A 72,089-nucleotide genomic window follows, 5' to 3' on the forward strand; every position below is an offset into this window, starting at 1 on the left:
ATCTCCTTGAATGAAAAACATCCCATCCCAATGATCATGCTTTAAAATAATAAAAAAGAGGATTTTCTCCTTCGCCTCGTCGTTTCCTTCCCAACGATCTTGCCTTCGAAAATGTTTTGTAGAAGAGTATCAAGTCTAATTAACTGTCCATCTAGTTTTGCTTTGTGTCGGTGTATAACTTTTTGTAGTACTTTCTTCCCTCCTGTTTCCTGTGGAACAATCTCATTCGTTTCTCTGTCAGTCCACCAACTTCTTATAATCCTCCAGAACCACGTTTCCAGGCGAGCTTTCTAGTGCCTTGCTGATGTTCAGGTTTCACATCTGGATGTCAGGGCAACCCACGCAGATGTCTTTACATATCTTTTCTTAGTGTGGAAGCTGATGTGCTTGTTTTGGAAGGCACTCTTGGGCAATGTTACTCTTCTCTCGATTTCACTGAGACATATGAGTGTTTTCCTGCTTCCTGCACAATGTCGGTTACTTCCACGAGTTGCTCATTGCCTATTTTTATGCCAGTCTTACCTCATCCCCTTTCTCGTCTATAACCGAGGCTTTTGTCTTCCTTATATTTTTTTTTTGTTTTGTTATCGCTTGATTTAAGATCTCAATCATTTTCTTTTTTTTCTCTTAGTTTGCCATTGATGCATTGCCATCGGTGTGAACATACTGAATAAGTAAAGTGATAGAGGGCATCCTTGTCTTACTCCTCTTTCCATTCTTGCTTCTTTGTTTGTCCCATTACTATCTAGTTCAGTACTTTGACTTGGTATATACTCAAAATTCATCGCCTGTCCTTCCAGTCTAGTTCTAATTAGCGCATTGGTTAAATAACAACTTCCAATCATCCATATCGAATGCTTTTTCTAGGTCGATAAATGATATACGTATTTTTCTGTTTACTTCTGCTTTTCTTTCCAAAATTTGATGTAGTGCCAACATTGATTTTCCTTTCTAAAGCCAAATAGATCATTGGCTAAGCTCCAATCCATTTCCTTTTTATTCCTTTCTTTAACTACTGACAGTACCATTTTTGAAGTATGTGACACAAGGGATAGAATCATTGGTACCATCAATAGTCATTAAATTTACACATCTTCCTCTGCAAGCTGTAGGACTATTACAGGAGATAATAAGGCAGAGGAACTAGATAACTGACATCTGATAATTCTCTGGAGACTATTAGCAGGCACAACAACAAAGAGCACTCGTAATCTTCTGACGAGCTGTCGAATCACAAAACTCGCTAGGAAGAAAGTTTCTTTTATTACAGAGCGCTTAAATCATGTTGTTCGGTAATTTATTAAAACAGCTGTCCAAAATATCGTATGCTGATTTTCTTTTTGAGTATCTGATGAGCTTTGATTGTTTCTCTTACAAACATAAATATATTTTCAACACGATCTTCCTTTACACCACATGTATAGCTATTAACGCTGAACACATCATAATATAGAACAAAAGGCACAAAACATTATTTTGAGTTCAGTCTTGAGTCTTTAGAGAAGTGTAGGCCCTTTCTTCCTCCTCCCAAACCTTCATTACTCTCTTGGTTTCTGTCTCAATTTCACGCACTATCCTCTTGATACTCAGCTCTACAAATGCATCAATGGGAAGCTGTTAACAAAACAAAAATATATTAATAACTCGTGAAGAAGGATCAGTAAATAATGTGACATTTACCTGCATGATTTACATAGTTTTACTTTTATAAATCTTTAAGAAATATCCATGTGAGGTGTAGTTATCGTGTCTGAAACACAAATGTGTAACTTGTGAAGGAATTATAAAATCCTAGTTACTATTAATTTTACTACTAGATTCGCTATTTTCCAAGAATTGGAGCTTAGCCAAATTGCCCTTAATGTTGCACATTCCAAGGCCTATTGTTTCAGGCTATGCATTCAAAACTTTGGGACAATTGTTTTTTACTATTGAGCACTTGGTGTTATATGACCAGGTTCAAGCACGTTCCCTATTCGGCAGAGGTTCTGCACGAGACGGTCCATGATAAGTACAAAAGCACATATTTAGCCGTTCGTCTCTTCTCGTTCGTAATAATTTCTACCTGATATCTGCTCACAGCAGTGGTTGGCAACCTCTCTGATTGTAAGGTCTTTGCCCCCAAACGAGTTCAGATATCATCCAATACACGAAAACTTTTTGAACATAAATAAACTTAGAAAATACACTGACACTTTTAAAGAGATGAAAACTAAAAAATACTTATTTAACACATAAACAACAAAACCAGACATGTTTCTATACATTTCTTTAATAAATCGTTGTTTTTTATATTGCACACTGATGACCTTACAGACAATATTAATAGCAAACCCAGATATTTGGCAGATAGTTCAGTTACTTATAATGAAGTACTGACTGGATAAATGTGCAGAAATATTTAATCAGATTTTGATAAAATTTCAAAATCGTTCAAGGTCTGGTATCTTCCTTTAAAAGTGCAGAAATGTCAAATTATGGGCTTCATAAAACGAAAACACGTCGTATCCTATGACTAAAAATCAGTGATTCACAGTTATAATCAGTCAACTCACATCAACATCTGCGTGTAACAAAACGTACGGTCTTGAAATGGAATGACCAGGTAGTCCCAGTCATAGGTTAAACGGGTGCCAAACATCGGTACATTGGCAGGATACCAGTAAAATGGAGTCAATTTATAAGAGTGACTGCTTACAAGTCATTTACACATATCATCTTAAAATACTACTGCGGCGTGGGATCTGTACCAAATAGGACTAACTGGGGAGACAATGTATACAAATAAGGGATGCACGAATGGTCACAGATTTGTTTGACCTTCAGCAAAAGCGTCAAAAACAGTTGAAACATCTAGACTGGGAGATTTCTGAAGACAAGAAAATCATGCCACGGAAGCTTGCTTACAAAATTTCAGGAACCAACAGCGGTATTAAGTGAAGATTTTAGAGATCTTCCCCAATATGTATTGCTCCCACTGGGACCGTCAAGACAAAATTAGACTACAAGAAATGTATTTCGAGTTGCGAGTATGAAAAATCCTCGACAGTATATTACAATGGGGACAAAGAAAATTTATTCTGGGCCTGCACTCGAACATGGATTTCCCGCTTTTTTGAGTGGTCGCTTTACCTGCTTCGGCTATCCGTACACGGATTGCGGCCAGACTCAAATTTCCGTATGTCATCGTCCATGCCTCACAACCTGAACTCGTATGTTTTGCATATTCCCGTCCAGGAAAGTCATATTTATCGAGAGTAGATGGCCTGGTACTGGCGAATAATTACGAAATTGCAGTACCTATGTTACTAAGAAGTACGCTGTAATGTTCCTTTGAACATGCGATTTCGTGTAACGGCACTGCGATAACAATGAAATACTACCAACTGACTTTTGTTACCAGTTATGGTGTCGAGGGTACTGCAGCTACGGAGCCCAAGAAGCTGTGCAGTGGCGGAAATGTCACTACCTGTTGGTTTCACTTCCTTCTCTGGATAATGGACATAGGACCTAGGCATTTAATAGTCGATTTTCCCCAAAAGCAAAATTTTTACTAGTCGAATTTGTAACTGACAACAAGTTATGAGTACTACCACAGAATGGACAGCTATAGAAATAAACAGAAAAGTAAAACTATCTTGGAGTGCTTTCGGTAAACTAAAACTCCAACAGGTTCATCTTCATGTATATGAATGTATGCTGTACTACTGTAGAACCAGTAAGAAAAAAAAATGGCAGTCACCACATATGCAAAAAGTGAATCCTGAACTCTATGATCTTGCACACAACCTAGAGCTGTTAACAAATGCGGCAGAACGTGAGTTTTCTGGAATGTTTTACAAGATTATTTATCAACAAAGAAATATATTATTGCAGTCAGGCTAGAATTTTGGCACCGAAAATCACACGGTGATAGTGGGCTGCCAGCCTACAGTGATAAAGTAAGAATTGGAATTTTAAACGTTCATATGGGAAGGATTACACGGATTCTCTGATGAGATATTATATTGTAACTTACGCTCGACTCGGCATTGAGGAGTTACTTATTGTGTAAAATGATATCCATATCTGACGGAAGTTATCTGTGAACAGCTCAAGTCCACGAAACAACACAAGCGGTGACGGATCTCGCCAGCGGCAGAGCCGTTGCCCGGCTGTGAACGCTTCGCTTGTCCTCACCAGCGCGCAACGTGCCACCGATGCGGCACAAAAGGATTCTCGCAAGACGTGTGCTGCAGCAGTTCCGGTGCAGATATTTTCCACCCTAAAGAACTGAAGCAAGCGTGTGAGCAATCGACGGAAGCGCAGACTTCTCAAAACGCAGCCCAGAAACTGTACTTGATCCCTTTCATTGGTAAAACACCCCGTAACATTACTTTTGGAGATGGGTGCTTCTGTGTCGTTGCTAAACCAATCTACTTACTTACGTCTAGGTTCATTACCGTTGCAGGCAACTGAGACAAATCTTTGGGCGCATGTGTCTATGGGCCTCTGCTAGCAAAGATTCCAGTTTTACTTATTGAGAACTACGTCACTCAGCGAGTCTACGTTTTATATCCTCTCTACTTCGACCATGATCAGTTATTTTGCTCCCCATTTAGCAAAACTCCCTTACTACTTTAAGTGTCTCATTTCCTAATCTAATTCTCCCGGCATCATCCGACTTAATTCGCCTACATTCCATTATCCTCGTTTCGCTTTTCTTGATATTCATCTTATATCCTCCTTTCAAGACACTACCCATTCCGTTCAACTGCTCTTCTAAGTCCTTTGCTGTCTCTGACAGAATTACAATGCCATCGGCAAACCTCAAAGTATTTTTTTCTTCTCCATGGATTTTAATACCTACTCCAAATTTTTCTTTTGTTTCCTTCACTGCTTGCTCAATATACAGATTGAATAGCATTGGGGAGAGACTACAACCCTGTCTCACTCCCTTCCCAACCACTGCTTCCCTTTCATGTCCCTCGACTCTTATAACTCCTATTTGGTTTCTGTACAAATTATAAATAGCCTTTCACTCCCTATATTTTACCCCTGCCACCTTCAGAATTTGAAAGAGAATATTCCAGTCAACGTTGTCAAAAGCTTTCTCTAAGTCTACAAATGCTAGAAATGTAGGTTTGCTCTTCCTTAATCTAGCTTCTAAGATAAGTCGTAGGGTCAGTATTGCCTTCACATGTTCCAACATTTATACGGAATCCAAACTGATCTTCCCTGAGGTTGGCTCCTACTAGTTTTTCCATTCATCTGTAAAGAATTCGCATTAGTATTTTGCAGCTGTGACTTATTAAACTGATTTTTGGTAATTTTCACAGCTGTTTCCTTTGGTATTGGAATTATTATATTCTTCTTGAAGTCTGAGCATATTTCGCCTGTTTCATACATCTTGCTCACCAGATGGTAGAGTTTTGTCAGGACTGGCTCTCCCAAGGCCATCAGTAGTTCTAATGGAATGTACTCTACTCCGAGGGCCTTGTTTCAACTCAGGTCTTTCAGTGCTCTGTCAAACTCTTCACGCAGTATCGTATCTCCCATTTTATCTTCATCTACATCCCCTTCCATTTCCATAATATTGTCCTCAAGTACACCGCCCCTGTATAGGCCCTCTATATACTCCTTCCACCTTTCGGCTTTCCCTTCTTTGCTTATAACTGGGTTTCCATCTGAGCTTTTGATATTCATGCAAGTGGTTCTCTTATCTCCAAACGTCTCTTTAATTTTCCTGTAGGCAGTATCTATCTTATCCCTAGTGAGATAAGCCTCTACATCCTTACATTTGTCCTCTAGCCATCCCTGCTTAGACATTTTGCACTTCCTGTCGATCTCATTTTTGAGACGTTTGTATTCCTTTTTGCCTGGTGCATTTACTGAATTTTTATATTTTCTTCTTTCATCAATTAATTTCAATATCTCTTCTGTTACCCAAGGATTTCTATTAGCCCTCATCTTTTTACCTACTTGACCCTCTGCTGCCTTCACTACTTCATCCCTCAAAGCTACCCATTCTTCTTCTACTCTATTTCTTTCCCCCATTCCTGTCAATTGCTCCCTTATGCTCTCCTTGAAACTCCGTACAACCTCTAGTTCTTTTAGTTTATCCAGGTCCCATCTCCTTAAACTCCCACCTTTTTGCAGTTTCTTCAGTTTTAATCTACAGGTCATAACCAATAGATTGTGGTCAGAGTCGACAGCTGCCCCTGGAAATGTCTTAGAATTTAAAACCTGGTTCCTAAATCTCTGTCTTACCATTATATAATCTATCTGAAACCTGTCAGTATCTCCAGCCTTCTTTCATGTATACAGCTTTCTTTTATGATTATTGAACCAAGTGTTTGCTATGATTGAGTTGTGCTCTGTGCAAAATTCTATCAGGTAGCTTCCTCTTTCATTTCTTAGTCCCAATCCGTATTCACCTACTACGTTTCCTGATCTACCATTTCCTAATACCGAATTACAGTCACCCATAACTATTAAATTTTCGTTGCCCTTCACTAACTGAATAAGTTCTTTTATTTCATCATACATTTCTTCAATTGCTTCGCCATCTGCAGAGCTAGTTGGCATATAAACTTGTACTACTGTAGTAGGCGTGGACTATGTGTCTATATTGGCCACAATAATGCATTCACTAGGCTGTTTGTAGTAGCTTACCCGCATTCCTATTTTCCTATTCATTATTAAACCTACTCCTGCATTACCCCTATTTGATTTTGTGTTTATAACCCTGTAGTCACCTGACCAGAAGTCTTGTTCCTCCTGCCACTGAACTTCTCTAATTCCCACTATATCTAACTTTAACCTATCCATTTCCCTTTTTAAGGTTTCTAACCTACCTGCCCAATTAAGGGATCTGACATTCTATGCTGCAATCCGTAGAACGCCAGTTTTGTTTCGCCTGATAACAACGTCCTCTTGAGTAGTCCCCACCCGGAGATCCGAATGGGGGACTATTTTACCTCCGGAATATTTTACCCAAGAGGACGCCATCATCATTTAATCATACAGTAAAGCTGCATGCCCTCAGGAAAAATTACAGCCGTAGTTTCCCCTTGCTTTCAGCCATTCGCAGTACCAGCACAGAAAGGCCATTTTGGTTAGTGTTACAAGGCAAGATCAGTCTATCATCAAGACTGTTCCCTTGCAACTACTGAAAAGGCTGCTGCCCCTCTTCAGGAACCACACGTTTGTCGAGCCTCTCAACAGATACCCCTCCATTGTTGTTGCACCTATGGTAGAGGCTATCTGTATCATTGAGGCACGCAAGCCTTCCAACCAACGGCAAGGTCCTTGGTTCATGGGGGTGGATTCTTCCTTATCATGGAGTAAAGTACTTATATGCTGTGAGTTTTGTGAACTGGAGGAGAGAATATTTCATCTGATACTGCAATTAAGACATCAGCGTACAATCCTTGAGTTACTTGTATACATGTGAGAGATGTGACTCTTGGGTGCAGGAGCTGACTTGAATTCATTAACACTCATGTTTAAGTGTTAGAGAAAGATTAAACTTCCAGTGTGGATGAACTGTGGATGAGTCAACCATCATTGGTGGCTTGTTACTCATCAAACACTACATTGTTGACAGTAGGCATATTGTTGATGCAGTGACCAAGTGGGTGTGTCATTTGATTTAAAATGACATTGACAACTTAGTTCAGTGCTTAGCAAAAATTTTCTGTGATCGTGCTTGTGAGTTGCTGAACATGTTTCACTGAGGAACTCAGAGGGATTATAACTGCATTTGAAATTGTCTCAACTGAAATGGATATTCATGGAAAATTGTCATGTTAACATCTGTTGTTTGTAATAAGACTGATATTCTCAGGTTAATTATGGTTTCAGTGGAATTACAGGGTGTTTCAAAAGGAATATACGTATTACAAAATATTATTTTGTCCAAACTATCGATCACTGCTCCTTAGCTTGGCTAGTGGTGAAACGAATACGTAGTCTAGTTTATATTATTAGCCGCTAGATGTCAGTTGTCTTCTGTTTTGCTTGGTAACCGTCATGTGTTTAAAATGGCTACTTGTCAGCAGAAATCATTTTGTGTTCTCGAGTCTGCAAAGTGCAATTCTGTGATTACAGAACAAAGGTATTTCAGGTTGAGGTACCAAATTGATCCTCCGAATGGGTGGAACATTCATAGATGATATCAACAGTTTCTAGATACAGAATGCGTATGTAAAAGAAAGAGTCCTGGCTGCCTTTGTGTCCCTGAAGAAAATTTTGCACAAATTCAAACTGCTTTCCAATGTAGTCCTTCAAAATCAACTTGTAGTGCCAGTCAGGAGTTACAACTGCCTACAACAACAATTTGGGATGTTTTGCAATGTTGGTTGGTTATGAAGCCATACAAGTTACAGCTGTTACAATCTGTGTGTCCTGATGACAAATGCAAAGATGTGGCATTTTGTAACTAGATTCTTGATGCTATCGACAATAATAACACTTTCGCACAGTGCATCGCGTTCAGTGATGAAGCGACTATCCATGTTAGTGGTTAGGTAAACAAACACAATGTTCAAATTTGGGGCCTACAGAACCCACATGCAACCATAAACAAATGGTTCTAAGCAGTATGGGACTTAACATATGAGGTCATCAGTCCCCTAGACTTAGAACTACTTAAACCTGACTAACCTAAGGACATCACACACATCCATGCCCGAAGCAGGACTCAAACCTGCGACCATAGCAGCAGCGCAGCTCTGCATTGAAGCACCTAGAACCACCCAGCCACAGTGGCTGGCTAGCCACTGAACATGTATGAGATTCGCCCAAAGTAAATGTGTTTTGTGTGAAATCCCAGTCATCTGTTTATAGGCCATTCTTCTTTGATGGAAACATGATTAACAGTCAGCAGTACCTCCCTATGTTACAAAACTGGTTTTTTCTGAGGCTGCACAAAGACAACTTCATTTTTCAACAAGATGTGGCACCCCCTTACTAGAGTCCTGAAGTGTGTGAATATTTTAATGAAACTCTACTGAACCGCTGGATTGATCGTCAAGGAGCTGGCAACTTAGCATGTCTCGGCTGGGCTCCACGGTCATTGGATTTGACACCCTCTGACATCTTCTTGTGGGGTTTTGTTAAAGACAATATTTGTGTACCACCACTCCCACGGAACCTAGAAGAGTTGAAGAACCAGGTCCGTACTGGTGTAACATCAGTGATGAAGGACATGCTTGCCCGAGTATTGGAGGAATTTGAGTATCAACGTGACATTGTTTGTGTCACTGATGGAGGACATACTGAACATCTGTAATCTGAAATTGAGGTGTTTGTAAATATGTGTGTAAAGTTTCATATTTGTATGTCTTAAAGTTTAATAGACATAAGCGTTCAAAACATGTATATTCTTTTTGATACATCTTGTACTTTATTATACCTCTGCTACCATATCCATATATCTACGGGTCTTAATCTATTTGTTTACACAAAGTTTTTGTTTTACTTCACTACTTATGCTTACTGTACAAATTTTGCATTTTCACTCACCATCAATTCCTGCTGATATCTTCCCTATGAGAGTCACCCTATATTCCATAACCTGTTTTGTAGTTGGTTGTACCCCTGGGTGAGCCATGTTGTGCAGTTTGTGGAAAACAGTTTTCTGAAATTTTGCGGGACTACTCAAAGTACACAATTTTGGGAGATATCACACCATAATTGAGTAGCAGTTCAAGAAATCAGTATTCCTGCCATAACTCAAATCCATTAGCAGAGTCTTGTGGTAATTCTTTGATTTGTGGATTCTGCTGTTGCACTACTGCAAGCTCTTCATAATTGGCGTAGACGCTGCATTTGCACATGAGAGGAAATCTACCATAATGTTGTCTGTTCCCTTAAGATGTTGAACATTTGTAGGGAACTAGCTAATAAAATCCATGTGACAGAATCAGCATGGGATACCATCCTTGCTCAAGCTATGGAGGGTGTGCACCTGTGGCTGATTGTCTGTAAAAATTGTGACTGACCTGCCTTCACTGTCTTCTCAGAAATGCTTCACTGCTTTGTAAAATGCCAACATTTTCTGGCTGTAAGCTGTTCACTTGCATTACAATGCCATAAGCTTTTGAGAAAAAAACCATAGCAGCTGTTGCTGACCTATGACCATTTGCAGCAGAACTGCACATATAGCAGTTCCACTAGCATCAATGAGAACTGATAAGGGTGCCAAAGACAATGACTGTACCAAGGTGACAGCTCAGTGTAGACTACCTTTTATTTGGTCAAATGCACATTGCACCTGACTCATTCATGACAGTGTTTGTTCACCATGTGCAGTCTTTACAGCTGATGTGGCAGTCAGCAGCACTTGAATTTTGGCATCCTGGTGTATATTGTGAGGGTAGAAATTGATTGCTGCCAATGAAGTGTCACAATTTGTGAAAGTTTCTGGTCCATACATCTGATGGATAAGATCCATGTATTACTGTATGGATTTAATACTCATCAGTGTTACAGAATGAGCTACAAAGATGATTTCTTGTTTATGTAGTTGACACTTTTCTTCATTCATGATCATCCCATACTGTATGAGGGTGTGAATATAATGCTCACTTTGAATATACTAAGATGTTAGTAAGTAAAACTAAACTGGACGATATGGAGTACTTTATTTATAAACTGTTGCCAAGTGTGAGTGGCATTTTTTAATCTGAAGGGCACAAAAAGAAACTCATATAGTCCAAAAGGTATAACTATCATACTTTTTGTGCATATTTGGGGTTCTTGGGGATTTGCAAATACACTTTCTGGCATTTCAAGATGCTAAATAGGAAGGCATCTGCAAATGCATGTGGAAAATCTTGAATATCAAGATATTAGGTACTGGGTACTGATCTGGTGCTGTACAGGAGTTAAGAGCCTGGTAGTCACCACACAGGAGGTACAAAACATTTTTCTTTGGCACTTAATGCGTGAAGGATGTGCGCGGGCTGTCTGGAGGGTGTACTGTTCCCACTTGTAGTAATTTATTTATAGCAGCCTGAGAGGCTCATAACTTGTCCACAGTTAGACAGTCAGTCTTATGGAGAACTGGTGTCCCTGATGTGGTATTTATCCTGTGGACCATATCACTATTCATATATTTTTCCTATGAACACTGGGAACACTGATATCACTGTGGGTGGTAGTATGTGCTCTGTTACTTACATTTTGTGGTACTGACCTGCATGATGCAGTAAGATTTCTCATGTGTTACTGGCATACTTTGTTATTATAAACAGTTTTTCTCCTCCTCACATGTCATATTACATGTGCTCCTCTGGTTGTTCACAAATGTCACTCAGTACTGTTACAAGTTCACTTGGTGTATGATCCACAGATGAGTTCCTGGGATGAGCTCTTTTATTCTTGAATTTCTCTATTCACACTTTAACCACTTTTAGTTGCATTGTCTTGTAAGACAATTTTATTTTTAACTGTTGGCTATCCTCATATAACTTTTCTTTTCTTTTGTCTTCATACTTCTTGTTCATAGCTTCTAGAACTGATTTCAGAGGACGATATGCATTCTTCAATTGGTTATTGATCATTGTTTTGGAATTTGAAGATTATCTGTGTGGGTGCTTCAAGGGAAAGGGGGGAACAGTCTACCAATGACGCCCATCACAGATGCTCTGCAGCTCGTGTGTCAAAGTGTGCCATCTGCTAAATCAGGGGAGAGGTGGAACTGTCCTAAAAATTGCACTGCATAAAGGCTCATTTACATCTGCAATCACGAAATTCCAGATGAAAGTTTCATGTACTCTGAGGTCAACTGCAGCATACAGAACCCAGTAAGTTGTACTCGGTGGCGAGTGTTCACCAGACACAAGGGTATCGTCAGGAGTGCCCCATGGGAGTGCAATAGGACTGCTGTTGTTCTCTATATCCATAAATGATTTGGCGGATGGAGTGGGCAGTGGTCTGCAGTTGTTTGCTGATATTGTGCTCGTCACTGTGGATGAGCAGTTTACGCACTTCAGTCCAGAACCACACTGCTGCTACGGTCGCAGGTTCGAATCCTGCCTTAGGCATGGATGTGTGTGATGTCCTTAGGTTAGTTAGGTTTTAGTAGCTCTAAGTCTAGGGGACTGATGACCTCAGATGCTAAGTCCCATAGTGCTTGGTGCCATTTTTTGATGATTTCGTGGTGTACGTTAAGGTGTCGAGGTTGAGTGACTGTACGAAGATACAAGCTGACTTGGACAAAGTTTCCAGTTTGTGTGATGAATGGCAGCTAGCACTAAATGTGGGAAAATGTAAATTAATGCAGATGAATAGGAAGAACAAACCTGTAATGTTCAGATACAGTATTACTGGTGTTCAGCTTGACACAGTCAAGTCATTTAAAGATCTGAGCATAACATTGCAAAGTAATATTAGGTGGAACTAGCATGTGAAAACTGTGATAGGGAAGGCAAATGGTTAACATCAGTTTATTGGGAAGATTTGAGGAAAAAGTGGTTCACCTCTAAAGGAAACCACTATAGGATGCTGGTGCAACCTATTCCTGAGCACTGTTTGAGTGTTTGAGATCAGTACCAGGTTGAGTAGAAGGAAGACACTGAACCAGTTCAGAGGAGGACTCCTAGATTTGTTACTGGGAGGTTTGAACAAAACATAAGCATTACAGAGATGCTTTGGAAACTCGAATGGGAATCCCTGGAGTTAAGGTGGCTTTCCTTTTGGGAAACACTCTTAACAAAATTTGGAGAACCAGTATTTGAAGCTGCCTGCCTAACGATGTAGATGGCTGGCATCTGCCATTGCCATTAGTGTTTGGTGTTTACTTGTGATGTCACTGTCTTGTATTTCTGTGAGCATTCAGTGTCCTTTGGCAAACAGCTGCAACAGTAGAGCAATTTGTTTATTTTGCTCCTTCCACAATAATGTTGTCATGATTGCAGAATTGCAAAAATGCTGCCTGCTACTTATAATTTAGATTCTCATATTCACACAGAATCCCCAGTGTCTGAATATGTGGTGGTAATCTAGTTAATGAAAGTGTTCGAACGGTCTTGTCTGGCAAGTTTATTGGGTCTATCAGGTCATGCAAGAGTCTCCAAAACTGAGAAGGTATTCCACTGCCCAATTTTTGTCCATTTGTCGCTTGCTGCAGCTGCTGATCCGGTGACTGAATTAATTGTTGGTGCAAAGTCACTCTTGCCTTATCAAATTTCTAAATTTGCTGGTGGCAAGTGGTGATTTATGGGAGCAGTTTTAGAAGTTCATGGAATCACCACCAGATATCAGCACTAGTTTGTAGAGGTTCCCATGTAATAATACATCATCCTTTAAGTGTAAACACTTGATCTGTCAGTGCACTGTGTACAGAGATCTGTGGTGTGGATGTCACTCTGTTGTTGTTCCTATGTAGTGATCAGTGAAGACTGAAAAAAATTCAAGATTGAAGAACTGATTAAGTCTGTTGTAAAGAAAGGTATGAAAGCAAAGGAAATTCTTTCCACTTTTCAGAACAAAATGGGGAACTTTGCTCATTTGTATTCAACTGTTGCTAAGTAGATAAATGATTTTAAATTTGATCAGGATGGCTTAGATGATGATCCATGTAGTGGTCAGCAAGAAGTTCCACTACTGCAGAAATTGTTGCAAAAGTGCATAAGATGTTCATGAAGGATTGCCAACTGAAAATGCAAGAAATTGATAAAGCTCTACAGATGTCATCATCCCATCTGAATAGGCACATAATGTTTTAAGAGTGAAACTGGATATGAGAAAATTATCTGTTAGATGTGTGCCACAGCTCTTAACACAGGATCAGAAATCCAAACAATGTTTGATCTGTTTTCAAAGGAACCAAGAAGACTTTTTGCACCAGTTTGTGACCACAGATGGAACTTGGGTCCACTACTATGCCTCGGAGACAAAACAACAATTAACACATTGGAAATGTGTTGATTCATGGCTACTAAAGAAAGCAAGGGAAATATCACTGGCCTGAAAGGTCATTTACATCAGTTTTCTGGGTTTTGAAAAGTATTCTCCTGACAGATTATCTTCCCATTGGTCACAAATTATGAGAGTATACTATGATAACCTCCTGGACCAGCTACAGCAAAATATACATGACAAAAGCCCAGGTTCTGTAAGGAAGGCAGTCATTTTTCATCAAGACAGTGTATGCCCATGTGAAAGTTGCATTGCCATGGCATAAATACATGAACTGAGATACGAACTGTTGTCACACCAACCTTATTCACCTCATTTGGTTCCATAAGACTTCCATCTCTTCCCCAAGCTCAATATTTTCTTCTGTGGATGGAGATTATCTTCAAATGAAGAACTGACAGCCAAAGTTGATAGGTATTTTGCAGGCTTGCAGGAGTCTAGGTTTCGAAATGGGATAAAGGCACTGGAACATCATTGAATGAAGTTCAGTAATGTACAGGGAGACTACAATGAAAACTAAATAATTTTCACTGATGTAAGTTCTTTCTTCCATTCTGGAAACTTTTCAAACTACCCTTGTACCACACCATTAATAATATAAGCATATTCACAGAAATTTCTGAGTTGTGCAGAAAACTTCAAATCATCCTGCATTTCCAATGGTGCAGATGCACTAATAAAATTATGTCATGTGATGCTGCACAGGTCTGTATGTCCAGGAAACACAAAAGTAAACACTGACCTGAGGTTGTAGGACAAGGTCTGAATAATGTTTTAAGTCACTGAGAGGATCAAACTGTGCCAAACACTTTCAGCGTGAGGGCTGGCCAGAAATTCTGCACGTGTGGAGATGCTGGACATGTGAAACTTCCTGGTCACACTTTGCACACTTAGCAGTTGTGTAAACAGGGAAATGGAACTGCCACTACTCATTTAGTATATGTCTCTAATCACAGATGTCACTGCTTCATTTTAACCCCAATCTGGGATACACTGTACATGGAGCACTCTCATGCTCTTTTCACAGTGTGTAATGCAACCATGGGAAGGTATCATGTCATTCCATTGCCCTATCAATAAACATCATGGTTCTAAAACAAAACTTTAAAAAATGGTGCATAAATATAGTGGACTGATTGTATGCCCAGATTAGTTACCTACATTTGCTTCATGGCAGGGGTATCACACATCTCTCAATAATTAAAGGATAATTTTCAAGCATGTAAGTATATGCTGAACAACTGGTTTCATAACAAATTTTTCAGATGAGAATGTTTGCCTATGTAGCATGGAGGAGGATGAGGCACAGTTACTAAATAACAATTTTAAATTAGAAAAAAGAAAGAATTCTGAAACATGTTATCACTGATGATGAGAAATGATAAAGTTAATATCAAGCACAAACACACCACACATTGACAAAAACAAGCATTTGCCAAGATTTTTGTCACTAATGCTAGACTGACACCTTTATTTTTCATTTAAATTATGGAGAAAAATCTTTCACACACATGACTAGATCCAAATATGAACATAATTCTCATAGTTCTATGATGCATGTGTGAAAATTCTTGCTGTGGAAAGTTTTACTATAATTCTTTTCTACTGGGTACTGCAAAGAACTGGTGCTTCACCTGTGTACTGCACTGCAGATTGATTAATTCCATCTGTAGATGATTTGGAGCATCTTGAAATGATGCTGAAAACAGCTGTGCAAAACATAAAATGGTAGGAGACACACTCATAATATGTACAAATCATGCTCAAAATTGATCCTTAATTTTTACAATTATTGACATGTATTCTTGATATCAAGCACTTTCATGGACCAAATTAAAGGTAGGGAAAAGTGCAGTGTTGAGAGACAATAATTGGCTCTTCCAAACAGTAAGCTGCCATTCAAAAGCATTTACTTTTTCTGATACATCAGAAATTAAATTACTTTCACCTTGCAAAATGATATTCAGGCTGTTCATGTAAGACATAATATCACTGAGAAATGCTAGGTCTGACATGCAGCAAGGATCTATTAATTTGGTTTTCTTCCCCTTCCTATGCAACAAATGTACATGGCCAATCATAAATCAAAAAATCTTCTCAGCATTTTACCTTGACTGAGCCAGCATACTTCAATATAGTAAGATATGTCACTATATTCCTCTCCTAATTCCTCCAATAACTGCTGAAACTCACAATGTGTAAGCCCAGGTGTTTTCAGATAGCTTACTTAACTGATTTTGCTCTATGTAGACTGCAGTGAATTCCAGACAATGTATCTTCTGTACATTCTAACTTTTTGTGCATCAGTGCTATGAGTCCACTCTGATGGCCTTGCATTGCCAATGTTCCATCTGTGGTCATTGAGATTAACCATTTCCAATCCATACCAACACCATCAATCACTTGCTTGACTGCTTGGGGTAAATCTACGTCTGTTGTAGGTCGTTCCAAAGCCACTAAGTCCAAAACATCCTCTGTTACACACAGATCATTATCAATACCTTGTATGTATATCACCACCTCAGCAGTATCTCTATGATCTGTTGCTTCATCCAATGCAACAGAGAAAGCAACAAAGTTCCTAGCCTTATTTATTAACTGCCTGTGCACATCATCAGCCATAACATTTATATGTCATGTCACTGTTTGTTTGTAATGGACAATTTCTTGAAACCTGTGAATGATTATGGGACACAAAAGTTTTGTAGCCTTAATGACACAGTGTTTTACAAACTCCTCTTCAGTAAACTGTTTCTTGGATGTAATTTTGAAACTTGCTGGCAACAGATGTACTGTGATTGCCATTCTGAAAAATTGAAAACAGTACATTGTACAGTAATAAGTAATGAAGAGTTCAAAAGGTATCAACTGTTATGACTTAGATTTCAAACCTGTTGATGTGCCTCATCCATTTTCATAAGCACACTTAATTTAGCTTGCTGTTCTTCACTGTTCAGGGTACTACACTCATCTTTATGAAATGAGTTGTAGTAGGTTTTGATCACAAACTTGTGCTGGCCACCTATTATTCAGCAGCACAGTAAAAACTGCAAGTTTTCATCTACTGCTGTGAGGAAGGATTGCAGTTCCCAGTTGTGTTTAAATGACTGAGAACACAGATCTCCCGTTCTTTGCTTTTATGCAGTACTCGCCATTTCTCAGTATGTCTCACATAAGGCTACAGTTGCCAGATGGAAGCAAGACTGGGTTGTGCTTTGGTCCTCCTGGTTCCATGTAAGCAAGAAGCAGAACCATAACCACTCATTTGCTATATGTGTCTAGTCACAGATGTTGTCGTTCCGCATTGCCTGCTGGCTGAGATGTGGACAACTATGCCACACTTCCACACCTTTGCACAATGTGCAGCATTTGGCTGGCCCTGGTCTATGCAAATGTTCCATATTATTGATACTATGAAAATTGTTGCAGTTTGTCATTTCCACTTTTCATCACATTCATTGTCTGTGCAGATTTCTTAATAACACTTGGAGAACCACAATTAAAGTCAGCACGCTGAGAAAATTGTCATAGTATATGTTGCTCCTTGTAACTTGTCATTGTTGCTGCAGAGAACTCCTGTACTTATCTTGAATTTTGCCAAAAAATCTTGGTTTGCTTGCCACAGACTCACTGTGAGAATTCCAGGTGGGTAGAAGTAATGACACATGAGCAGACTGCAGAATAAGATAGAATGTATTTTATGTGTAATATTGCTGAGAACATACACAGTATATTCACATGATTGAAAAGCAAAGAATAGACTAATGCAAGCAGCACTCCAATCATACAACTTCACTCAGAGAAAATGTCTGACACTGGTAATTGCATACAACAGATTGTCACTTGAAATTGATGTCCCCCCACACACCTATCATGTTTGTAATTCATTATTTAGTGTTGTATGTAAAAATTGTAGATTGTGTACCAGTTGATGCTAAAAACACTGTCATTAACAAATGTATTATCCTTAATAGTTAGTAACAACATTTTTATAAGTTTATAATTAGCTGAAACAAAACTGTCAAATTTTGAAGAAATATTAATTCCACTTTGAGGCAAAATTATCATTTTGGGAGTTCCAGAATACTGGAATGGATATAACAAGACTGTTTATTAATGCATAACATAAAGTATAAAGTAACTTGCTGAACCAAAAAATGTCATTCTTGTGTGAGAAACATGTGTAAATGTTAGTAACAGAACTACTCCATCTGAACAGCCCTTGTAAGGTCCAGCGATACTGAATGACTGGTGTATCATCCTCTCACCATAGGCATCGCTGTATGTGAATATGGTGTGCAAGTGATCAACACACTGCTCTTCCAGCTAGTTTCAGTGTTTGTAACTGGAGCCGCTACTTCTCAATCAAGTAGCTCTTCAGTTGGCCTCACAAGGGCTGAGTGTACACTGCTTATCAACAGCAGCTGCAGACATGGACAGTGATCCACTCAAGTTCTAGCCTATCCTGATAGTGCTTAACTTTGGTGATCTGATGGGAACCAGTGTTTCCACTGTTCCAAGGCCTTTGCTAAAAATTGAAATAATTATTCTGTTTTGTAGAAAGTTAGATTTTTGAACTAATTGTTTACAATTGATATTTTTATGAAATTTTGTTTGAATGCAAATAATTATTTAAGAAAACAAACTGTATTAAACATTTTCCTAATGACTGGAAAACATACTTTTACACTGAAGTTTTTGTGAGTATGTAATTTTTCATGACATCTTTGCAAACATCTAATAATGAGTTTGGTGTCATGGATTATTACATTTCTACATGAAGGCTGGTGCAAAGTCAAGTAGGGCATGTGTTATTGTTGTTGCTCAGATATTTGTTGTATTTCATACTGGCTGTAATATTGAATATTGGATTTGAATTAATCAACTAAATGGGATGAATGATAGTGTCAACTAAATTGAATCAATGACAGTGAAAAACTGTGAATTTAGCTGCTGCATCAGGAAAGAATGTATTGGAAGAATGTAGACAAACACGTCAGGTTATTATTTATGATCAATAAACCCTGGATTAGATTATTTTATGTGGAAGATGAGTATTAATGAATCAAACAATGGAAAATCCAGACTGGAATGTAACAATATTATACTAAGTATTATAATAAGTATTAATGATATTTTTGCTCTGAAAATATCTGATTAACCGATGGTGTCTGGTGATACTTTTCAGTTGATATATCAACAAAATCATCAGCTAAATGTTTACTCTGGCAAAAGTAAGATTTTTACGTTGAAATAATCAGATAGCTACTTTAGAATAAAACACACAAAAACACACACATGCATATGAATCAGTTCTAAAATACAAGTTCCAAATATATGTAGTATAACCTATTTGTGGCTTTACATTGTATATTATGGTTTTGAGTCTTCTATTTAAAAATCACAAGAAGAGATTGTCACACGAAGAATACTTTTAATAACTGTCTTCTAATAAACTTTTGCATGATGTTTGATTTTTAACTCACTGTTCTGTTGACCATATATCCTTCACCATTCTTAACAACATTTTCAGCATAGGTTTATAACAACATGACAAGTTGTGATGTAGGCTTGTAATGCTGTAGTAGCCTTTTTTCTAAATTACCTGGACAACCTACCTCTCTGTAGATGGAATGAAGCAACATAGTAAAATATTATATACAAGTGATCTGTGACTCTACAACTAATCTCTGTTGATACAAATGATTCTAGCATCTTTAGAGAGGGATCTTATCTCCCTCACCCTCTTCTGTCTGTGCTCCCAATGTGCTTGCATGCTTTTGTTGGAGATGCAGAATTTTAATATACAAATTCTATAACAGTACATCAGTTATTAAACTCTGAAATGTTCTTATTTAAAGTGTATTATACTCCATCTACTTTGTCCTAACCTGTATTTATCTGTTTCAGCATTAATTTGGGGCAAGACAATGTGGAAGTCTTGATAAGGTGATGCAACTGATTAGTCACCATTGTAGCAGCCTATATGCAATTTTGCATGAACAACCATAGAAACTTTCAAAATTGTCCATTCATGGTTTGCAATATCTGATTGCAATTTGTTGTATGCATTTTTTATGCATGCCAGCATCGGTGATTCAAACCTATATCACTGATACACGGTCTGGTATCATTCTATTAATAACTGACATCCAAAACCAGCTTTGTGGATTCTGAACTATGATTTTTATTTCTTTTATTTTCTTTATCAAAATGTCTCATCTTTCATCATAATGTTGCAGCTCTATCAGTTCCATTAGTAAACATTTTTAATGATTAACTCTGAACCAGAGCAGAAATATTATAATACACCAATTATGCAGTCAGGATTTTAAGATCCACATCAGCAGTGATGGACCTTCGGCCTTGCATCACATTACAACTGCCATATTTAAACAGTAGACACTGTAACAACAGGTTAGTGAAGTACATGTTTAATGTAAATGTAACCCATGAGGTCAATTATGATAGCTCTATGTGGATGGCAATATATATATTTTACTCATTACAGTTTCTAAGAGCTCTACCTCTCAGTGTCAATAACAAAATGTATTGTTAATACTCTGTAGTCTTCTCATCTTATGAGAAATATTATATATCATTTGGCTACAATTTGTAATGACATTTAGCAACTCTGCTCTTGTAAGGTATTGCCTATATCACCTACAGATGAGAAGCTGTCAAGAAAAATGTGAAGCTGCCTCAACTGCATCAAAACCAACTGCATCCCTTTATCAGTGGTGGATTATACCCAGCCCTGAATATGATTGTGGAACAATGGAAAAAACAGCAGGCCACATTATTCATGAATGACTAATAAGAAAATTTCAAGGAGACTGATAGGACTTCATTATGGCCTCTCCTAAGTGTACTACATAGTTAAGCTCCCTGGACATAGACCTAGAATGTAATTGTGAAATTAATAAGGTTGTACATGTTCACTTGCTATGCATACTTGTTTGTTAATACTTTTGTATTTTTTATACCTTATTTTTCTGTTTACATGCACTATATTTTTCTGTACCATCATTATTAGTTAAATAAAATAATTGTGAATGTTCAGTTATTCTTACCTGTTTGATTTTCCATGAGCGATCTTTGCACACTGTTGGCATTGTAAACATCAAACCTGAAGGAACATCATAAGAGCCGTCTGAGAACACAGCCATTGACACAGCCTTATCGGGTTCTGTGCCATGCCACAAATCATGTATATGTTTTATAATTGCTGTTGATTGACTGAGGTTAAAACGTGCTGGCTTTGAAACTCTTTGTAGGTTTTGTTGTTTCACCATCTGCTATAAAGAATGCAGAAAACATTGATATAGCAAACGAAACTTTGCTGCAATTAACATGACATGAAGAACATGTCACAATGAATATTGCAATGACAATGATACTATGACCTGCAGTGGTGGGAAGATGATAAACAAGCTAGCACAGAAGCTACACACTAAGCAGGGCTAGGACATGACAAAAGCAAAAGCTGATTTGATGTTATCCATCAGTCCAAATGAGCTGAAACAAATTGAGACATGCACCACATCACATCACATATAGCTTAAACTAGAATCTATTTCTGCATCAAAAGGACCTTTTCAACAGCACAGCTTAAATATGGTACACTTCATGAAATACAAGCTGGAAATGTCATGATGTATCACATTTCTGAATACTTTAATACTATGAATAAGTTACAAGCAATAGATGCCAAGATTGATGGTGATCTTTTGTTAATAAAGTTGTTTTGCAGTCTTCCACATGGTTATGGTGGTTTTAAGGACTTCAACTGAGTCTCATGGCAATTGACTAGATGCCAATGTTCTAAAACTAAAATTCTTGGGAGAAAACAATGGAAGCATTCAGACCACAATGAAACTGTGAATGCTACAATGTTTGTTAACTTGAGTGTATGGCTTGTGCTATGAATGAGAACGACAAATATGAGACAAAAATCAAACCAAAACCAGAAAAAGAAAATAAAGAGGATGAATGGTTTTTCATGAAGAAACAACGAATGAGCCATGAACAGTGCCAATAAACACATTCTCATAAACAACAAAATCACAAGTACATTTTAAGTTTGCAGTCAATGGCATTATTCAAGTACAGAATACAGGTGACATCTGCTTTTACTTTCATACACTGCAAACCACTGTGGGGTGCATGGCTGAGGGTACTTCCCAATGCACCAGTTATTATAGCTTCTTCCCACTCCAATCATGAAAAAAATGCAGGAAGAACTATTGTTTAAACACCTCTGTGCATGTAGTTATTAGTCTAATGCTGTCTTCACAATCTCCATGGAACTGATATGTCAGGGGGGAGAGGAGGGAGGAGTAGTATATTCATAAGTTCATCATTTAAAGCTAGGCCTTGAAACTTTGTAGGCAAGTAGTCTTAGTATAGCTTCTGCCTATCTTCAAGTGTCTGCCAATTTAGACTCTTCAGCACATCCATGATGCTCTCCCATTGTTCAAACACAATTCTCAACAGTTGCGCTGCTCTTCTCTGTGTAAGTTCAATATCCTTTGTTAGTCCTATTTGATGTGGACCCCACGAACTTGAGTAGTATTCTACAATAATTTTTTAAGCAATCTTCATTGTACTTTGACTACATTTCTGTAGTGTATTACCAAAGAACCAAAGTCTGCCACTTGCTTTATATACAACTGAGACTATGTAATTGTTCAATTTCATATCCCCCAACTTGCTATACCCAAATATTGGTACAACTTAACTGGTTCTGAATAACTGATACTGTAGTCATGGGATACTACAGTTTTTTGTTTAGTGAAGTGCATAATTTTATGTTTCTGAAAATTCACAGTAATTTGTAAATCTTTGCAGCTCATTGAAATCCCAGCAACATACAACTGAATCCTTTGCAGTTTTTTTTCACATAATCCTTCATTTTAGATAAAATCACCATCTGTGAAAAATCTGAGGTTACTATTAACATTGTCTCCATGGCCAGTAATACACAACATGCTGCATGAAACATGCTGGCAGTTCCATAGTGCTGAAAAATGCTTTGTATGTGGCAGATCTTGGAAGCAACCTGTTTCAATAATTTGTTTTATATAATTCAAAAGCATGTGCCAATACAGAACAATGCCTGTAAAATGTAGTAGTCTCTGTTTTTTAGAAGTTTCTTTCAGAGCCATTTTCACTATTAGGCAAGACTAGGTGGCCACCTAGGGCAGCAAAATTTTAGGGGTGGAAAACGCAAAAAAAATTAATTTCAAATCAGTCAATGAGAAAATGAGAAAAAATGAAAAAGAGGAAAAACTAAAACGCCAAATGTTATCAAATGTATACAGAATAGTTACTTAATAACTCTTTACTTACTGTGATGGAAGTGGATGATGAAAAAGATGAGATTTATTCCTATTTCTAAAAATATTTCAATTAGAACAGAAACAAAATAACAACACAATTATCCAGATGAGCTAGTCTGATGCTGTGGCCTGTCTCTCATCAGGATAGTATAATTTCTAAATTCAAGGATAAATTCATACATTCGATAATATAGTTCCACATCTTTATTAGTCAATTTTCTTGTAATTAAATAAGTAATTGATGCCAAATTTGGTGGTGCTGGTATATTCAATTGAGTTCTAGTTTAAAATGTTGAGCACATTCTTCCTATTTCAATTATTTTGGAAATTTCAAAAACTTATTTATGAAAATATACAGTACAATCACCAACAAATTTTACATATTCACATACACCTTTACCTTTAATCCAAATAAATACAGATTCAAAGATTCCAAGACTTACCAAGCGGGAAAGCGCCAGCAGACAGGCACATGAACAAAACACACAAACACACACACAGAATTACGAGCTTTCGCAACTGGCAGTTGCTTCGTCAGGAAAGAGGGAAGGAGAGGGAAAAATGAAAGGATGTGGGTGTGTGTGTGCGAGTGTACACCTGTCCTTTTTTTCCCCTAAGGGAAGTCTTTCCGCTCCCGGGATTGGAATGACTCCTTACCCTCTCCCTTAAAACCCACATCCTTTCATTTTTCCCTCTCCTTCCCTCTTTCCTGACGAAGCAACTGCCAGTTGCGAAAGCTCGTAATTCTGTGTGTGTGTTTGTGTGTTTTGTTCATATGCCTGTCTGCCGGCGCTTTCCCGCTTGGTAAGTCTTGGAATCTTTGTTTTTAATATATTTTTCCCATGTGGAAGTTTCTTTCTGTTTCATTTAAATACAGATTCATTATGATTGAGTTTTCTTTTGTTACATGTATACAATACAAGTGGAGACGTAGAATTATAAGCAGATTTACCAAAGTCTTTATTAGCAATTTCAAACATATGGTAGGTACGGTAGGCAATTACATCTCTATCAATAAAACTTTCAAGTCCAGGTACACCAGACACTCTGCTACCACCTCTCACAATGGCAACAGTGAACCATCCATTTCCATGTGAGAATGTGTCATTTATATCAAGACTAAAATTAAGAGAACATCCAAGAAATACACAAAATCCATCGACAAAGGCATGCCTTACAGGAGAATTCATTGCCGTTCTAAACAGACAGTTTATAAAACCATCAAGAACATCAAGTTTGCCACAACATCTGGAGACAAGAAGAACCGCATACCAGTTAAGAGTGTTGCTGCTACTGCACTTGTCGATGGACCTTGTGTTTTCTGTGGCTGTAGACTTAATTTTAGTATTGACATTAAAGATACTTTCAACCATGGTAATGTTTGGCTCACTGTAGCCATTGTACTTGGAGGTACCGGAGTTCCTAACGTACCTGGACTTGAAAGTTTTGTTGATAGAGACATTATTGCCTATCATACCTACCATATGGCAGGTGTTCCGTTCGTCTGGACAACGGAATGCGAATGCGCATTTCGCCAGTTGAAAACAGCGTTGCTTTCCAATACTTGCCTTATGCCATTTGATTCCCAGTAGCCCCTTTTGTTGATGGTGGATGCATCGGATTTCGAGATCGGTACTGTGCTTGTGCACAAAGATGGATCGCACGATCGCCCTATTGCCTTTGCATCCAACTTGCTCTCGTCTGCGCAAATAAATTATTCACAGATCGAGAAAGGAGCATTGGCTCTCGTATTTGGTGTTACAAAGTTTCATGATTTTTTGTTTGGTCATCACTTTACCATCATCACAGACCACAAAACTTTGACATCGCTTTTTCATCCGAACAAGCCTGTACCTTCACATACAGTGCAGAAATTCATTCACTGGTCTATTTTCCTCTTTCAGTACCACTACGATATCTAGTATCGGTCCACTGCTAGGCACAGAAACACCGATGCGTTGTCCTGTTTACCTGTACCTGAGGAAAGAGCATTTGATTCCTCTGAACTTGCTTGCATATTCATTGATTCAGAAACCGATGATGTGGTCAAATCATTTCCAATTGATTTTCGTCATGTAGCTACAGCCACAGCTGCCAACCCTGTCCTTGCTACCATTCTGCGTTTTGTTGCTACGCAATGGCCCTTGTCAACGTCGCGGATCGGGGGCCCGTTGGTTCGCCGATTTTTTGCTCACAGGGACAGACTTTTTGTACAACGTGGTGTTTCGCTGTTGCGTTCTGATAATGATGAGTCCAGGGTCGTGGTTCCACATTCGTTAGAGTCCTCTGTCTTACAGCTTCTCCACCAAGGACATTGGGGTATAGTGAGAACAAAACAACTTGCTCGTCAGCACTGTACTTGGTTCGGAATCGATGCTGCGATTACAAATATGTGCTCTTCTTGCATGGTGTGTGCCAAACAACAATCAGCACCACCGTGGAAATTCTTTGCATAACCAAAAGCCACTTCCCCTTGTAACACTTACACATCGATTTTGCTGGTCCATTCTGGAATGCTCGATGGTTGGTTGTGGTAGATTCATTCAGTAATTTTCCTATTGTTGTCCAGATGTCTTCCATGACATCATCTGCCACCATCCCAGCTTTATCTGCTATCTTTTGCATTGAAGGTTTCCCACAGACTATTGTTTCCGACAATGGCCCACAATTCATGTCCGCAGAATTTTAGTCGTTCTGCAAGGCCAATGGTATTCAACATCTGCCGTCCGTGCCATTTTCGACACAGTCAAGCGGTGCCACTGAACGATTGGTCAGGACTTTCAAGTCACATATGTTGAAGTTAAAAGAGTCACATTCTCGGGAGGATGCATTATTTTTCTTTTTGTCCTTGTATAGCTCTCAGCTCCGAGATGGTCGCTCGCTGGCTGAGTTGCTCCACAGTCATCATCATCGAACCTTGATGTCTTTGCTACATCTGCCCCATCAGGTTCCTGTGCAGCGGCAGACACCTGCTTTTGCTCCAGGCAACATTGTCTTCTATCACCACTATCGAGGTTCACGGCGTTGGCTCGAAGGCCGTATTCTTCGCTGCCTCGGCTGTGCTATGTATCTGGTTTTGGGGGCCTCTGGTGAGGTGCGACGGCATCTCAATCAGCTGTGCCTCTGTCGTCACACAGGGTCTGCTGCTCCCTGTCTGCTTTCAGCGATGGTGCCATCCGGTCAGTGCCCTTTGGGACCCATCTACTGGCTCGCCTCAGCCCCAGGTGTTACCGACACTGCCTTCCATTTTGCCCCATGGCGACGTGCAGCCACCACCGCCTGTTCTCCCGCCGGCAATGCCCACAGTGGACGCTTCACTGTAGCTGCTGGGAGCCTCCCTGGGTCACGCGCCGCCGATAGCTTCCGGGACCAGTTGTCCTCCGACATGGAACTCTTACTCGCTCCGGACCATGTGTCATCTCCGCCCGTCGGGTGCCCCAGCCCGATGGAGGTTGACCCTTCGGCCCCTCCTGTCTCTGTACGGGCGCATACACCGCATGTTGGCGTACACCCTGGAGCAGGTTTTCAGGCGTTTCCTAGCTCCCCGCAGTCCGAATGGCAGGGTGCCTGTGGCACAGCCTCGCCTGTTGTTAAGCTCCCCACCTCGTCGCATATGTCAACATGGGGTCCTCCCCACGCTGGGCGGAAGCCTTATACCACAACCGTACGCCAATTTGCAGGGGAGGAATGTGGTGTCACCACGAGACACCACACTTGCTAGGTGGTAGCCTTTAAATCGGCCGTGGTCTGGTAGTATACTTCGGACCCACGTGTCGCCACTATCAGTGATTGCAGACCAAGCACTGCCACACGGCAGGTCTAGAGAGACTTCCTACCACTCGCCCCACTTGTACAGCTGACTTTGTTAGCGATGGTTCACTGCCTACTTACTTTCTCATTTGCCAAGGCGATAGTTTAGCATAGCCTTCAGCTATGTCATTTGCTATGACCTAGCAAGGCGCCGTTATCAGTTACTATTGATACTGTGAATCATGTACTGTGAAGACCAACATTCATCATTAATGGATTACAGTTAAGTATTCCACCAGCTCTGTCTGTTTTTCTAAAGTCTAATTTCCTGTTCCAGACCTCGTGCATGAGCTAAAACGCATGCCTTTCGGCCTCCTCAAGTAACACAGTGTTGGCTCTCCTGCCAACCACAATGATATACATGTAGATTGCCTATTTCCCCTCAGGTGGTCAATGGTGAATAAAGAATATGAATCTGAATGTGAAAAAACTCAGCAAGCTGAATTGTTTACTTGTAGCCATGCCTTGGTCTGTTTGTGACATCATCAGACCAGTAATTAAGAGTGTGGAGGTGCTGATGTACACTATGTAGCTTGTAGTGGGAAAGAATTGGCGTTGTTTGTTTTGTTTAGCACTAAAGAAGAAATTGAAGAATCAGCAGAAAAGAAGAAACCTCATGCTGATTTCGATACATGAATGATACTTTCATTGTATGAGTTCATGTAGAAAAAGAACTCTCTGAATTTCTAAATTTTATGAATAATATTAGTTGTAATATGAAGTTCACTGTTGAAAAAAGAGAAAGACTCTCAGGTCTCATTTTTTGATGTACAGGTACAAGAAAACCTGATCGAATATTAGGGCATAAAGCCTACAGAAAGGCTACTCACAAGGACAGATGCCTTCATAGAAATTTCAATCACAATTCCAGCCAGAAAAAAGGAGTGATCAAAACATTGGTGGACCATGCTAAAAAAATGTGTGGACCACAATACTTGTAGGATGAGCATGATTGGTCACTTAAGAACAGCCTTCAGAACAAATAGTTACTCTGAAAAAGAGATATAGGGGACTCCATCCTAAATCTCAAAACATGGTATTGATACAACATTTAAACCAACACGAAAGGCATACAAATATCTGAACATTGCAAAGAACCTACACCCGCTGATTGCCACAGCAGCAGTGTATGAAATGCCCTTACAGCTAAGTGTACAGAGGAACTACAAAAAGGAGGATTAACACCTGCCTCAAGGAACACTAGAATAATTGCCACCTGGCCAAGATGGATAAATCAGCTGTAGCACGTCATGCATTAGGACCAGTGAACCACCAAATTCATTTTTCTGACACTGCAGCTTTAGCAAGATCTAATAATTGCTATTCTAGGAACTATTCTAGGATGCACAAAGAGACCATAGAAATTCAAAACTCTATAAACAATCTCAGTAGAAGAGAAGAAGGATTGAAATTAGATAAGTTGTGGACATTAGTGCTAAATAAAACAAACAGCATTAACTACTTCCCACTACAAATGCCACAGCATATGTCAGCTCAACACCCCAACCTTAAATAGCAGTCTGATGATGTCATGAACCAAATGTTGCGTGGATACATATAAACAATTCACCTTTTTTGAGTTTGTTTAAGTCTGTAACAGCTTCTTGATCAACAGAGCCTGTTATGTAGTTCAAAACATTGCAAGACTAAACCTTAGGCAGAAAATTATGCCTTAGACCCTGGGTGTATGCTCAGAAATCAGATATCAGCCATTACAATTTATGTTCAACACAGGATACTTTTCAGTCACTTGCTAAACAGCTAACCACCTGCAGAGGACATTCCCTCTAAGAAAGGTGCCCATGCACAGACTGACCATACATGCTGCAAATACAAATTTCACGCAGTAAATAAGTCCACAAGGAGAAGCAGCAAACCACACTAAGCTGCATAAGGTATGGCAGACATGGAAAATGAATGGAAATAACTGAAAGAAACAGTCTTTCCCCCATTTTCACACGGCTTAGCCCCAATCTGCAGATCTGTATTCACAAACGTAGTGCTATGTGAAATTGTCATAATGCTGAGTATACACCTCAGTTTTATTTGTGTGAATTATGCTATTACCAAAGTTGTGAGAATCTGTTGCTACTATCATTCTTAAATGAGTAACATGACATAGGCAATTGTCAAATTCTCAGACATATGCTTTTCAGATTACAAATTCCTCTGAGCATCAATTTCTTGGAAATTATATTAAAGCAATGAAATAAGTACTGATATTAACAAATTGCTATTGTTCTGTTATGATCTCTTATATATTTTATTGTTATTATCATTCAATCCCTTGGCTTATGTGACATGTTAAAAGTGTGGGTGACATTCGTTATATTCAAAAGAAGTAGGTGGAACTTTACTATGATACCACCCTTCAACAAAACCTGGATCTGCACTTGCATGGGGAGAACATCATATTTCTTGAAGAGATATATACCAGATCAGCAACCAATGCCAAGTGTTAAACCATTGACTGATGGAGAAGGAACTTCAATACATGATGTCAACTTCACATCAAATGCATCAGAGGTTGTAGTGATCAGATTTTTGCCATTTACTAATTATAAAATCTTAATTTTGCGCTTTATTGTGGCATTTACACACTAAATATGGGATTGGGAGCAGCAGCCACAACAATGTAAGTAGATTGTCATAAACCTTTATTACGACAAACTGTGTTTTGGACCTCAAAATTAATACTTTACATTCCAGCTTGTTTAATAGTCCAGAACATCAGTATCAGAACCATCATTGCCATGGCACAAAATGATGTGGTGCTAAGTTCTGTGTGAAATTTTATGATGCATAGGTAGTGTGATTTCCTTGAATGCCTCTGTAACAGTTGCTTAAATTCATCAATTGTCTGGTATTATTATTTCATGATGTGCTGCTTAATTATTCCCTCCAGAGAACTGTCACATGATGTCAGATCTTGACTCCTCAGAGGCCACTCCATTGGTGCTGGCAGATGCACTGATCCTCTCCCTGTCCATCTGTCAAAGAAACATGATTCTATGAGGTGCCTACTGGACATTGCACCCCAGATCATAACAAGTGGAGGGTTTTTCTTTAACTCTTCATAATAATATGGGCTTTTGTTGCTCCAAAAAAAAACCTCCTATCCCAACAAGATTGATAAAATGCACATTCATCTGAGAAGGAAACTATGCCATGCTATTGGAGCCTCACAAACATATTGAGTAATCTTGAGCAAGCTTCATGTCTTTGCCAAATGTCGTTATCTCTCAACTTGTTTACAAATTTTGGCGTAAAAGATTTTTTTATTTGTGTCAGCACAGTTGTTTTTGGAATTCCATGTTCTGCAGATGTTTCCCACAGTGAGTTTATTGAAGGTCTAGTCACATGATCTGCCATTGCTGCACATGTCAGTTGTCATGTTGATGGTTGACCTGTCCACATTCCATCCAAAATAAATCAAGTTCTGAGGAGTTTCTGTTGCCATCACAGTATCATTTACTTTGGTGGAAATTCTTTATGGAATCATACCCCAAAATCTTGTTGCACATCTCTTAAGGTTTTGCTAGTGTGCATACATTCCTGAGCCCATGCACTTGCCAGAACATGTTCGTCCACACAGTAGATCCTCGTGTCCATCATCTGAAGAGAGAGAAAAGACATATGGAGTATAAATATGAATTATGAGCATAAACAAGTGGGGTGAAGACGTTCAAACCTTACTGTATTTTAAAATTTTTGTTATTGAGAGACAAACTGCAGGCAGACTTTGATGTGGGTGTTGTGAGCTGCAGCACAAGTCATTTATCAGATGATGGTTGGGCTCCTTGGTGCATAGCTAAATATTCACTGTAGCTGGCTGTCAGCATCTCCCAGTGGTTGCATGGGGACTGTGAGTAGTGCATGTCTTCAGAAACAGTTGTGCGCTAGCAGCAGTTGTGCTCAGAAGCCAAGTCTCATCAATGCCATCATCAAAGGCTCTGATCTGGCATCTCCAACTGAAGATTCCACTACTATCACTGAGAAGTGTCTCTTTTGCAGTCTGGAAGGCCACCACCAGGACTATCTTTCTCTTAACATTCTGCAGAGCTCTCTCACTGGGTATCGCCATGCACTTTATTAGCCAGCTCATGATCTTCTTTTGGCCAATCAAATTAATTTTGCAACATCCTCGTTAACTATCTTGTACTAGCAACAATTTTCATGGCAGAAATGCCACTCATAACTACTAAGAAAGATAATCCTAGATCATATGTGTTGATGTCTCATGCCCTATTGACCCAACTATTTGTCATACTGCCACTAACTATTTTACACTGCCCACAGTTCCCACAGCAGAAATACCACACATAACTGCCAAGAAGATTATTCCTAGAAGGTGTGTCTTGATCCCCTGTGCCCTGTGGATGCATCCATAAGTCATCTCTGTTTTTATCTTTGCAAATGGCTGCTTCCACTACAGGTTGTCAATATGTGTTTAGGTCTGTGACTGCTCCATTACCTGCCCAGAAATACAATATCAGCTGGGTGAACATCCTGGGGATCATTCAGTTTGCTACTCCAAAGGGTTTTCCTTGCCCCTTCCTCAGGCAGCTATTGTATTGAGGTGGCAGGCAGAACATCTGGTCTGGCCTACACACTAGAAGATCGACATCTATGATGTATTAAATAGGTCAGAACATCAAAAGTTGTTCAAATTGATATCAAACCACTAGTCAGATGCCATACTTTAGTGTATTGTTGACAGACCACCAGATAATAAAATAATTGACTGCAGTAGTGATGGTTTCTCCTTTCAGAGAGAGGCAAGAACAGCTGTACAATGCTTCAACCAATGTCCTGCAACTGACTTTATGGAAATGTTTGCTCTGGTTGCAAGTATTATGTCATTCACCCTACTCATGTCTCTAACAGGACATCTTAATTCATATCTGACAGTTTCGTGTAACCACTGGATATCTAAATGGTGACACTGTAACACAAGCGTTCATGACAACCAGGCTTACATTTAAAATCTTAAAAAGAATGACAGAAGTTGAGAAAGAGAACCATATAATCAAGAACACAAGTGATAGACTCTAAATGTTGAAATCTGTGGATAAAGTACATGTAATTTGAGAAAAGCTGTTTATGAATTTCATCAGAAAGTTAAAAGTGGCATGCCAAGTTGGTTGGAACTCTAAAATTAATCAGATTGGATCCAGCAAATCGATATCTGTGTGTCTGTAAACAGTCAAGAATGCAAGTGATACACTCTAAATGTTGAAATCTGGTGATGAAGCATATGTAATACAAGAAAATCCATTTATGAATTTCATCAGAAAGTTGAAAGTGGCAACTTTGATGGAACTCTAAAATTCATCAGAATGCATCCAGCAAATCGATATCTGTGTATTTGTCAAAAGTCAAGAAAAGAGTATTGTCTACTTAGTTATAAAGGTGGTTGACATTATAACTCCTTCAGCAGATTTGGATGGAACAAAGCAAATCAAGGATATGGTATCTTCCACATCTCATGCCAATGGCCTTGGGAGATGATATATTTTGTAAGCAGCAAGAATAATAATTCAAATGACAAAATTACATTATGTCATAATGGCTACATTAGAGAACTCTAAAAATCTCACACAATTATTGAATTTAACCTTAGTAAGGTCTACATGGAAACTGGATGTAAGATGGATTCAATAGCTGTCACTGCAGAAGACCACACTCATCTTCCATTCAGAGAAATTGTTAGAGTGGTTGAAGTAGCTCTAAGCACTATGGGACTTAACATCTGAGGTCATTAGTCCCCTAGGTTAAGAACTACTTAAACCTGACTAGCCTAAGGACATCACAAGCATCCATTCCTGAGGCAGGATTCAAACCTGCAACCGTAGCAGCAGCGTGGTTCCTGACTGAAGCGCCTAGAACCGCTCGACCACAGCGGCCGGCAGTTGTTAGATTTCTGATGTACACTACTGTAGCCACTTGATACGACATATCTTAAGCATTCAACAAGATCTTATAATGATACCAATATTGTTCACTGGCAAGCTGCAAAGTGAATCATGGGATACGGCAAGAGAACAGTGGACAAAAAAGTGATCTACATCCAGGATGAGGAGAGACACTCCAGTTTTGCAGTTGCTCTTTTGAGGAAATTTGAAATTGACAGGGCATCATATACAAGTTACAATTTCACCTTTTGTGGATTGGCAATATTATGGTGTTCGTCAACAGGTACTGAATGTATGAGCCTCACTGAAGTAGTGAAGCACCTGCCAACATTCAAAGAACTTGAGCCATGTATGGCTCACGTTCATGCCATTTATTGTTTGTTATCTTCTATTATGGTACTGTCACCTCATTTTCTTATTCCATTTTCTGCCTTACTTGTTCGTGAGTGGCAGCAGCAGCGCATATTGATAGTGCACTGTCGTACCATCTCTGGAGCAAAGGATAGTGTTTCCAGGTCATAGTGTGTCTGGGAGGCAGTTGGAGATGGACCAGGAGTGCAGTCAGGATGCAGCAGCAGTGAAGTTGGGGACAGTGCACAGATGAGGCGTGGGCAGCCAATGCTCGCCGACCGCTGGCGACACACATGAACTGTCCAACGGAAGGAGATTGGAGTGGGACAATCTTCGTTTGGTTAGTCGCCTCATCAGCTGATGTTTATTTGGTCCTTTGACCGTTTCTGGGCCTAGGCAGTCAGTCGGTTGGTGCAGAGCAGCGAGGAGGTCCCCATCATGTGGAATCTGGATGGAGCCGCTGGCAGCGTCTACATGCGGTTAGAGTTGTGAGGCGATTCTTGAGAGGGTTACGATGTTCGTCGCTCACCAATCTTGGACTATAAAGTTGAGTGCTCACATAACCTACTATCAAGCTTCAACTGCTATCACTTCTCTTCATTTGATCCTGGTTGTTGCTTTCTGCAAGATTCCTGCGAGCAACAACATGTGTGCATTGAAGTTGGCTAGAATTGCAGCCGTTTTCTTGGATGTGGTTTAACTTAATTTAATTCACTCATTCATTAATGAAGTGCACCAGTGGTATCTTCTGCCTTGTGGCCATTAACGTTCTGGTTACCTGCCCTGGGCATTGACGTAGTTTTTGGTAGTGTATTTTCCTCGTTGTGTTGTTGCTGTCCAGCATGGTGTGTAGTTCGACAGCTGAGGTGTGTTGGTAGTTTTGGGCATTTATTATGACTTGCCTGGATTGGGCACCAGTCTCCAGAACATTGAGCTATTGATGTCTTGTTGCTGTTTTGCATGTCGGGTGGAGCAGAACTGATTTTGTTGGTTGGTTTGTCAACTGGCCTTCAGTTTGGTTGCCTCCCGATTAAGAGGTTGTTGGTCTGGCTGCCTGTCTCACCTAAACGTGTATTGGTGTTACTTCTCAGGCTGCTAACCTTGGAACCTTCTGAGTGCCACTCCTTGTGTTTCACGCAGTGATTTCCTTTTAGTCTTAAGTACTCTGTGTGGCCTTCATCTGAGTTTTAGCTTATTAAAATTGCAATTATTTTCTCCGTGGTGTGTGGCTTTCAGCTGAGTTTTAAAATATTCAAAATCTTGCTCTTTCCATTAAGTCATAACATTGTTATTTTTTGGGGTTGAGGCCTTCAGTCAAGTTGCTTGAAATGTTTTAAGCTGAGGCCCTCAGCCTTTTCAAACTGAAAGCTCTTCTTCCTAGGCCTTAAGCCGTAAAATTGTTTTGACATAGCGCGTGGCTTCAGCCAAGTTTTAATCTCTCTTAAATTAAAATTTCAAAATTTGGTCTTGCCCTTTAGGTTATAAGATTGGTATTCTTTAGTATGTGGCCTTCAGCTGAGTTTAATCTCTCTTAAATTAAAATTCAAAATTTTGTCTTGCCCTTAAGTGATAAGATTGTTATTCTTTAGTATGTGGTCTTCAGCCGAGTTTTAATCTCTCTTAGACTACAAATTTAAAAGCTTGGTCTTGCTTTAAGTCATAATATTGTTATGCTTTAGTGTGAGGTCTTCAGCTGAGTTTGAATGACATGTTTTAAGCTAAGGCTCTAAGCCTCTTAAATTGAAAGCCCTTCTTTCTAGGCTTTAAGCCATTAAATTGTTTGGTTGATATGCAGCCTTCAGCCGGGTTTCAGCCTATTTAGAATTAACATTGAAAGTCCTTGTTTTGGCCTTAAGCCGCAACACTGTTCATGCTTAATATGTGGCCTTCAGCCTATTTTTATTGAAGTAAAAAGGATTTTTTGTTGAAAGAAGTGAAACTTCCAGAAGAACTCCTGTACCTCAATTCTTTGCTTAGGCCTCGAGCCCTGGATTTTCGTATGCGGCTTTCAGCCAATTTAAATCAAATCAAAGGAGCTCTTTCACTAAAACCTTGAGAGTTTTTAATTCTTGCTTATGTTATTGTGTATTTTAACTAATAAAATTTATGTGTTGAGTGTAACTGACAGCAACTTATTTTGGCCCCTTTCCACAAATATAACCTCACCTGCTCTGTCCTGCCAGTCCAGGCATTTCAGAACTATTAGCACTAAGACAGCTATCAAGCATTTCTTTGTTCAGTGGCAAACAGTCTGCTGGAAAGTTAGCATAAAACCCAGTTTTTCACTCTAAGATAGGACATGCTCATTTTTTGCAAAACCAGACATAATGTATTATGGGATAACGGCAATCAGTGATTTTATAATGTTACTTAAAATCTGTCTTGATTGCATTTTTTTTATTCATATTAACTGAAATATCAGATCTGAAGATGGTTCTGAATGAACCAAAACCGGTCATACGAATAAAAAAAAATTGCAATCAAGATGGATTCTAAGTAACATTTGAACATGTTCACAAAAAGTTTCACTTTACACATCAAAGTGGGATATCAGCCAACAAAGAACGTGGTGTAAATGTATTGAAAAAAATTCTTCTTGTATGCAAGCATGAGAAGTATTGTATGTTGAAGGACATGGTCATTGTGTCTGCATTCCTAAAGGTAAGGCTTTGTCCTTCATTTACATCATGTATGGAAAATGTGAAAGGGCACTGTAATATTTTAATTGTTAGTGTCATGGAGTTTCTTTGGTATTGACATATGTTCCTACATTCACATGATTTTGTCTTTAATTCTGTTTTTGCTTACAGTGTGAGCCTTGACTCAGGTCTTTTAACCTTGCAGAGAGTGAAGTTGTTCTGCAAGTACTTCTCATGCCCACAGATCTACAGTCTTCCCAACACTTATTCAGTACAAATTTAATTTTTACTTTGATGATCTTGTACAATATCAATGTATTTTCTTTTTACTTTCTCTAATAATTCTCCATCTATACCTTGCTGTGTAGATTAAGTGATTCAACAAAGCTGTTGCTAGTCCCCAGCCTAGACAAAGGAGGACATATGGTGTCAGGAAGAGCATCTGGCTTTTAAGTTTAGTCTTCTGTAGGTTCTGTCAATCATGTTAAAAAAAGTGCTATGTTGTGGCTTATATCAGCAATTTTCTTCTTCTTCTTCTTCTTCATCTTGGTTTCTAAGAGACTTGAAGCTCCCATGTCAGTCTGACAAGTTGCCTCAAAAGGCTTCTATCTTCTGCTGCTTCCTGTCAGTTATTTACACCCATCTTGCTGCCCACCCCCCCTCCTCCCTTGATACTTTACCAAATGATTTCACCATGAATATTCTTGAAACTACTTCACACTTTTTCATTCTCATCAGATGGCCTGCCCATTGAACTTTTCCAGAATTTATTATGTATATTTCTGGTGCTTGCTGTGAAAGCATGTGCATTTCTGTGTTGTGTCTCCTCTTCATGATTCGTGATTCAAATCCTATAGACTTTGTTTTAAGAACTTTTAACTGATGTTCTTCCATCAGAACAGACAGTTCCCTTGGTTGGTATATCTTTGGAAAGATTGTACAGTACTTTCAAGAACGAAACAATTTCTCATTGAGTTATGGTATTTGAAAATAAAATGCCAAAATGAAGATGGGATACAGCTCAAGAAAAGCCTCAGAAACTGTTGCAGTTGTTGTGTACATAGTTCCGCATAGTCAGCGCGTACACAAATTTCCCACTAGAGTGCACCCCGCTAAGCACAACAGCGCAGGCGCAGTGCTGGTCCATCTCCGCACTACGAGATGGTGCTGTCTTAGAGATGGACCAAATTCTGCTTCTGCCAATCTGCGTATTAATATGTAGTGCAGCCAATGAGATTGCTGCTAACGTAGAACCTTTCCTCCTTGTGGATCACACTCGCGCAGTGATACCTGAATGCTCGAGGTATTATAATGAGTTTACAGACCTCCAATTAGTCTATCTGCACCAGTCTGCATTAGTCTGAATTTGTCTGCACCAGTCTGTACCAGTCTATAGTCAAGTTTCAGTCTGTGCCTAATAAGATTTTCATATTCCTCTACATAACCATGAAGATAAAAGATTAGACATTTTGTCAAGTATCAGAGACATGTGAGAATAAGATTAACATGCCAAGACCAAAGGAACTTCAGATTGTCAATTGTAAATAGCATCCTGAACCAAGTTAAGTAATTTTTATACTTGTTATTATTTTAATAAATGTGTGTGAAAATTAATCAAGTTCTGTTTAAAGTTGGTCACCATCAATCTGCTACTCTAAGCATGCAAGTGGCATTTCTATCGTCTGACCTAATGGAATAAGATTAAGACGCCATGTTAAGACCACGAGACATATTGCTGACACTCGCCTACTTCGTTAGAGCGACAAGTCAAATAATCTGATGGTGTGTGTACCGAAGGCCTTACAGTACACACACCACAACAGTATTCCTTTAGACGCATGAAGCCCACCTGTTTCCTGCAAGATGCAATCAAAGGCTATTGAGTCAAGATTTGGCTCATCTAAATAAGCTAGTTCATTTCAGGAAAGGTAGCTGATATGACAGAGAATTACGCACTGTGCTTACAGATGATACAAGAAAGAAAACCAGGCAAGAAGGAACAGTGTAACAATCATTTTGTCTAAGCTGACTATCCCCATCAAGATGAAAGCAGGAAAACAACTTAATAATGAACATCAATATTTGCTTTTAAGAGACTTTCAATAGTGTTAGCACCTATGTTCTGCAGATTGGTCATGATGAGGTGAAAAGGATGCTGTCTGGAATGCTATGATTCAAGAACTTAAGAGCCTTCAGAACGGATGTAGATTTACCCTAAGTGGAGATCTAAATCATTTCCTAGGGGTCACTAGAAAAGGTGTTCAGATGACTTCATGGTGGATGGGGAGTAAATGAGAGGAGTCAATAACGAAATGAGTGCCATGCTAAGGTGTGTGGTAGTATGTAATGTGCTTTTCTAAGAAGCCAGGCAGACAATTAATTACTTACAGAAGTGGAAGAAAATGTTAGATACATTTGATGATGAGTGGAAGACTACAACTGAAATAAATCAATAACTGTGAGTTTTTAATGGGAGAATATGTAATGACCCAATACAGACTATTAGGAAGGGACTATGAAAACACTTATAGAAGAAGAAAAAATTAAAGAAAACAGCAACAAAAAGCATGTGCTGGAAACTTGGCCAATCCATATGTCAGCAATGCCTTCAAGGAAAAGGTTATAGGTGAAATACAACAAATACCAGTATTATGGATATGAGAAGGATGGAACATACATGAAGCTGTGATTAAAGAATAGCTCAAGAACTGTTGACAAATGTTTCATGGGACGGTGGTCCTGTTAACAAACAAACTTGGGACAGTAAAGTATGAAATGAAATGCAAAGAGATGGTGGGATTAAACTGAAACAGCTTAGCACAAAAAATGCATTTTTTATCCCAGAAGATAAAAACTAGCACTATCTGTTACATGTGCCAAAGTAGAGACAAGAGAAGTGGTGCTCAGTTGCAAGACCAAAATCAACAGACACGAGTTCTACAAAGTAGTGCTTGGGTTCAAACCCATAAAGACCAAATGCTCATGAATTAGATGGAGAATTTAATAGTTATGTTTAGAATTCATACTTTCCTGACAATGGGGACAAACAGCTTCACAAGAAAAACTGTGAGCTGATGCAACAGAGTCAATTAACACCAAAGTACAAAAAGTCCAAAGAAAAATCCAACATGTAATCCAAGTACAAAGCGATGTTGTTAACTCTGGGCACATTCTGAACATCTTCATGTAGTGAAATGATTTGTCTAGCTTACAGTGCAGCAGATTTTATGTGCTATTTGAAGTCAAAAGGTTTACCCCACACAACCAAGGAGCAGCTAAATGTATGGGCCCATATATGGGAGCCTGCATAGTAATATGGTGTAGACTGAGGGATCAGGGCTTGCTAGATTGGCTGCACTTGGGATGGACCCCAGGCATCATCATTGACTGCAAGGGTTGACGGTATTCAAAGTCATGGGCAGCTAGAGCCAGTTGGTTCACCATCATAAGCAGTTGTGGCCACAACAACAAGACACCACAATGTTCTTAACAGCCACATAAGCCCTCCAGTTTCCTCTTTCTTAGTCATGCACTCTCATTTTGCCTCATCCTATATGGCAGCATGACTTCTGCCTCTGTTTTCACCCAGTGCCATAACTATAGCCCTCATGAGGTAAGTCAATGGAGCTCAAGCCACATGCCACATTTTGCTATAACCTCCAACCATGTATGCACCCCTACTTCCTTTCCTAGATAGCCCCTGATGAGAAGGTAAAGTCTTTCAAAGTCTGGTTTTCAGTTCTACTGTTCATAGGCAGCTAGTTGTTGGACATCCCATTTTACTGCTAAGGCAGCACAGCATCTCTGGTTTGTTTGGACTCACAAGATGAGGCCACGATGTTTGGAATGTGAATTTACTGTAAACTTCATACACTCGTAGTGCTCCAAGAGGACAACAAAATGTATAAGCAGTAGCGCGTACTTCTCAAGCGTTACTGAAAAAACCGCAAGATAATTTCGGTCATCAAATATGTATCTGTGTGTGGACCATTTTAACCATGAAGCGGCTGCAGCTGAATGGTGATGGCACGGTAGCTCAGCATGTTTGGTCAGCTCGTTAGCTTCCCTTTCCAATAAAAAAACTGAGCAAACAGATGAATGAACAAACTGAACGGGTGTCATTGGACTCCACCCTGAACGAATTCAGTGAACAATGTAGAACAAAATGAATTTTTTAGGTGTTTGGCATTCAAGCCACTGGATCTCTGGATCGAGTTCCGTTTGTCAGTATTTTTTTTATTTTCAACACAGTCATTTTCTTTACTATTTATATTACAACTGATATAATGGGAAAAATACGTGTAACTTTTATTAAATTTACAATGTTGTTTGGTAGTCTACTAATTTTTGTGATCACAAATAATATAATATTCATAACTATTGACTAGTAAATGACCAAACGCATAAAGTGATACTGAAAATGTATGCTTGTCCATGTCTTCAAAACTGTTCATATTTAATAGAAAGAGAACGAGAAATTGCTTCTCGGAAGATACTATTTAAAATACACTCAATCTGCATAACCAATTATCAGCACCAATTTTTAAGGAAATACTGTGTTATGCATGGTTTGCTTCCAAACTATCATCTGAAAGAGAGGTTTTTGAAAATGTTAACAAGGTTTGTTTTTCCACAGAAAACTTCAAAAGACCTTGTGTATGTGGTGCCGTTTAACTTTATGTTTTCCATGTTTTTACAAAAAATACCATTCTGCAACTTGTACTCATAATGTTGAAAGTGACGATTAATTGTACATCTTTCGAAAGCCTTCTGTGCCGGTCAAAACTCGGAGGAAACAAGCCATATCGGGCTAGTTCCAGGTATAAGGGATTTCTCAAATCATGGACAAGCATTCATTTTTAGTATGACTTTATGCATTTGGTCGCTTACTAGTCGATAGTTATGACTATTACATTATTTGTGATAATAAAAATTAGTAGACTGTCAAATAACATTGTAACATTAATAAAATTTCATCTGATTACACGTATTTTCCCCATTATATCAATTGTAATGTAAATAATAAAGAAAATGACAGTTGAAAATAAAAATAAAAACTAACAAACAGAAGTGAATCCAGCGATCCAGCGGCTTGAACACTAAATACACAGAAAAAAAATACCTTTTTGTTCTATATAGTTCGTTGAATTTCTTCAGGGTGGACGTCTGACGACACCCGTTCAGTTTGTTCGATGATCCGTTCACTCAATTTTTTTTATTATAAAGGGCAACTAATGCTCTGACTGAACATGCTGAGCTACCTTGTCATCACCACTCGGCTGCAGCCACTTCATGGTTAAAATGGCCACGCACAGATACATATTTGGCGACCAAAATTATCTTTAAATTTTCTCAGTAACGCTTGAAAAGTACGCGCTACTGCTTACACATTTTGTTGTCCTCTTGGAGTAGTATGATTGTACAAAGTTTGCAGTATATCTGCATTCAAAACATTGTGGCCTCCCATTGTCAGCTGAATCTAGCCCTGTGTTGCCACAGAGTAGGTGCTTTGGTGGTCCACTGATCATTCCATTTACTTTCACGATTGGAGGTATTTTCTGACTCTCGGGTCCTTTAGACATTGGATGATTTCTTGATGTCATTCTTGGTAAACCATACAAGAGCATTTTGCCTTCTGATATATGGTGGTGGAGTACTGTGGAGTGTAGGTAGCCAGTGGAGGGGAATGAGGAATGTGGCAGAGTGAGACATATTTGTATATCCAAAAACTCCATAGTATTGTATGCCAGAATACTTGATACTCATGTTGTCTATTACACTAACTTATTGTGAAAACCAACTACCTTTGTTTGTATGTGTAACTGAGACTCTACTGACTACCATTCACTTGAAATGTTATGTTTAGATAATTTTATACCACACAGATAGTGTAATTATGAAATTAATTGATTACAAAAGCAATCTGGTAATTGACATAACATAAGAATCAAGGTGTCACAATTTTGCTCTGTAAAAGGTATTAGTTCTGTTAATAAAATTGAGTATAAGGATACTTAAAATATGATAGCATCTTTCAGCCCAGAGTAATTTTGTAGTAATTTGTATAACAATAAAAAGGCATTGCCAAAGAACTTAACTTTACATAACTTTACATGTTTCATCCATACAACAAGCATGATAATGAAATAAAGAAACTGTTTATCTCATCCTGCAGTTTAAGTCATGCAAAGCATGTATAAATTCATAAATTTTTGATTGCAGTTTTATGAGAACATGTATTTAACAATACTAAATTATGAATGCACTTGTTAAATTGTTACATAAGCAACATGGCAGAAGCCCCATTGTCACAGTCTTGTTCCAGTTATTTTGGGTCTTGTACTAGTTTTTGCACCAGTTTAATTCATGAATGTACTGGATATGTTGCTGAACATTCACACAACTATTTCATAGGTGGTAGCAGCACACACTGGTTCTTTGTCATGTTAGGATGAAGACTGATTTTCGAAATTACAGCCCCAGAATAATCAAATCATTTTTTATATTCAAATCATTTGTCAGTATCTCTTTAGTCGCAGCGATGAATTCAGGTTTCATAGTGCACAGCTGTGGGATACTACAAGTGTACTTTGTTAGCCATCTCTATAATTTATCAGACTGTTTGGACCTAAAAGTGTAAATTAAGGTTAAGACTACTGTTCCAATTAGAAATGTGTTAAAATATTGGAATACCACAGCCACTTTTGCCAAGTGGCCATGGAGGAGGAAGGAGTCGAACTCCCTGGGATGAGCACCTGGGTGCAGTCATTCTGCAAGCAAACAGCGAGAAGCTGGGCCAACGTCCTTGCCTCACTCAAGAAGAGACATGATGCAAAAGGGCCCATCTGAAAATGAGAAGCATGCTGACAGCTGATGTACACCTGCAGCCACTAGGACAGAATGCCAAGAATGTATGCACTAAAACATCTGAGTTCTTCTGGCCTTGGAGCAGTCATTTTATCTGCCTTAGAAAACAGGGATGTGCCAACAATTCCAGAGCCCAACGGGTGCAGGGAGGAGCATGCAAAAATCATGGGGAATTGGCACTGGTGTGTGAAAGAAGCCAGCATTCTTAAGAAGATGTCTTCCTTGACGGTGAGGATATTCCTTGTAAATGATGGAAGCCAGCAGATTTTGGGATGGAACCCAAACATGAGTTTGTCCAGGGCTAAGGCAGAGAGAGCGGTTATGAAGAATTGTTGTGTAGCTGCTCTTCCAACAGTTTCGGAATGTAGGAGACATGTTAAGAATGTGAAATTATGAGAAATATGCCAATTCACGAGGCACACGCCAGCCCACACCAGATAGAAAATTTCCACCCTGCACAGAGAGGCATGGCAATGAAGTGGCAATTGGTCATTGGGATATATTGACAACGCAAAAAGGAATAATGTTTCAAAGAGGAGTTGAGTGGACAGAAGAATGAGAAGTGAAAAGGGGGAGTCATGGAAACACCGCATAAGCGAGAGGACATGGGCGCTCTTCCACCCATTGCCAACATCTGCCTTCTGACACTGTGATAGCACAGGTTTGGCCATTTAACCGATGACGGGCAGACAACATGGCGATTGTTCCTGGGACCTGCTGCAAAGCCGCAATTGCTAATGAGAGCAGCCAACACATGCAGCACAGCTCCGATGAGATGCACTGCACCAATGCAGCGCCTGCCACTGACAGCAGTATACGAGAAATGATAATGAGAATGGTGAGACAATTCATTCCTTCCTGCTTCCCCTTAATAACTGAGTTGTGTCAATTATTTAAATCAGCCCTGAGATTTATAATTTTGTTTTGTTTTGTGTAAACGGCTAGAAAATAAATACATTTCTTCATGTTTTCAACATATAAGCAAACTTTTATATTCATACAGAAACCCCTCTGATTTCATTTAATTTCTTGAATTCACTAAAGTTTTGGTGCCCAACAGGGGGCGATGGTATCTGATGTCACAAAATAATTTCCTGAGTTTGTTACAATACATTTTAAAGGTTTGCACTTCAGCTGTGGATAGAAGTACTCACTTCATTACATCTTGCATGGTTGGCCAACTGTGGTATTACAAGCCATTTTCAAGTGTAATGTACAAAGAAACAGAACAAAGGTACATCAAGTATAGGGTAATTCAAAAAGAACTTTACAACTTCACTTACACATCAGATTTTATTGAGATGATTTAGAAATGTGGTTGAGCTGCATCTTTCAGCAAAATACTTCAAGATTCATTCATTTATTGTTGTTTTAGGAAATTCCATCAGCACAAATGACAGAAACTTGAAAATCAAAATTATAGACTTCATGGGAATATACTGAACACAAGAGGACTTTTTCTGTATGACCAATGGCAGTCACAATCACCCAGATTGAAAGTTAAAGGGAAAGTTGACATATGGGATGAAAGAGCAGTATTATGCTACAAGATGACACCTCTACTACTTGCACAAGCCTTGTCACTAAATTTTTGTATTGTAAGTAATGTTCTAAAATCCTTTTAAAATCAGACTACAAAAACTGAGTACATAATGTGCAGGAATGAGAATTGAAACTGGAATCCTTACTGAGCACAGTAATAATCATCTCCAAAGTAATGCCATATTATAGATCACTCTAAGTGTTCATTTTCAGAGCTGAACACCAATTGCCACTTCTTATGCAGGACACACTTACAGAAACAATGCAGCAATTTGAATCAGTGTGTCCATAGATTGAAAAAATATCAGTGGCATAACACATAATTTGAATCTGTCTGTGTCAGTGACATAACATACTATATGTTAGTATAATGAAAATAAAATAGAAAGAAACTTCCACATGGGAAAAATATATTAAAAACAAAGATTCCAAGACTTACCAAGCGGGAAAGCGCCGGCAGACAGGCACATGAACAAAACACATAAACACACACACAGAATTGCTAGCTTTCGCAACCGATGGTTGCTTCTTCAGGAAGGAGAGGGAAAGACGAAAGGATGTGGGTTTTAAGGGAGAGGGTAAGGAGTCATTCCAATCCCGGGAGCGGAAAGACTTCCCTTGGGGGGAAATAAAAGGACAGATGTACACTCGCACACACACACACACATATCCATCCGCACATACACAGACACAAGCAGACATATTTAAAGGCAAAGAGTAAGGGCAGAGATCTCTTTCCCGCTTGGTAAGTATATGTTAGTATAAGTATATACAGGTGATCAGAAATACTCTGAGAACCTGTAATGGTGTTGCAGGGTAGGCTGTGCTGAGAAATTACTGTTAGGAAAAAAATTCAACGTATTGCACTGTTTCCGAGTTAATTTACATTGAAGTCAGTCAAACAGTCCATTGTGTGTCCAAATTCAAACAAGGCATCAGATACAATCAGTGTCAGTTGTTCTCACAGCATTGATGGTGGCACCAAGACTGCTCAACCGTTCACCCATTCACATGGTTTTAGGAAACCAAACAAAGAATGCATTTGGTGACACCGTTTCTGTTGGGCCAATTGTATTTGTTCATGAAACAGCCTAATTTGCTTACTTCAGTACTAATTAACTTGGAAACAGCACAATCTATTGGATTTTTTCCTTAACAATTAATTCTTAGCACAGCCTACCCTGCACAGCTTATCAGACTGTTTCTGACCACCCTGTACATACAGGCCAATATTGTAAAAAGCAAGTCCAGAATGAACAGTGTGACAAAGCATCATTTGTCTGCAGACTGAGGTGAAATCCAGGAAAAGGAGAAAGGAAGTCCTTATTCCATTTTGGATCTAAAATAATTAGAAATATAACTTAGCTAGATGGTGCATCATTAGAAAACTAAACTAGTGACTACTTAAAATACACACACACATGGCTGTGATACCCTACATGAAGAAAAGGATCATATTACAAATGTCTCTAACTTTTCCGGTATACAGACAGTGGTAATCTCCTCTGTAATCAGTTAAGTTACCCTAATATTTAGTACCAGCTACTGAGTAGTGTTGATGTGGAGGAAATCATTCTGTTCAAGATACTTCATTATAAGATCTTTGAGATGCAACAGATACAAATCTCAAAGTTTCATACTGTAAAAATGTTTATAGTATTGATGAAAGTTGATTAAGATCAATTCAGTTTATTGTCATCTGAAACTTTGAGAGCTATACGTCTACTCATAAAAAAAAAAAAAAAAAAAAAAAAAAACATTTATGGTACACAGTCATTGAACTAACTTGATGGAGGTCCTTTTTCAGCCATACATCATCTGCAACTACTTTACGTGCTGGCTGCTTTCTTTCTCTCAGTCTGGCCAGTGTTTCAGGCAATGTCACAGTAGCATGATAGAGATCAGGTAAGAAGTGCACACCCCATGAGTTACCCCATATGATAGCACCATCCACACATGATGCGTCAAGTCGGAGATGTGCTCCAACCTGCAAAATTAGTTTTACATGTGTTTATAACATGATGGAATATTCACCAACTGTCAAAATGAGCGGCATCAGATTTACAACTATAGCATCACACTTAACATAGTAAGCTAAAATAAAGTAGAACTGAATGCATCTATTTAACATGTTGACTGCTGCACACTTAGTGACGTATATTTAGCCACCAGCACAGGCCACACCAGTTCACATTAACAAAATAATTTGAAAATCTCATAAAATAAAGCTATTTCATACCACAGTTAATTAACACAGATTACTTATATGAAACGATTTTGAAAAGAGAAAGAAATCTGGGATGCCTGCAGAAACTTGGCATGTCAGTCTGCCATGAGGCTGCCTACTATTGCACATTAATTATTGCACAGTAAGAATAAATGCAAAAACTAAGTGTAAAAAAAAGATGAATTATCAATGAAAAGAAAGGACATGATTAGATATACAATAAACAATTTATTGAATAGATGACTAGACATGAGTATGCAGGTATTAAAAACAAAGATTCCAAGACTTACCAAGCGGGAAAGTGCCGGTAGATAGGCACAATGAATAAAACACACAAACACAGAATTTCGAGCTTTCGCAACCTGCGGCTGCTTCATCAGGAAAGAGGGAAGGAAAAGGAAAGATGAAAGGATGTGGGTTTTAAGGGAGAGGGTAAGGAGTCATTCCAATCCCAGGAGCGGAAAGACTTACCTTAGGGGGAAAAAAGGATAGGTATATACTCGCCACGCGCACACACACACACACACACACACACACACACACACACATATTTAAAGGCAAAGAGTAAGCCAGAGATGTAAGTCGAGGTGGAAGTGTGGAGGAAAAGATGTTGTTGAAAGACAGGTGAGGTATGAGGGGCGGCAACTTGAAATTAGCGGAGATTGAGGCCTGGTGGATAACGAGAAGAGAGGATATATTGAAGGGCAAGTTCCCATCTCCAAAGTTTGGATAGGTTGGTGTTGGTGGGAAGTACCCAGATAACTCGGATGGTGTAACACTGTGCCAAGATGAGCTGGCCGTGCACCAAGGCATGTTTAGCCACAGGGTGATCCTCATTACCAACAAACACTGTCTGCCTGTGTCCATTCATGTGAATGGACAGTTTGTTGCTGGTCATTCCCACATAGAAAGCGTCACAGTGTAGGCAGGTCAGTTGGTAAATCACGTGGGTGCTATCACACGTGGCTCTCCCTTTGATCGTGTACACCTTCCGGGTTACAGGACTGGAGTAGGTGGTGGTGGGAGGGTGCATAGGACAGGTTTTACACCGGGGGCGGTTTGCAAGGGTAGGAGCCAGAGGGTAGGGAAGGTGGTTTGGGGATTTCATAGGGATGAACCAAGAGGTTACGAAGGTTAGGTGGATGGCGGAAAGACACTCTTGGTGGAGGATTTCATGAAGGATGGATCTCATTTCGGGACAGGATTTTAGGATGTCGTATCCCTGCTGGAGAGCCACATTCAGAGTCTGATCCAGTCCCGGGAAGTATCCTGTCACAAGTGGGGCACTTTTGGGGTTTTTCTGTGAGAGGTTCTGGGTTTGAGGGGATGAGGAAGTGGCTCTGGTTATTTGCTTCTGTACCAGGTTGGGAGGGTATATATATATAAAATAGAAAGAAACTTCCACATGGGAAAAATATATTATATTAAAAACAATGATTCCAAGACTTACCAAGCGGGAAAGCGCCGGCAGACAGGCACAATGAACAAAACACACAAACACACACACAGAATTACTAGCTTTTGCAACTGATGGTTGCTTCTTCAGGAAAGAGGGAAGGAGAGGGAAAGACGAAAGGATGTGGGTTTTAAGGGAGAGGGTAAGGAGTCATTCCAATCCCGGGAGCGGAAAGACTTCTCCTGGGGGGAAAGAAGGACAGGTGTACACTTGCACACACACACATATCCATCTGCACATACACAGACACAAGCAGACATATTTAAAGGCAAAGAGTAAGGGCAGAGGTGTCAGTCGAGGTGGAAGTACAGAGGCAAAGAAGTTGTTGAAAGACAGGTGAGGTATGAGCGGCGGCAACTTGAAATTAGCGGAGGTTGAGGCCTGGCGGATATCGAGAAGAGAGGATATACTGAAGGGCGAGTCCCATCTCCGGAGTTCGGATAGGTTGGTGTTGGTGGGAAGTATCCAGATAACTAGGACTGTGTAACACTGTGCCAAGATGTGCTGGCCGTGCACCAAGGCATGTTTAGCCACAGGGTGATCCTTATTACCAACAAACACTGTCTGCCTGTGTCCATTCATGTGAATGGACAGTTTGTTGCTGGTCATTCCCACATAGAAAGCGTCACAGTGTAGGCAGGTCAGTTGCTAAATCACATGGGTGCTTTCACACGTGGTTCTCCCTTTGATCGTGTATACCTTCCGGGTTGGAGAGGAAATTCTGGAGTTGTTCTTCACTGTGAGTCCAGATCATGAAGATGTCTTCAATAAATCTGTACCAAACTTTGGGTTGGCAGGCTTGGGTAACCAAGAAGGCTTCCTCTAAGGTGTTGATCTACGTAGGCAGAGATACGTTCTGTACCTTCAACCTATTACATGCAATCTCCCATCCTTCATCAAAGATGCCAACCACTTTCTCGAATGCCTGGAATCCGTACCCAGTCTGTTACCCCCGGAAACCATCCTTGTAACCATTGATGCCACTTCCCTATACACAAATATCCCGCACGTCCAGGGCCTTGCTGCAATGGAGCACTTGCTTTCAAGCCGATCACCTGCCACCCTACCTAAAACCTCTTTCCTCGTCACCTTCAGCCAGCTTCATCCTGACCCACAACTTCTTCACTTTTGAAGGCCAGACATACCAACAATTAAAGGGAACAGCCCTGGGTACCAGGATGGCCCCCTCGTATGCCAACCTATTTATGGGTCGCTTAGAGGAAGCCTTCTTGGTTACCCAAGCCTGCCAACCCAAAGTTTGGTACAGATTTATTGATGACATCTCCATGATCTGGACTCACAGTGAAGAACAACTCCAGAATTTCCTCTCCAACCTCAACTCCCTTCGTTCCATCAGATTCACCTGGTCCTACTCCAAATCCCATGCCACTTTCCTTGACATTGACCTCCATCTGTCCAATGGCCAGATTCACACATCCGTCCACATCAAACCCACCAACAAGCAACAGTACCTCCATTATGACAGCTGCCACCCATTCCATATCAAATGGTCCCTTTCCTACAGCCTAGGCCTTCGTGGCAAACGAATCTGCTCCAGTCCTGAATCCCTCGACCATTACACCAACAACCTGAAAACAGCTTTCGCATCCCGCAACTACCCTCCCGACCTAGTACAGAAGCAGATAACCAGAGCCACTTCCTCATCCCCTCAAACCCAGAACCTCTCACAGAAGAACCCCAAAAGTGCCCCACTTGTGACAGGATACTTCCTGCGCCTGGATTAGACTCTGAATGTGGCTCTCCAGCAGGGATACGACATCCTAAAATCCTGCCCCGAAATGAGATCCATCCTTCATGAAATCCTCCCCACTCCACCAAGAGTGTCTTTCCGCCATCCACCTAACCTTCGTAACCTCTTGGTTCATCCCTATGAAATCCCCAAACCACCTTCCCTACCCTCTGGCTCCTACCCTTGCAACCGCCCCCGGTGTAAAACCTGTCCTATGCACCCTCCCACCACCACCTACTCCAGTCCTGTAACCCGGAAGGTGTACACGATCAAAGGGAGAGCCACGTGTGATAGCACCCACGTGATTTACCAACTGACCTGCCTACACTGTGACGCTTTCTATGTGGGAATGACCAGCAACAAACTGTCCATTCACATGAATGGACACAGGCAGACAGTGTTTGTTGGTAATGAGGATCACCCTGTGGCTAAACATGCCTTGGTGCACGGCCAGCTCATCTTGGCACAGTGTTACACCATCCGAGTTATCTGGGTACTTCCCACCAATACCAACCTATCCGAACTCCGGAGATGGGAACTCGCCCTTCAGTATATCCTCTCTTCTCGATATCCGCCAGGCCTCAACCTCCGCTAATTTCAAGTTGCCGCCGCTCATACCTCACCTGTCTTTCAACAACTTCTTTGCCTCTGTACTTCCACCTCGACTGACACCTCTACCCTTACTCTTTGCCTTTAAATATGTCTGCTTGTGTCTGTGTATGTGCGGATGGATATGTGTGTGTGTGTGTGTGTGTGTGTGAGTGTACACCTGTCCTTTTGTCCCCCCAAGGGAAGTCTTTCCGCTCCCGGGATTGGAATGACTCCTTACCCTCTCCCTTAAAACCCACATCCTTTCGTCTTTCCCTCTCCTTCCCTCTTTCCTGAAGAAGCAACCATCGGTTGCGAAAGCTAGTAATTCTGTGTGTGTTTTGTTCATTGTGCCTGTCTGCCGGCGCTTTCCCACTTGGTAAGTCTTGGAATCTTTGTTTTTAATATATTTTTCCCATGTGGAAGTTTCTTTCTATTTTATTTACATCATCATATATATATATATATATATATATATATATATATATATATATATATATATATATATATATATATATATATATATCTGGTTGTTTTAGTTGTTCTTTGATTGTTGCCACAATCACGTCAAGCTCACTGATACCATTTTTGAAGTCTCTTTGTTGCCATTATATTTAATATATCTCTGTCATGAATGGTGTTCTGATCAATCTGGTCTACATATCTTTCAGAGAAGCCATTTAGCAGTGGTTCACAATATGCCATATTATGCACACTGCTAACAGAACTGTAATTTTTCCAGTTGATTGTTGGATGATTAAAGTCTCCATGGATGATTACAGTATGTTTGGAGACTTAACATACAAGTGAAATGAGGTTTTCTTGCCAAATCAGTCTTACATGCTACTTCAATTTCTATCTCGGTGCATTTGAGTTTTTTGTCTACTGCAACAAACACACCACCTCCATTTCCCATTTTCCTATCCTTTTGATATACACTTAATTTTTTTCCCAAAAATCTCACTGCTATCAATTTCAGCTTTCAACCAGCTTTCTGTACCTAGTATTATGTGAGCTTCACTGCTGTTCACGAGTGCTTCAAACTCTGGCACTTTGTTGTGAATGCTTCAACAGTTAACCATTAGACTTTCAATACTCTCACCCATGGCAGGCATTTCTTTCAGTCTTACACTGACATTTCTATGTTTCCTACAGCTGCCATTATGTGGTTTGGATGGAGAGTCACGTAATTTAAAAAGGATGTAGTGTGCACCTCACACACAGCCAACTACTGAGTTAGAAGACTCTGATGACGGGTAGTGCACACATGATCCATTTAGGGACGCCCTACAGATATCAACCCTATGGCACAAGTCCAGGAAGTCACAGCCTAGCTTGTCACAAAACTGTCCTTCATTTTCCAACCACAGTGCTATTGGATGACTCTTTACTTACCATTTCACCCCCTTTTATGTTATTGTTCATAATTGCTGGAAGATGCCTTCTGTTCTTTCTAAGTATACCATTGAATTTGCCTTCTTTTCCAAAGAGTTGTTTTGTGAGAGGAACAGATGTGTAATTGTTCTCTGTAACAACTGTTCAGCCCTCTCCAAAATAATTATGCATAAGTTCCAGCTTATTCATCCTGCTAAAGTGTTAGACACAATACCAGTGTGTCCTGAATAAGTGACCATGTGTAGAGTATAACCAGCACTACTGTGTTATTTGGAAACCTTAATGCCATATTTAATATGACTTTTACCTGGTATATACTGTAAAAACGAAAGTCATCCTCTAAATGGTACAATGGCTTCATCTATTTCAACCCTTCCACCTGTTATATATGCTGTACAAAACTTTCTTCAGGATGTACCTAATATTTCCCTGAACTTATCGGTTATATCACCCATACCTGCAAAATGGTTGCAGTGGAGGAGTTACTGAATGCAATTTCTGTTCATTACTTGAAGTAAAATGTTGTTTCTGAACAGAGAATGTGTGCTTTGATAATCTTCTATTGTTGGATACAGTACTAATCCATGTGCATAATAATTCCAAAAAAGTTATGAATTTCTTCATGATTTGTTTCCTTACAACATATCATCTGCAATTTTACATTGTTGTCATGTAAAATCTGCACAACATGTTATTGGCCTTACTTACAATCAGTTTAACACTTCCTCAACAAAAATACATTGAAAGTGTGCTGTGGTGCCCAAGCATTTCTGTCTATAGGATAATGGGAATTGTACTTGTACCTTTTATGGGCTGGATATAAAATCCCTTTCAAATGAGCACTGCTGACATCAGACCATTCCATAATGGCTACAGACTGACTAATATCTGTAAAAGCATCACTGAACTTCTCACAGTTTCCATCACTAGTAACAACACAATCATTATCATCATCAGTATGTCATTATTGGTAGTGGACACATATGCATCTTCATCATCAGAATGCACAAATGTTGCAGGTTTGTTGACATCAAAATCTGACTCTTCCAACATCCTCCATACTTCTTTAACAATGAATCATTTTTCAATTTCTACGATACCATGATGTCCTGTTACTGATTGATGGTATGGTCCCATTTCAGCTAAAAATATTTTTGCTTGGATTATCTGATAAAGTAAATCTTGCTGTTCATAACAAAATATAAATTAATAGTCAACTTTATAATGGATATAGAGTGACATTGCCATTTTGTAATAATTACTAATGGAAGCTCTGTTGTAGATAACGCTGTAATAAACAAAGTTACAAACTGCGCAAGATATTGTACCTGATTTTCTTCACACCAGCATCAATTCAGTCAGAAAATACAAAGTAATGCACACTTCTGCATGAAGCAAAACTATAGGACAACGTCTAAACTGACAGAAACTCATCAACTTATGATTGTCTTCAGAGGCTATGTTGATCCACAGTAAATGTTTCATCAACAAGCCACATGTTTCTGTGTCTGTATTAGAAACTTGCCATTGAATGTTATACCATACTAAACAAAGTGGACTTTGTGGTCCTGGCAGCCACATGGCATCATGTGTGTGGTTCTATTGTGGCCACCAGTGATCACACAGCAATCAGCATGTTAACTGATACTGTCATATCGTTTTTCTACCTTATATATGCAACTCTAATCAGTTGGCTGTTTATACATTTGCAGGGAAAGTCTCTCACTATCAGCAGAAATATATTTTAAACATTCACACTAGTTCATTTGACGTTATTTTAGTGTTCACTTAATATGGCATTTTCGAATCTATACTGTTTTTTTCCTCTTGGTTTTGTAATTGTGCTTAGTGCTTCAGCAAGATAAAGCCTCTAAATGCATTGTTGGTGAGACTGGCATAACTATAGGTGGAAGATATCAAACAACTACATCTTTACTCTGCAAACCACTGTGAAGTACATGGATGTATAAAGGAGGTACTGTTAATACCCAGTTCTTTGGACTGGTCAAACATGATTCTCTATTAGCAATTCTTCTAAAATTGTCCTAAATGTCTTTTCAACAGAGAAAAGAGAGAGAGAGAAGAGAGAGAGCGTGCACACACGCTCGCATGTGAAAAAACAGCTAAGAGCAAGTTTGACTCAGTTACACTTACTTTTTCCCACCTCACTTATAGTCAATTCTTTCAGACAGCATAAAAATGGTATGATGTACTAAAACTGGCAATTAAAACACAAATAATACAAGGCAAAAGCTAAAATAATTACACAAGGAAATGTAATTGGCCAATTGCTTGCAAAAAACATGGGTGAGCCCTCATAGCACATTAAAAACTTCTACATAAGACTTTAGTGAACAAGTTGGATGTTTCATAAAATCATAAGGGTCATACCACATTTGTTTGATTGTAAGTTTAAACAGAGGAGAAACGTGTTGGTAAATTAGCTGTGGCCCTCTTGTTTGAATATAAAGCTCAATTTACTAAAATGCAGCACATTGTGAGCCATATGCCAAATCAACACACATTGGAGTGTCTTCTTGCTGGAGCAAGAAGCAATGCATCATCAGGCATGCCGACTTATAAAAAATATTGAGTTGGTGGGAGAGTGCATACTGGGGATCTTTCCCTGGGAAATTTTCTAGATTTTAGATACAAAAATGGTGAGTTTTAAAGTTTTTTAAGCATTTTAGAGTCATATGATCAACGTTACAACCCTTTAAACTGGACTCTCGATAACTCGACACTCTGGAAAACTCTACAAACCTGACACATTTTTTGGCTTTAAAAAAAAAGAAACAAAACATAAAAACACATGGTATTTTTGTAAACAGCTAATTTAAATTACAGTAGTAATGATGCTTATAGACTATTACAGAGCAGTGAACATATAGCTCTGAAAAGACTGAAATTATATTTAAATAAATCCTAAACTATCACTGAAAGAATAAAACATAAAATATTGCTGTCACACAGTAATAGCACTTTGATTAATAAGTGAAATAGCTAATTTAAGATTACTCTCAATAAGGCTCAGGGTTCATTAACTAAATACAATATCTCAAAGGTAATCCTTTAATACAGTTAATTAAGTTAATACAGTATGCCTAACACTTTCAGTCAAAAAGTATGTAAATAACTGGTTTTAATTGGCCCTACACCCTAAAAAATATTCAAGTATTTGAAAATAACTAATACAGTTGTTGTTGTGGTGGTCTTCAGCCCTGAGACTGCTTTGATGTAGCTCTCCATGCTACTTTATCCTGTGCAAGTGCTTCATCTCCCAGTGCCTACTGCAACCTACATCCTTCTGAATCTGCTTAGTGTATTCATCTCTTGGTCTCCCTTTATGATTTTTACTCTCCACACTGCCCTGCAATACTAAATTGGAGATACCTTGATGCCTCAGAACATGTCCTACCAACCAATCCCTTCTTCTAGTCAAGTTGTACCACAAACTCAACTTCTCCCCAATTCTATTCAATACCTCCTTATTAGTTATCTGATCTACCCATCTAATCTTCAGCATTTTTCTGTAGCACCACATTTCAAAAACTTCTATTCTCTTCTTGTCCAAACTATTTATCGTCCACGTTTCACTTCCATACACAGCTACACTCCATGCAAATACTTTCAGAAACAACTTCCTGACACTTAAATCTATGTTAACAAATTTCTCTGCTTCAGAAGAGCTTTCGTTGCAATTGCCAGTTTACATTTTATATCTTCTATACTTCGACCATCACCAATTATTTTGCTCCCCAAATAGAAAAAACTTCTTTACTACTTTAAGTGTCTCATTTCCTAATCTAATTCCACCAGCATCACCTGACTTAATTAGACTACATTCCATTATCCTCGTTTTGCTTTTGTTGATGTTCATCTTATATCCTCCTTTCAAGATACTGTCCATTCTGTTCATCTGCTCTTCCAAGTCCTTTGCTGTCTCTGACAGAATTACAATGTCATCGGTAAACCTCAAAATTTTTAATTCTGCTCTATGGATTTTAATACCTACTCCGAACTTTTCTTTTGGTTCCTTTATTGCTTGCTCAATAAACAGATTGAATAACATTGGGCATAGGCTACAACCCTGTCTCACTCCCTTCCCAACCACTGCTTCCCTCTCATGTCCCTCGATTCTTATAACTGCCATCTGCTTTCTGTGCAAATTGTAAATAGTCTTTTGCTCCTTGTATTTTACCCCTGCCACCTTCAGAATTTGAAAGAGAGTAGTCCAGTCAACATTGTCAAAAGATTTCTCTAAGTCTACAAATGCTAGAAACGTAGGTTTGCCTTTCCTTAATCTATCTTCTAAGATAAGTCGTAGGATCAATATTGCCCTATGTGTACCAATATTTCTGCGGAATCCAAACTGATCTTCCCTGAGGTCACCTTTTGCCAATTTTTCCATTCATCGTATTTTGCAGCAATGACTTATTAAGCTGACAGTTCGGTAATTTTCACATCTGTCAACACATGCTTTCTTTGGGAATGGAATTATTATGTTCTTCTTGAAGTCAGAGGGTATTTCACCTGTCTCTTACATCATGCTCACCAGTTTTGTTAGGACTGGCCCTCCCAAGGCTCTCAGTAGTTCTAATGGAATGTTGTCTACTCCCGGGGCATTGTTTCGACTCAGGTCTTTCAGTGCTCTCTCGAACTCTTCACGCAGTGTCATATCTCCTATTTCATCTTCACCTACATCTTCTTCCATTTCCATAATATTGTCCTCAAGTACATCGCCCTTGTATAGACCCTCTATATACTCCTTCCACCTTTCTGCTTTCCCTTCTTTGCTTAGAACTGGGTTTCCATCAAAACTCTTGATATTATTGCAAGTGATTCTCGTTTCTCCAATGGTCTCTTTAATTTACTTGCAGGCAGTATCTATCTTACCCCTATTGAGATAAGCCTCTACATCCTTACATTTGTCCTCTAGCCGTCCCTGCTTAGCCACTTTGCACTTCCTGTTGAAATCATTTTTGAGACGTTTGTATTCTTTTTTGCCCGCTTCATTGACAGCATATTTATATTTTCTCCTTTCATCAACTAAATTCAATATTTCTTCTGTTACCCAAGGGTTTCTACTAGCCGTCGTCTTTTTACCTATTTGATCCTCTGCTGCCTTCACTATTTTATCCCTCTAAGCTACCCATTCTTCTTCTACTGTATTTCTTTCCCCCATTCCTGTCAATTGTTCCCTTGATACTCTGTACAACCTCTGGTTTAGTCAGTTTATCCAGGTCCCATCTCCTTAAAGTCCAACCTGTTTGCAGTTTCTTCAGTTTTAATCTACAGTTCTAACCAATAGATTGTGGTCATAGCCCACATCTGCCCCTGGAAATGTCTTACAATTTAAAACCTGGTTCCTAAATCTCTGTCTTACCATTATGTAATCTATCTGATACCTTCTAGTATCTCCAGGTTTCTTCCGTGTATACAACCTTCTTTCATGATTCTTGAACCACTAATACTGTAATATAGTAATATAGTAATACAGTACCAAACTAGTACAAATATTTCCGGACTGAAATGTATTTATTTCTCTATTTTATAAAGATGTTTAATATTGCTATAAATGCCATTATTAGAACTAGAGTGCCCTTAGTAAAATGCAAATGTTTACCTTCTTACTGGATTACTGAATACGAAGTTGGATATCCTATTCATACAAAACATCTTGGTGGGCATGAAGAACAGACAAGTTGTTCAATCACTTCTGTCCCATTGTTGATTGGAGATATGACTTCAGACATTTAAGGGCACTGAATGACCATTCTGCTGTTGCTGTCATGATTGGAACTACTTGGAAAAGCTTCATGTACCTCATTGCTCCAACTGCTGGCTCTTTCTTAAATCACACTTTTTTTTTTTTAAGACCAGTTGTTTTTTATTAGCAATATCGACTGACAGTTCAAGTGTAAGTGCAGTCTCTTAATGTCTAGGTCCTTTTTGATAACCTCCATTGATATTTCCAAATTTCTTTCGCCTCTGTTTACTAAAATCAGGCACTCTTGTTCAACTGCAATGACCTGTTTGTGTCCAGTTGAAGCAAACTGCTCAGTAATGCAAGATTGCACCGTTTCACATGTAAATAGCTTTGTAGATTTCCTTTGGGGTTTTGAAAGTGTTCAGTGAGCTGGCTTCATTGTTTTCATACTTCTTTGGTATACTTTGATTCCGAGGAAGCAAAGGATCGTCAGCTTGTGAAGGTTTTTCTTTTAAACACAATTCACAAAAGTTTTATAAAACTATCATGCCTTCCATTCAATATACAATTCAAGCCCTCATATATTTTTTTCCAGATCAGCGACACTCAGATGAGGACACTGAATTTTTTCATTGACATCCTCTACTAGGTTCACTGCATGGCAATAAAGGTGTAAAAAGAAATAAGTCTTGAATTGCAACATTGACTCAAAGTAGCTTGCATGTTTGTAACCTGCCACTGTTTTGTCCTCTGCAAAAAATGTTTTGAAAAACTCTAGAAGTTCTTCAAAGTTTTTCTATATTTTCAAGATACTAGTAGCTTGCATAGTCCTTGGAGTCAGGGAAAGGGGTCGTAGACCAGCTTGGTCATTGGCGTTCTCATAGCGTATGCTTCTGAAAAGTTCAATCCTTTTGTTTGATTCCCTTACTGTATTTAATAAGTCCTTCATTAAAGCCATAATAGCCCTCATAGACATAAGATGGCTTAGACTTTCTACAACTGACAAGTCTAAACTATGAGCAGTGCAGCGCACATAACGTGCTTTTGGTTGTATATCCAAAACTAACTTTACCACTCATATTCGAGGCATCATCATAGCACTGTTCTCTTAAGTTATCCATTGACAGATCAAGACAAGCAGAAACATCTTTTAAAATACCAAACAGAGTTTGTGATTCAGTGTTGGGGGTCTGGTACAAGCCAATATTTCATTAGGTATTTCACATCCAGCTGAAGTCAAACAGTGATGATTAGACTCCACTGCTGTTGTGTTCTTCAGTCTCAAGGCTGGCATGATTCAGCTCTATTGCGATATACATCCAGTTATACCCCTACTTATGGTATTCATCCCTTGGTCTTCCACTATTGCAGAATTATATACCTTTATATGTTTTTTGGCTGCTGCTTGGTCAGTAGATTTTTTTATCTATCCGATAACATTATAGATTCTTCTCACAGTATCATATTCCACCACTCATCTTCATCTACTTCCTGCTACCTTGCTATAATACTGTGTTTCACATTTATTTCCATTATATAGGCATTCTACACATTCCCCCCATCTTTCAGCCTTGCCTTTTTTGCTTAGTTCTGCCTTGCCACCTGAGTTCTTCATATTCACACAGTTGATTCTCTTTTCAACAAAAGTCTCTTTAATTTCCTATAGGTGCATCTACCTTTTGCCTAGTTGTGCATGCTTCTACATCCTTGCATGTCTCATCCATTCATTCCTGTTTCCTCATTTTGCTCTTCATTTCAGTCACATTTTTAGATGCCTGTCATCTCATTTCCGTGCTTCATTTGCTGTATTATTATATTTTCTCATTTCCCTAGAGCCAGTATCCTATGTGTTATCCAAGGATTGCTACTGGGCTTTATCTTTTCCCCATATGATCCTGTATAGCTTCACTATTTCATCTCTCAGGGCTTTCCATTCATCTTCTATTGTGTACCTTACCCCTGTTTCACAGTCATTGTCTAATGTTATTTTTGAAACTCTCAACAACCTCTGATCCTTTCAACTTATCCAAGTCCCATCTGCTCAATTTCCTACCTTTATTAAATTTCTTATGTTTTAATCTGCAGTTCATAAACAATAAATTATGGTTATAGTCCACATCTACCGCTGGAAACTTTTTGCAATTTAAAATCTGGGTTCAGGATATCTGTCTTGCCCCTAGGCAAACTATGAGGGTGTGCTGAAAAGTAATGCCTATGAACTTTTTATTCTGTTCTCAATATCAGTTGAGGTATTATATGTCATGCTTATTACTAGGTGATTTTCCTGCTTTGGTAACACAAGTTGTTACCTACTACCACTATAGGGCCCCAAATTGTAGCATATAACATGGCAATGTGTAACATAACTATGTCAGTGTATGAGAAACAGGGTGCTGTAACCAAGTTTCTAATCACAGAACAAGTGCCTCCAATTGAAATCAACAGAAGAAGGATTGTATCAACAGCAGTAATGTGTGACACTGGGTTGTTCACATGAAGGAAACAATGGTGACCCCAAAAACAAGAGGCCATCACTGGAGTTCAGTCACAAAGGATCATTGACACCAAAAAATTCAACACCAGGCCATCAGCTGGCAGTCATGCAACCAATGTTCTGGAACATTCAAGATGTGGTGCATTAGGAATTTGTGACCAAAGGCACCACCATAAACTTTGGAAATGTACTGTGACACCCCCAGAAAACTGAAAACATGGATTTGATGAATTCATCTACAAATGAAGCACACTCTCCTTTAGCATGACAATACCAGACCAAACAACAATCTGATGTCTTGGATTCACTGTTATCGATCATCACCAATACTGTCCCGACTTAACCTCATCTGATTTTCATGTGTTTCTAAAACTTGAAGAATCCCTTCAAAGACTTCACTTTGATAGTCATGAAATGGTGCAAGCAGAGGTGAGGTTGTGGCACTATTAACAAAGTCAAATATTCTACAGTGACTATTAACAAACTGGTCTCTCCTTGGGAGAAATGGGTTTGCCATCAGGGTGACTATGTTAAGAAATAAATATAAATAAAATAGAAAGAAACTTCCACATGGGAAAAATATATTAAAAACAAAGATTCCAAGACTTACCAAGCGGGAGTGCACCGGCAGACAGGCACAATGAACAAAACACACAAACACACACGCTTTCCCGCTTGGTAAGTCTTGGAATCTTTGTTTTTAATACACTCCTGGAAATGGAAAAAAGAACACATTGATACCGGTGTGTCAGACCCACCATACTTGCTCCGGACACTGCGAGAGGGCTGTACAAGCAATGATCACACGCACGGCACAGCGGACACACCAGGAACCGCGGTGTTGGTCGTCGAATGGCGCTAGCTGCGCAGCATTTGTGCACCGCCACCGTCGGTGTCAGCCAGTTTGCCGTGGCATACGGAGCTCCATCGCAGTCTTTAACACTGGTAGCATGCCGCGACAGCGTGGATGTGAACCGTATGTGCAGTTGACGGACTTTGAGCGAGGGCGTATAGTGGGCATGCGGGAGGCCGGGTGGACGTACCGCCGAATTGCTCAACACGTGGGGCGTGAGGTCTCCGCAGTACATCGATGTTGTCGCCAGTGGTCGGCGGAAGGTGCACGTGCCCGTCGACCTGGGACCGGACCGCAGCGACACATGGATGCACGCCAAGACCGTAGGATCCTACGCAGTACCGTAGGGGACCGCACCGCCACTTCCCAGCAAATTAGGGACACTGTTGCTCCTGGGGTATCGGCGAGGACCATTCGCTACCGTCTCCATGAAGCTGGGCTACGGTCCCGCACACCATTAGGCCGTCTTCCGCTCACGCCCCAACATCGTGCAGCCCGCCTCCAGTGGTGTCGCGACAGGCGTGAATGGAGGGACGAATGGAGACTTGTCGTCTTCAGCGATGAGAGTCGCTTCTGCCTTGGTGCCAAAGATGGTCGTATGCCTGTTTGGCGCCGTGCAGGTGAGCGCCACAATCAGGACTGCATACGACTGAGGCACACAGGGCCAACACCCGGCATCATGGTGTGGGGAGCGATCTCCTACACTGGCCGTACACCTCTGGTGATCGTCGAGAGGACAATGAATAGTGTACGGTACATCCAAACCGTCATCGAACCCATCGTTCTACCATTCCTAGACCGGCAAGGGAACTTGCTGTTCCAACAGGACAATGCACGTCCGCATGTACCCCGTGCCACCCAACGTGCTCTAGAAGGTGTAAGTCAACTACCCTGGCCAGCAAGATCTCTGGATCTGTCCCCCATTGAGCATGTTTGGGACTGGATGAAGTGTCGTCTCACGCGGTCTACATGTCCAGCACGAACGCTGGTCCAACTGAGGCGCCAGGTTGAAATGGCATGGCAAGCCGTTCCACAGGACTACATCCAGCATCTCTACGATCGTCTGCATGGGAGAATAGCAGCCTGCATTGCTGCGAAAGGTGGATATACACCGTACTAGTGCCGACATTGTGCATGCTCTGTTGCCTGTGTCTGTTGCCTGTGGTTCTGTCAGTGTGATCATGTGATGTATCTGACCCCAGGAATGTGTCAATAAAGTTTCCCCTTCCTCGGACAATGAATTCACGGTGTTCTTATTTCAATTTCCAGGAGTGTATATTAAGAAATAAATATGTAGACATGAAGAATAATGCTTTATAATGATAACAAAGATTGTTTCATTTAAAATGTTTGAAAAGTTTTCATATAAAATGTTTAGAGACATTACTTTACAGCACACCTTCATAATTGAAACCTTCTTGTCTCCAGGTCCCTCCCATGGATACAAACTTTTTTCATGACTTTTAAACCCTGTATTAGTTATTATTAAATTATTCTCTGTGTAAATTCTGCCAGAGGGCTTCCTCTTTCTGTCCTTTCATCTGTACCCATGTCTCCTATTTCTTTCTGTCTCTTCCTTTTCATTACTACTGAATTCCAGTCTCTTAGCTCAATTAATTTTTCATCTGCATTAACTACCTGAATACATTCTTCTGTTTCATCACACATTATTCAAATCTCTTCTACATACATGGAGCTAGTTAGTATATAAACTTGTATTATTGTGGTGGGTGTAAGCTTTTTGTCTATCATGGCTATAATGTATTCACTATGGTGTTCGTAAAAGCTTACTTGCATTCTCATTCTCTTATTTAGTATTAAAACTACTCTTACATTATCTTTATTTTATTTTGCACTTGTAACCTACACTTACCTGACCAGAAGTCCTGTTCTTCCTGCCACTGTACTTCACTGATTCCCACAATATGTAACTTCAGGCTACCCATTTCACTTTTTAAATTCTCTACACCACTTGACTGATTAAGTGACCTGACATTTTGTACTCCAAACAACAGATTGCCAGTTTTGTTTTCCCTGATGATGGCATCTTCCTGAGTAGACCCCACCAGGAAATCCAAAACAGGAAGTATTTTATCTTTCAAGTATTTTACCCAGGATGATGATATCCCTGAACATTGGAAACTCCACATTGGAATATCAACAACCTAAAGAAAAGATAGACTGTTACTTACTGTAAGGTCTACAGTAAGTTTGAGTGATGATAATACCCACAGTGTATCGAAAAGATAGACTGCTGCTTAATGTAAAGATGACATGTTACGTTGCAGACAGATGCAATTAAAAGACACTTTACACAGTAACTTTCAGCCACAGCCTTCATAAGAAAAAGAAAAAGAAACACACACATGTATTCACAAAAGCAAGTATATCTCACACACATATGATCACCATCTCCGGCAGCTCAGACCAGGATGCAGCTGTCACGTGGAATGGAACTAGCAAACTGGAGGGGACAGGGAAATGGAAGGGGAAAAGATGTCAGCATATCGGGAAGAGAAGAGCAGAGACTAAAGGGACTAGACTGCCAAGAGGCACAGCATTGAGAAGCTGTAGGGCAGTGAGGGGGCAGGAGAGGACAGGGGGAATGGGGTAAAAAAAAGAGAAGAGTGGGGAAAGATGGGCTGGTGAGTTGGCAGAGAATGGCACACAAAGAGGATGAGAGACAAGGATAGAGAGGAGATGAAAAGACATAAGGGCAGAAAATTGTTGGGCAGAAGGTGTGTGAACAGTATTTTACCGTACATTGAGGTCAAGATAATTTCAGGAGCAGAGAGTGTGTTGTAAGGATAACTCCCATCTTCACAGTTCAGAAAAGCTGGTAATGGAGGGGAGAATCCAGATGGCTTGGGCAGTGAAGCAGCCATTTAAAACAAGCATGTAATGTTCAGCTGCATGTTGTGTGACAGTGTGATCTACTTTTCTTCTGGCCACAGTTCGGTGGTAGCCATTCATCCTGGTGAACTGCTGACTGGTCATCATACCAGTATAAAAAGCTGTGCAATGATTACAGCAGAGCTGGTACATGACATGGCTGCTCTCACAGGCGGCCTGGCCTCTGATGGGGTAGGATAAGCTGTGACAGCACTGGAAAAGGATGTGCTGAGTGCAAGGAACTGGGATTGTAAGCTGCATGCAGATGGTCTAAGATGTTGTGTGGGCATTGAAACACCACTTTTTAGGATGGGTGGGATGGATCTTGGGTAGGATGTCCCACATTTAAGGGCATGCTGGTAGGTAATGTAAGCCCTGGCAAAGGATGTGATTCATCTGTTCCAGTATGGTGTGGTACTGGGTGATGAAATGGGCACTTCTTTGTGGCTGTATCTCAGGGCTGGTGGCAGGATTGGGGGTGTGAGAGGAAATGGCATGGAAAATCTGTTTGGAGACTAGGCCTGGATGATGGTGCCTGTCTGTCAAGGCATTGGTACACTGTCCCCAGGTGGTCAGGCTGTATGGAAAGGATATTATTGGTGTGGAAGGGATGACGTCTGTCAAAACACAGGTACTGTTGGTGGTTTTAATGTTGACAGAGATGAGGATGGAGCCATCAGAGAGGAGTAGGTCAACATCCAGGAAGGTGGGATGCTGGGTTTAGGAAGACCAGGTGAAGCAGATGGGAGAGAAGGTGTGGAGGTTGTGAAGGAAAGAAAATATGATATCTTCACCCTTAGTTCACATTATCAAGATATCATCGATGAACATGAACCAGACTAGGAGTTTGGGGTTTTGGGATGCTAGGAAGGTCTCCTCCAGTTGCCCACAAAAAGGTTGGCATAGTAGAGGGCCATGTGGGTGCCCATGGCTGTGCTGCAGATTTGTTTGTCTATCTTTCCTTCTACGGAGAAGCAGTTGTGGGTTAGGATAAATTTGTTAAGGTGTCTGAGGAATGAGTTAGTGGGTTTGGAGTATTAAGGATGATGGGAAAGGTAGTGTGCATTGTGGACTGAGCTGTCGGAGATGGTAGTCATGTATGTGTGAGATGTGCTTGCCTGTGTGAATGACTGGTGTGTATCTTTCTTTTTCTTTTTCTGACAAAGTCTGTGGTTGAAAGCAGATGTTTAAGTGTTTTTAATCATGCCTGTCAGCAACTTAATGTGTCATCTTTATGTAAAGTAGCAGTCTATCTTTTCCATACAGAATGGATACTATAATCACTTAAACATAGAGTAGAGCTGCATGTCCTTGGGAAAAATAATTGCTGTAGTTTCTCCTTACTTTTTGCTGTTCACAGTAACAGCATAGAAAGGCCATTGTTGACTTTGTTCCACTATATTGCTTCTCACATTGGTCAGGAACCAATGACTGTCATATGAATATGGAATCCATGGTTTCAGGAGGGCCATTCTCAGTGCAATGCATGATGCTAGTGTCCCACATGACTAGCACCCTGAGAGGACAGGCATACTGTCTGCTCAGCTATCGTCACATAATGTACCTCGAGGTAGGAAATGAGTCTGTTTGCTGTAAGACACTGACGAGGTGATGACATCTGGAGCACCGCAGGCTGTTAGCACTATGTCGACTGTTGTGGCTTGCCTTGAAGCAGCAGCAGCAACAGCAGCAGAGAGATTTGTCAATAGTGATGTGCCTAATGACACAGGAGGGCTACTACATCATCTTTCCAGACAAGTTTCAATTCTGGGCACAGCTTTATAATGGATGTATCCAGGTGTGGAGGCTCTGAGGAAAAACAATGTGTTCAGGTTGTGCTTGGCATTGTCATATGGCTCTCAGAAAATAACTGAAAGTATTGGGTAATATTGGGTACATAACTTGATCATCTGTGGTTTTTAAAGATGGCAATTTGGAAAGCATTACATTTCTAACGGGTTATGGCTAGTGACTGTGCCTTCGCTTTGAAGTTTCCATAACTTGATTTTTTAACAAAATAATGTAGGACCACATGTTGCTCCCAATGTCCTGACTTACCTCAATACAGAAGCTGTTTGATTTCTGTCCTGACCACCATGTACTCCAGATCTCTCACCCATTGAAAACATCTGCTTGTGGGTTCTTGAGACACCAGAATTCCGTCACTCACCAGAAACTAAAATCTAAGATTGGAAATAAGAAATACTGAAAGTGCCAAAATTTAAAATTTTCCCTGTTTTTCTGTAACATCTAAATATGCTATCACTAAAAACTTGAGATAGGTTGGAAGTACCACAGAAGCCTCCTTGCACTACATGTTACCTTCATTAGGTTTAGCAGTGTGCAAGTTCCTTTGTTCATGACATGAGGAAAGCTCAATGTACCAAGTGTGTCTGACTGCAGAGATAAAAATTTTATAATCTGCTTCTCAGATGCTTTCCTACAAGCAACAGTACATTTAACTTATATCAAATTATTTTCAGCATGAATCTTTTGTGTCCATTGTTTTATGAAAGAAAGGAAAGGCATACTGGAAATACGAAGCTAAGAACTTAAGAAAAACCATATGCAACAAACAAAAGGACTACTGTTGCACACAAAGAACTACTACAACAAGATGTAAGTTGATATCAGTGACATTTAACTGTATTTCATCTTATGAAACAAATACTGTGTAATTTTGGGGTTCAAATTGCATGATCTTCCCATATATCTAAAAACTGCTCATCTTCCGTTAACCAATAAATTAAATGTTGAGAAAAGGAAGGACCTATTGCTGTTGTTGTGGTCTTCAGTCCTGAGATGGGTTTCATGCAGCTCTCCATAATACTCTATCCTGTGCAAGCTTCTTCATCTCCCAGTACCTACTGCAGCCAAATCCTTCTAAATCTGCTTCGTGTATTCATCTCTACATCCCACTCTATGATTTTTACCCTCCACGCTGCCTTCCAATACTAAATTGGTGATACCTTGATGCCTCAGAACATGTCGTACCAACCAATCCCTTCTTCTAGTCAAGTTGTGGCCCAAGCTCCTCTTCTCCAGCAGAATTCTATTCAATACCTCCTCATTAGTTATCTGATCTACCCATCTAATCTTCAGAATTTTTCAGTAGCACCACATTTCGAAAACTGCTATTCTCTTCTTGTCCAAACTATTTATTGTCCACGTTTCACTTCCATACATGGCTACACTCCATACAAATACTTTCAGAAACGACTTCCCAACATTTAAATCTATACTCGATGTTAACAAATTTTTCTTCTTGAGAAATGCTTTCCTTGCCATTGCCAGTTTACATTTTATATCCTCTCTACTTCGACCATCATCAGTTATTTTGCTCCCCAAATAGCAAAACTCCTTTACTACGTTCAGTGTACCATTTCCTAATCTAATTCCCTCAGCATCACCCGACTTAATTCGACTACATTCCATTATCCTCATTTTGCTTTTGTTGATGTTCACCTTACACCCTCCTTTCAAGACACTGTCCAACTGCTCTTCTAATTTTTGTTTCCTTTATTGCTTGCTCAATATACAGATTGAATAACATCAGGGATAAGCTACAACCCTGTCTCACTCCCTTCCCAACCACTGCTTCCCTTTCATGTCCCTCGACTCATATAACTGCCATCTGCTTTCTGTACAAATTGTAAATAGCCTTTCGCTCCCTGTATTTTACTCCTCCAGAATTTGAAAGAGTGTATTCCGAAAACATTGTCAAAAGTTTACTCTAAGTCTACAAATGCTAGAAATGTAGGTTTGCCTTTCCTTAATCTTTCTTCTAAGATAAGTCATAGGGTCAGTATTGCCTCACGTGTTCCAACATTTCTACAGAATCCAAACTGATCTTCTCCAAGGTTGGCTTTTATCAGTTTTTCCATTCATATGTAAACAATTCGCGCTAGCATTTCGCAGCTGTAGCTTATTAAACTGACTGTTTGCTAATTTTCACATCTGTCAACACCTGCTTTCTTTAGGATTGGAATTATTATATTCTTCTTGAAGTCACAGGGTATTTTGCCGGTCTCATACATCTTGATCACCAGATGGTAAGAGTTATCTCAGGACTGGCTCTCCCAAGGCTGTCAGTATTTCTAATGGAATATTGTCTTCTCCCAGGGCATTGTTTCGACTCAGGTCTTTCAGTGCTCTCTCGAACTCTTCACGCAGTGTCATATCTCCTATTTCATCTTCATCTACATACTCTTCCATTTCCATAATATTGTCCTCAAGTACATCGCCCTTGTCTAAACCCTCTATATACTCCTTCCACCTTTCTGCTCTCCCTTCTTTGCTTAGAACTGGGTTTCCATCAAAGCTCTTGATATTATTGCAAGTGATTCTCGTTTCTCCAATGGTCTCTTTAATTTCCCTGTAGGCAGTATCTATCTTACCCCTAGTGAGATAAGCCTCCACATCCTTACATTTGTCCTCTAGCCATCCCTGCTTAGCCACTTTGCACTTCCTGTTGAAATCTTTTTTGAGACATTTGTATTCTTTTTTGCCCGCTTCATTGACAGCATTTTTATATTTTCTCCCTTCATCAATTAAATTCAATATTTCTTCTGTTACCCAAGGGTTTCTACTAGCCGTCGTCTTTTTACCTATTTGATCCTCTGCTGCCTTCACTATTTCATCCCTCAAAGCTACCCATTCTTCTTCTACTGTATTTCTTTCCCCCATTCCTGTCAATTGTTCCCTTGATACTCTGTACAACCTCTGGTTTAGTCAGTTTATCCAGGTCCCATCTCCTTAAAGTCCAACCTGTTTGCAGTTTCTTCAGTTTTAATTTACAGTTCATAACCAATAGATTGTGGTCAGAGTCCACATCTGCCCCTGGAAATGTCTTACAATTTAAAACCTGGTTCCTAAATCTCTGTCTTACCATTATATAATCTATCTGGTACCTTTTAGTATCTCCAAGATTCTTCAATGTATACAACCTTCTTTCATGATTCATTAACCAAATGTTAGTTATAATTAAGTTATGCTCTGCGCAACATTCTACGAGGCAGCTTTCTCTTTCATTTCTTAGCCCCAATCCACATTCTCCTACTATGTTTCCTTCTCTCCCTTTTCCTACTAGCGAATTCCAGTCACCTATGACTATTAAATTTTTGTCTCCCTTCACTTCCTGAATATTTTCTTTTATCTCATCATATATTTCATCAATTTCTTCATCCTCTGCAGAGCTAGTTGGCATATAAACTTGTACTACTGTAGTAGGCATGAGCTTCATGTCTATCTTGGCCACAATAATGCATTCACTATGCTGTTTATAGTAGTTTACCCATACTCCTGTTTTTTTATTCATTGTTAGACCTACTCCTGCATTATTCCTATGATTTTGTATTTTTAACCCTGTATTCACTTGACCAAAAGTCTTGTTCCTCCTGCGACCAAATTTCACTAATTCCCACTATATCTAACTTTAATCTATCCATTACCCTTTTTAAATTTTCTAACCCACCTGCCTGATTAAGGGATCTGACATTCCACGTTCCGATCTGTAGAACACCAGTTTTCTTTCTCCTGATAACAACGTCCTCTTGAGTAGTCTCCGCCCAGAGATCCGAATGGGGGACTATTTTACCTCCAGAATATTTTACCCAAGAGGACACCATCTTCATTTAATCATATGGTAAAGCTGCATGCCCTCGGGAAAAATTATGGCTGTAGTTTCCTCTTGTTTTCAGCCGTTCGCAGTACCAGAACAGCAAGGCAATTTTGGTTAGTGTTACAAGGCCAGATCAGTCAATCATCCAGACTGTTGCCCCTGCAACTACTGAAAAGGCTGCTGCCCCTCTTCAGGAACCATACGTTTGTGTGGCCTCTCAACAGATACCCCTCCGTTGTGGTTACACCTACGGTACGGCTAACTGTATCGTTGAGGCACACAAAACTCCCCACCAACGGCAAGGTACATGGAGGGGGGGGGGGGAGGGGGGGAGGACCTATTAGCAATGGTTGATTTTCTTGAAGTTAAGCACAGAATTTTATTTGTCCTTGGTCAGTGATGTCAATACTATATTCTCTGTTACTGCTCAGAAATAAGGGAGGTGCTGTTGTGCAGATTCATTGATTTCTTGGAAGTGAGATGTGACACTTAAATAAAACTTTCATTTTTATAAAGACATTTTTTAAAATTCTGCATATTACACTTCTGCAACACTTTTTTCTGCCAAATATTACAAAAGATGTAAAACTATCATAATTTGTATTTCTTTAAGTAAATTACTTGTAACGTGAATCTGTCACAATTTTTGCATGTTTTCTTGCAAACTGGCATTTCCCACTTTCAGCATTTACCATTCCCAGTCTACAATTGATGAAATCTGGTACAGGGATGGAGCAGTATGGAATGACATACCCATATCTGTCATCCTAGAATAGTTCAACTCAATGCCCAGCGATGTCAAGAGCTACTGTGGCTTTCAGCTCTGTGTTTTATATGTTGCAGAATGTATGCCCTCAAATCACATACAACTTTAGTCATGTAATCTTCCCCCTGCATGTTACATACACTGAGGTGACAAAAGTTATGGGATAGTGATGTGAACATCTACAAAAGGCAGTAGTATAATGCATACAAGGTATAAAAGAGCAGTGCATTGCTGAAGCTGTCATTCATACTCAGGTAATTTACATGAAAAGTTTTCCAATGTGATTATGGCCACATGATGTGAACTAACAGACTCTGTACATGAAATGGTAGTTGGAGCTAGAAGCATGGGACATTCATTTTTCAAAATTGTTAGGGAATGCAATATTTTAATATTGACATTGTCAAGAGTGTGCCAAGAATATGAAATTTCAGGCATTACCCTTTGCAATGGACAACACAGTGGCCAATCATCATCGCTCAACAACTGAGAGCAGATGCATTTCTGTAGCATTTTCAGTGCTAACAGACAAGCAACACTTGTGAAATAACTGCAGAAATCAATGTAGGATGTATGATGCATGTATCCTTTACAACAGTGCAGTAAAATTTTGTGTTAATGGGCTATGGCAGCAAATGAAAGATGTGAGTGGCTTTGCTAACACCATGACATCGCTTGCAGTGCCTCTCTTAGGCTTGTGACCATGTCGGCTGGACACTAGGCAAATGTAGAACAAGTGGCCAGGTTAGATGAGTGCCAGTTTCAGTTGGTAAGACCTGGTGGTAGGGTCTGAGTGTGGCACAGACTGCATGAATCCATGGACCCAAGTTGTCAACAAGGCACTGTGTAAGCTGATGATGGCTCTATAATAGTTCAGGATGTATTTACAGGGAAAGAACTGGGTCTTCTGGTCAAACTGAACCAACCACTGACTGGAAATGGTTCAGCCATTCATGGAATTCATTTTCCCAAACAACAATGGAATTTTTATGGATAACTATGCAACACATCACAAGTCCATAACTGTTTGCCATTGGTTTGAAGAACGTGAACATGCAAATGATTTGTCCAGCCAGTTGGTCCAACATAAATCCCTTTGAACCTTTATGGGACAAATCAAGAGGTCAGTTCAAGCAGGGCTATGATGATTTATACACACATCAAAAAAAGTTTGGCATCACTCCGGTTCCCAGAACTCCTGAAGATAAATGTTGTCTGTGGATACTGTTTCACAGACACAGTCCCGTTTACTGTTCAGAAATGTAACTAAACCCGCCCAAAGATGTAAACAACCATGCATGAGTAGCGCCAATTAGACAGATGGGGTCCAACAGCCGATCAGTTCCAGTCATTCCACCAGAAAGGAGGTACACGGCTCGTGTTGTCTGTAGTTCAATCAAGCCTAGATGGTCAATACCGCAGCTCGATCACATCCTCATTGTTACTTTGTGCCAGGAAGGGCTCTCAACAAGGGAAGTGCCCAGGTGTCTCGAGAGTGAACCAAAGCGATGTTGTTTGGACATGGAGGAGATACAGAGAGAGACAGGAACTGTCGATAACATGCCTCACTCAGGCAGTCCAAGGGCTACTACTGCAGTGGATGTCCGCCACTTATGGATTATGGCTCGGAGGAACCCTGAAAGCAACACCACCATGTTGAATAATGCTTTTTGTGTAGCCACAGGACGTCATTTATGACCTAAGCTGTGCCTAATTGGTGGCATGATGCACAACTTCACTCCCAACAGCCGTGGCGAGGTTCATCTTTGCAACCACAACACCATGCAGCGCCGTACAGATGGACAACATGCCAAATGGACTGCCCAGGATTGGAATCACGTTCTCTTCACTGACAAGTGTTGCATATGTCTTCAACTAGACAGTCATCGGAGACGTGTTTGCAAGCAACTCAGTCAGGCTGAACACCTTAGACACACTGTCCAGTGCGTGCAGCACGGTGGATCC

At 39.7% G+C, this 72,089-nt stretch overlaps 1 protein-coding gene across 1 annotated transcript; it reads right to left on the bottom strand.

Moving 5' to 3' along the window:
- Window positions 1–1,338: 1,338 nt before the first annotated feature.
- On the bottom strand, window positions 1,339–52,842 carry LOC126276000 (uncharacterized). The gene is made up of 4 exons (XM_049977283.1): window positions 52,705–52,842; window positions 46,160–46,360; window positions 20,982–21,206; window positions 1,339–1,614 (listed from the first exon to the last, which is right to left on the bottom strand). Exons 1-4 carry the CDS (start codon window positions 52,840–52,842, stop codon window positions 1,483–1,485), a joined length of 696 nt encoding a protein of 231 aa, XP_049833240.1. The 3' UTR covers window positions 1,339–1,482.
- Window positions 52,843–72,089: the final 19,247 nt, after the last annotated feature.

This window comes from Schistocerca gregaria, chromosome 1, assembly GCF_023897955.1.
Source record: "Schistocerca gregaria isolate iqSchGreg1 chromosome 1, iqSchGreg1.2, whole genome shotgun sequence".
Classification (NCBI taxonomy): domain Eukaryota; kingdom Metazoa; phylum Arthropoda; class Insecta; order Orthoptera; family Acrididae; genus Schistocerca; species Schistocerca gregaria.

Excerpts from the sequence above, each read along its gene's own strand:
- LOC126276000 (XM_049977283.1), bottom strand. The coding sequence starts at position 52,842 with ATGTTGGAAGAGTCAGATTTTGATGTCAACAAACCTGCAACATTTGTG. Across the intron at positions 46,361-52,704 it reads TGTTACTAGTGATGGAAACT|GTTGGAGCACATCTCCGACT; the intron begins GTGAGAAGTTCA and ends CTAATTTTGCAG. Across the intron at positions 21,207-46,159 it reads TGAAAAAGGACCTCCATCAA|CAGATGGTGAAACAACAAAA; the intron begins GTTAGTTCAATG and ends CATTCTTTATAG.